At 47.8% G+C, this 70,885-nt stretch overlaps 1 protein-coding gene across 1 annotated transcript; it reads left to right on the top strand.

Moving 5' to 3' along the window:
* The first annotated feature begins 11,775 nt into the window (after positions 1-11,775).
* SFRP1 (secreted frizzled related protein 1) lies at positions 11,776-59,403 on the top strand. Its single transcript, XM_023214494.2, has 3 exons — positions 11,776-12,638; positions 17,655-17,732; positions 55,858-59,403. Exons 1-3 carry the CDS (start codon positions 12,095-12,097, stop codon positions 56,178-56,180), a joined length of 945 nt encoding a protein of 314 aa, XP_023070262.1. The 5' UTR covers positions 11,776-12,094; the 3' UTR covers positions 56,181-59,403.
* Positions 59,404-70,885: the final 11,482 nt, after the last annotated feature.

Here is a 70,885-nt window from a genome sequence, read left to right as displayed (position 1 = left end):
AAGCGGGAGAGGGGCTTGCAGACAGAGAGGCTGCGTGCAGGCATTCATCATCAGTGCCCTTTTAAGTAGGGAGCAGGGGTTTGTGTGAGTCTCTGGGTCCCTACTTCTGGTTCCTGTGTTTTTCAAAGCAAGATCTCCATCCAGGACTGCCCTTCACCTTACAGAGGCTGAAGGGGAGGACGGAGGGAAGGCAGGGTGCAGCAGTCCTGGATCAGGTGTCTTTTCTAACAAGACAGAGATTTGCAAGTATGACTGTCCTGGTCCCAGGACTGCGTGAGCTCATTCTTCAGAGTGCCCTCTCCTTTCTTGGGTGTCAGGGCTGCCTGGCTCCACCGCTCACTGATTACAAGTGTGTTTCCTCTCATTAACAACCCCCACCCAGACTTGGGGAGAAATATCAGAAGGCTTAAAGCCTGCTTGTTCAGAATAGTTTGTGGGGCATAAACAAAATGATAGAGGTGGGGTAGGGGAGAGAAAAGGAGACAGGAAGACAGGGAGGGAGAGAGAGGAAGAGAGAGGAGGTAAGAAGCAGTGGGGCGAGGAGGAGATGAGCGGAGCGAGGGAGACAGAGAGGCAGACAGGGAGGTGGCAGACAGAGGAAGACAGGGAGGCAGGGGAGAGAAGGAGGGAAAGAGCGAGGGAGAGAAGAAGACGGGGTAGAAAGGGAGAGAGAAGAACAAGGAGGGAGAGGAAGAGAAAGAGGGAGAGGTGGGGGACGAGAGAGGGAGGGAGACAAAGGGAGAGGGACAGAGAGTGAGTGCTGTCACCCAGTCTGTCCTATGGAGTACGGGCATCCTACTCCACAGAGGGATTGAGGTGGGGTCCTGGTGGGCTGGTTCTAGGGCCATGTCCCTAACATGTCTGTTGGTTTCTCTGGGTTGCCAGACAGAGGATGGGCAGATAGATCTGCTGAGAAGAAGCACGCTGTCCTGACTGGCTGTGACATTCCCTCAGTCCAAACTCTTCCTACCTCCACCCTCCCCAGCCATGGGCTCTGTTATCTTCCCTACTATCCCTTATGTTCTCTTTCCTTCCCACCTTTGTGCTTTGTGGGGTTGGGAATCTACCTCTGATGTCCTCTCTTCCTCACGTGACCCAGCACAGAACCTGCAGACAGCAAGTGATTGACAGACACCTGTTGATTCATTGGCTTCTGGAATTGGGTGAACACAGCTCAGACAGTGCCTGCCACTCGCCAAGGCTGTGTCAGCAGCAGAGAGAGGATGCAATTGAACTCCAATCGGAAATCCCCATTAATTGTGAGGAGTTGATTTCCTTGGGGTGGGGACAGAAATAAAACCAAAAAGAATCTGCATGAGTTAAAATGTGCAGGATGCAGAGCATTTCATCTTCCAGAAAGAATATTTTATTCTCCTGTCAAGAGGCCAGTGATAATGGCAATAAAAGAAAACATAAGTGATGGTGGTAAGGATTATGCAGCAATTTAGGAAGCAGCCGGTTATATATATTTATGGACCTAAATGGCTGGAAAACCCTTCACACCCGAGGACTTAATGCAGAACTTGGAAAGCACTCCGAGGCTGAGTGGATCGCCATGGGAAACTGTTATTTATGGACTGTCCTACCATGTATTAAGCAATTCGGTGGCCTAGACTGCTGTTAGAAAATAAAGAACAAATGGGTTCGATGGGCAAATTGTGCTTTTCTGGGTGGGGGAGCCATGGCTGTCTTGTAGCTGTGTTAGAAGAATTTGATAAAAGGCGATGTTTTATAGGGACAGATATTAAATATGATCGAGTGAGAAACTGCTGGAAGATTACAGAAGCCTCCAGATATACAGCTGCTGGTGCCACCACATGTGGGGAAGAAAGCAGAGTCTGTTCTGCTGTCGTCAGCCTCTGAGGGGCCAGGGGGCAGCGCTTCCTCACTGCCTGCACTTTTACTTTGTGACCCGCCCCCACCCTCCTGGCGCTGTGTCCTTAAGAGAGTTGCTTTGTCCACTCTGCCTGAGAATTTGATTTCATTAGATTGTCTCAATGCTTTGTCCTTGGGGCATCTAAGGAACCTCTCTGTGACTCGGTCTCCTCTTCTGAAAAGTGAGGGCTCATAGGACCCTTCCAGTGGGAGGCTAAACAGAGGGCTACAGAGCAGTGCAGGTGCATGGGAGAGACAGAGCACAAATCAGGACAACTGAAAAAAGGGTGCTCTGCAGCCATAGGAATTGGAACAGGAGGAAGATATGCAAACTTCCAGGCTCATGGAGGAGTTTCTGAAGATGGGGTTTCTCAGTCTTAAACAGGCATCGGGTTCACCTAGGAGTCTCGTAAAATGAAAACACTGATTGTTATGCCTGGGGTGGGCGGGGGGAGGGCTGAGTGTCTGCATTTCTGTCAAGGTCCTAGAAGATGCTGATGCTCCTGGTCTGGGGACCACACTTTGAGGAGCAAGTCTTAGGAGACAGTAAAAATTAGAACCTGCAGTCTTTGAGCTTCCTGTGAGAATTACATACCTGTGCCAGTGAGGTTTGGTTTTAGTTGCATGAAAGAGAAAATCTAAATGACTTTGGATTTAAGCGAGTGAGGGAGACAGATTGTAGGTCTTCCCAGTGAGAATCCCAGGGTGGGCGGTGCAGGGCTGGTGCAGGGATTCCCTGAGACCCAGGCTCTTTCCTTCTGCTCCACCATCCTGGTCTGCTGGCATTCATCCTCATGGTTGCCAGAGAGCTGCTGTACCTCAGGCATCACAGCTAAATTCCAGGCGGGAAGCAGAGGGAAGAGGCGAATAAGGTCTTATGATGCGCTCTAGGGTGCCCCACTTACCAACTTCTACCTCCTTCTCACTGGCCAGAGCTGGCTTGAGATTTGCATTTCTAACAAGTTCCCAGAAGATACTGGTGCTGCTGGTCTGTGGACCACACTTGGAGTAGCAAAGTTGTAGGAGACAGTAAAAATTAGAATCATCTGTCATGGAGGTTCTAATTTTTAGTAGCCCCCATCGGACCTACTCAATCATAATTTGCATTTTAACAAGATTCCTAGGTGAATCCGATGCCTATTTAAGACTCAGGAAACCCATCTTGAGCAACTCTTCCACATACCAGGAAGTTTGACACCTTCCTCCTGTTCCAGTTCCTATGACTGCGGACACCCTTTCTCCAGGAGGCCCCAATTTGTCTCACCCATGCACCTACATTGCTCTGCATCCCTCTGTTTAGCTTCCCACTGGAAGGGTCCTATGAACCCCACTTTTTCTATTTATTTTTATTTATTTAATTTTTGTTTTAGAGGGAATCTTGCTCTGTTGCCCAGGCTGGAGTGCAATGGTGTGATCTCGGCTCATTGCAACCTATGCGTCCCAGGTTCAAGTGATTCTCCTGCTTCAGCCTTCTGAGTTGGGATTACAGGCACACCTGGATAATTTTTTTATATTTTTAGTAGAGACGGGGTTTTGCCATGTTTCCCAGGCTGGTCTTGAACTCCTGACCTTGGGTGATCCACCTGCCTCAGTCTCCCAAAGTGTTGGGATTACAGGCGTGAGCCACTATGCCTGGCAGAACTCCTACTTTTTAGAAGAGGAGACAGAGTCACAGAGTGGTTCCTCAGATGCCCTAAGTACAGAGTATTGAGACAATCAAATGAAAAAGATGAATCTTGAGACAGTGGTTTGCTCAGCAATCACAGGTCTACTGCACACCTACCAGTGCAGAAGGAAGGCACTGGAGATACAAATACAAAAAGATACAGATTCTGTGTTCAAGAAGCTTCTAGAACTCCTGACATGCAAACAAGCAAAAGAGTTTTTGAAGAGTGGTGCTCTGACAGCCATGATGTACAGGGAGACTGGCGAGAGACCAGGCAGATGAAGCCCTTTAGCTGAACCTGGGATGTGTGCTGGGAAGATGGCCCAGCTTGTAGGGGCAGCATGAGCTCTGCACAGAGGCTGGAGGCTAAGAATTCCCTCACGCTGGGGCCCCACTGGCATGCACCTGTGAGGCTGCAAAGGACGTTGTTTTGTCTGCATGCAATCTGATTGGTAGGTACCATGCCATATTGGGTTTTCTATATACACATATATATTTTATATTAAATATATATAATATAAAATATATAGAATATATAATATATATTATAAAACATATAATATAAAATACATATATATTTTATATTAAACAATCTTTATTTGGAAAATAGTACCTTACAGTCCTAATGCTAGCTATCAAACATCAATGACAGCAATTTCAGCAGGAACTAATGAACAGTAGCTAACCTAACAGGGGATCCATCAAAAGTGCTTTAAAGGGAGGAGCACCAGCTGATGTTGTGCCGAATCTCTGGGCATTCAGGACCTGGCTACAGGAAAACAGAATCAAACTGGCAGGTGCTCTGGACCCAAACTCTGGCATTGTGACCTGCCTCTCTCCTGGGATCCCTGAATGCCCACAATCCCCCTGGCACTTCCAGGCCCCTGTGGGCTGTGGGTGGAGCCCTAGGGGCCAAAGGGCCACTCAGGAAAGGCTGAAATGGCCTTGGAGTCAGTTGGCTTCTACCTGTTGAGATCATTTTCTTTCTGGAGTACCTGCAGCCCTCTCTCAGTAGGCTCAGTGGCCATCCAGTCTTCCTGGGCCATTTTCTCATAGAAAAGGATCTCTCTCTCTGAAAACTGAAAGTATCTTTCTTCAATTCCTGGGCCATGTCTCAGGCCACATTCTTGTAGTGGTCACGGGTCTGACATGCGTGGCTCATGTTTTTGTGCACGGTCTCTGGTGGAGGTCCAGGCAGAGAGCTTGGTAGATAAATGGACAATCAGATGTTGCTGACTGCAAAGCCTCTCCAGATTTCTCTCCCCAGGGACTGGCCTTCAGCAAAGCCAGATCTAGTGCAAAGCCAGCAGGATTTGGAGTCTAAAGATCTGTGCTTCCTGAACTGCGACTGGTCCCCACCACAGTGCTTTGGTGGCTGGACTGCTAGCCAGGGTCCCACTACTCTGAGTTTCTGTATCTGCTTCTGTCAAATGAAAGTAATGAACTTCTCAGCCAGCTCAGAGGCTTTTGGTGAGGCCCATATGGAATAATGCACATAGAGAGCAATTTGGAAAAGACTGCAGCAAGGCATCTTACTAGGCGACAGGGGATTCTGCCTTTGCCCAGGTGAGTAATGCCCCTTAAATGGCAGATGGCAGATGCGTTATTCAGGCTGAGAGAGACTGTGGGGATGAGGCTTCCCTGGATGGAGATTTGGAGGCGAGGCTTCCCCAGCTGAGGTCACCTGATCTTGGGAGCAGGGAAGGCTTTCCTGCGAGGAAGAAGTGAGATGATGGGTGCCCCCCACCCCGTTCCTCTCACCAGCACCTCATTTATATCCAGCTTGTTCCTGGCTCAACCCCCCGAGGAAGGCAATGCACCGTCTGGCTCCACTGCCGTGAAGGGTTAGGTAAATAAGCACATGGCTCCTTGGGGAATGTGTCCCGGCATGGGCCACTGCCCTCCCCACAGCCATCCTGGCAGATTTATGGGCTTCAGGTCACCGAAGCATGTGCCACTTCACTTTCACTTCCCTGGGATTTCCAGAGGGGTAGGGGTTTCCTAAAGACCTGTGTCTGGTGCTCTGTGATGTCCCAGCCAAGTCTTGAGCCCCTTCGTCAGGATCCGACCCCAGGTGTCACACTGTGGAGCCCCCTTCTACCTTCTCTTGCTCCCCAGTCCCCACCCCCACTTGGCATACAAGGCTTCCAGAAACACCAGTCTCCCAGAAGCCAGCCCCTGTTCTTATATAGCATAGGGTGGGGATTTGTGGGAATGGGCCACTGCATCAACCAACCCAGTCGCCTCCCACCCTCCATGGAGCGACCTGCTCGGTGCAGGCCCTGGGCAGAGAGGAGTGAGTCGGATGTGGCATTTGTCCTCAGGGTCAGCTCTGGGATGGGAAGAGATCCAATAGAGGAGTCCCACACTCTGTTTGCTGTCCTTGTATAAGGAACTGATGATCAATTCCCTTAGGATTCAAATCTAGAAAAGATTTTCCTTTTCCAAAGACAAAGAGAACTATGGGAGCTATTCATGCTGGGTATGGCCTTTGTTCTCAGAAAACATGGCACAAAATCAATGTGCAAGGGTAGCACCCCTAAGAACCTGGGTATTTCACACGTCTGTCTCCCCTTTGTTTGTTGGGTGGGGGTAATTACTGAGCATTCTGTATATGCATGGCATTGTACTAGATGCTGGAGATGTGGAATGGGTGAGACAAAATAAGACAAGGTCCTGGCCTCTAAGAGCTCACTGCACTGTACAAGGTACCCAGAAGGGACCAGTTATAAATGTAGACGGGAGTGTCTGCAGGCACAGAGTGGGGTGAATATGACTAGGAATGGAGGAGGTCAGGCCTGGCTTCCTGGAGGAGGCAACACTATTAGGATAAGCGGGTGGATTTGCCAGATAAAATATAGGATGCCCAGTAAACTGAATTTCAGTTCAACAATGAATAATTTATTGTATATGTATGCCTCATGTAATATTTGAGACAGACTTAATAAGTTTTTTCTTGTTGATCTTTAATTCAAATTTTACTGGATGTTCTATTTTTTAATATTTACATTTAATTTTTATTTTTAAAGACAGGGTACCATTCTGTCACCCAAACTGGAGTCCATTGGTGTGATCATAGCTCACTGCAGCCTCAAACTCCTGGGCTCAAGCGATCCTCCTGCCTCAGCCTCCTAAGTAGTTGGGACTACAGGCATGCACCACTGTGCCTGTAGCTAATTCTTAATCAGCTAATTCTTAAAATTCTTAAAATTGTGCCTAATCAGCTAATTCTTAAAAATTATTATTATTTGTATAAACAGGGTCTTGCTATGTTGCCCAGGCTGGTCTCAAACTCCTGGCCTCAAGCGATCCTCCTGCCTTACTTTCCCAAAGTTCTGGGATTACAGGTAGGAGCCACTGTGCCTGGCCATGGGTGTCCTGTACTTCTATTTGTAAATCTGGGAACCCTATGAGTAGTAGTTTGTACAAAAGTAGTGAAGGGCATTACAGATAGAGAAAACAGCATGTGCACACAGCATGAGCCCAGGATGAGAGGCAAGCGAGAAGCCGTTGGGTGGGAAATTACAAGTACTTCTGGAGACTGGAAACTAGGCTGGTGCGGGGTGCTGGGGAGGTGACGCTGGAGAGGTCATGGGGGTCAGGGCTGGGTCCTGATATTATCCTGGAGCTTCGGCTTTTTCCTGTGGACAAAGAGTATGTGAAAATTTTAATCAGAGAAATAGTCCATTTGATATTTTTATTTCTATTTAAAAAGTCATCTTAAAATATGCCTTTTATTTTTAGTTCTCTTCTTTCTAGGAGGTGGTATGCAAACCTTCATTTATTTATATACATAGGCACATGTATATAAATTATAGGCATAAATATATTTATAATATAAATTATAAATTAATGTAGTAATAAATGAACAAAAATTGTCAAGCCCAGTTTGACAGAGCCTCACCTGGAGAGTGGGCAGTTGTCACCATCTGAACACAGGGGCAGGGAAGGTGACCTTGGCCTCCCAGTTTGGGGCCGGCTGAGGGTGTCTTCCTGGCTGCTTATGATAGGAACTCATCCTACGATGGCCTAGTAAGAAATTATAGGGAGCAGAGTTTCTCTTCAAGGAAGGAAGAACATTCTAGTGGACTGTTTGAACTTGGTGACTATATCCCAAACAAGTGAAAGGGATGCTCCATTAGCTTCTGTCAAGAATGGTGCAGAGGACTAGGTGTGGTGGCTCACGCCTGTAATCTCAGCACTCTGGGAGGCCGAGGCAGGAGGATTGCTTGGGGCTGGGAGTTCAAAACCAGCCTGAAGAACAACAAAATCCCATCGCTCCAAAAAATAATAATAAATAAAAATAAAAATAAAAAAATAGCTGGATGTGGTGGCCTGCGTCTGTAGTCCCAACGCTTCTTGGGAGGCTGAGTTAGGAGGATTGCCTGAGCCCAGGAGGTCAAGGCTGCAGTGAGCCAAGGTCCTGCCACTGCACTCCAGCCTGGGGAACAGAGTGAGACCCTGTATCGGAAAAAAAAAAAGATGAAGAGGGAGGGGTGCTTACTCTAAGAAGAGATGGGGCTGGAATTTGCCTTCAACTCCGAATTTTTAAGATGCTTCCCAGACATTCCCAGAGTTCAGGTAGCAGGTCAGGCCAGTTCTTGAAAGAGTTAGAAAGGCTCAGGATTACACATCTACAGAGGCAGAATGCAGAAGAAGCTTGTCCAAGTCAGAGCATGACCAGGTTCCATGGCATCTGACATCGAATACCATTTTGGCCCTTTCAGACTTGCCTGAAAGTCTAAGGATGTGCCTCGAGTGACCCTACATGCTGAGAATTCACACTTGTGAGCTAGCAGGGCAGCTGGGCAGGCGTTAATAGCTCCATTTCACAGATGAGAACACTAAGGCCAGAAAGAGGAAGTGCGATTCCCATGAGTCAACCCAGCCAGTTAGGAGCAGAGCTGAGGCTGTAGCCTGTGTCCCCTGACTGTGGGCCAGCATGCTTTCCTTGGCATTGCCCCTGACCCACGGACACCCAACTTCAAGCAGAGCTCCCTCCCCAGTGCTGCTGGCTGAGGGACAGTGAGGTGAGTGTATCTTTGGAGAGGATGGCAGAAATCACTGATGATATGATAGTGGAACACAATGGGAGCTATGGCTGGGAAGGCTCCCCTCCCAGTTTTTCCAGGAGAAGCCAGGAAAAAGCTCTGTGTGTGGGAAGAGGCCACCTGGGAGGCACCTGGGGGGGCCCTCTGTGACCCTCTGTGGAGGCTGAAGAACTGAGAATGCCTCCTCAAGCTGGTATTTTGAAGCAACAGAGGACATACTTCCAGGTTTCATGCATGGGCATCTAGCAGTGTGGGAAAATCAGAACTTTTGGGAAACGAGAAACGTAAGTTAAAGCTACATTTTGCCTCTGTTTATTTAAGCCATTCAAGAAGAAGGGAGGATATGTCTCCTGGACCACAGTTCTCATACTCAGGAACCCTCATATCTGGGAGCTCTGTTATGTCAGTTGCATGTTTAAAGGACCTTTGTTCCAGAATCTTCTCCTGTACACACAGGAGTGCATGCACACACAAACACATACACACTTGCCATTAGGAAACTGGGGACTGGATTTTGAAGTGCAAACATTTGACAATAAGTAAAAGGGCAAAAGTACTGTATGTACCTCTGCAATACAAAGTCTTCAGGTTGTTCTGCCTGGCGCTGTTATGCAGCATGTGAATTGCCTGGAAGGGTGGGGGGCGGGCGGTCCCTTTCCCACATCCCAGGAATAGATTAAAGTCTCTCGGTGGGACTGAGGTCTAGGGTCTTTCCTTTCCAGCTGGGTCTGGGAGGAGTCAGGAGTGCACTGGATATAGGATTCTGGGGTCTTCTCCCATCACTCCCTTTTCCACAGAGAGACAATTGTGTTCCCAGCAGGGGTCAGTAAAGCAGTAGGACCACTAGGGGTGGGTGGGGGATGTGGCAACTGGAGGTGATCAAAGTCTACTCGGAGTGAACAGACACAGGCCAGGTCTTCCCCTGAATGGATTTGTGAGATTTACTCTTGACTTGGGACTTCCAGGGCAGTCACCTGGATGAATTTCCAGCATTTAACGGTGGACAGACACAAGCCCTCCTGCCATTCAGGAAAACTGAAATGTGAGTGAGCGGTCAGCTAAGCCTGGGTTCAGAGGTGAGAGGATGTTATCTGCAAACACCCATCTTTTCAGTGAGCAAACAGACACATTTGGCTTGAGGCAGAGGACCTGGCTCTAGGAGACAAAAAGACCCCCTACCAAACAGCATTTTTCTCTAAATGCCCCTTGAATTGAGACACAGTTGCCGGGTCTCCTACGGTCTATTCTCTGTGAGGAATGTCTTCCTCAGCTCCACGGGCTGGCCTCACCAATTGTCTTGGGATTAACCCTTGGCCATCCAAATCTTGCTTTCTCTTCTCTGTGTCTTCCTCCCAGCCCCCATGTCACCTCTTGGGTGTCAAGGCATCTTCCATTGGCCATGAAATGACAGAGAAGTCATCCTTCTGCAGAAGCCTCCTGTGTGCATGGTGGAATCACCATGTCTGTGTGGGCACAATTGCTTTAAGAAAACAGCCCTGCTTCTTCACAAACTCTAGTCATTTCACTTGGAATCTGTCCATCAAGAAATTAGGTCTGCAGAGTCCAAAGCAAGCTCCCTAGAGCTTCACAAACAAGCTGGCCGGCAAGGCAGCGCCTCCTACAGTGTCTTTGTGGAGCGCTAAGATCTGTGGCCCCTTTCCACATGGGGTGTGCGCTCAGATTCGGTTATGAACATATCGGCCTCTCTCCACCCCTACTTAGGGACAGAAGGTGTGGAGACTCCAGGAACTTCATGAACTGTTTGCTGTGGTCTTCTGTCCCAGGATAGTCCGGGTCTCACTCCCAGCTCTCCGGAGCTTAACCCTCCCTTTCAGGGGAATGTTTGAAATCTACGAAGAATTCTCAGGAATTCGAGGTAGAGGGTGGCAGAGAGACTTCCGTTCCTGGGGGCCGAGCTGTTTGTGCTGATGCTGTCCTCTTGGCGTCTGCCCTAGTGGGGACCCTTGGTTCTGACTTGACGTTCCTGGACTGGGTCTGACCTTAGCATATGTGTCTGAGTGATGGACTTGGTATTCACACCAGCCACTCTGATAAGTGCACATGTGTTTTTAATGTTTTGGCTTTCCACACCACAAACACACAGATGTGCTGTCGCCTGGGCTAGGACTTGAGTAGAGTTTTTCTATTTAAATCTATCTGTCTATCTATCTATCTATCTATCTATCTATCTATCTATCTATCTATCTATGTGTGTTTAAAAAAGTGTCCTCCCAAAGCTAATACCGTTGCCAGCAGGACTTCCCGCCACACCGGGCAAAGTCCACTCACTGCCCCAGTGTTGAAGGCCACCATGGGCGGCCCCACCTGGAGAGGTGGTGCTCACAGCAAACAACTCCAACTGCGCCCTCGCCTCGCCTTCCAGCGAGTCCAGCCAGGCCCGCTGGAGATTTACAAGCAGATCTCCCTCGCTTCAGCGTTCCTGACCCCCAGTTAGTTTGGAAACGACCTGTCTGCACCGCAGCTAGAGAATCGAGGAGAGGAGCCTCTAGTCTAAAGGGCTGTTGGTTGAAATTAGGAAACAGTGTTAAAAAAAAAAAGAAAAAAGAAAAAAGAAAAAAGTTTGGGAGACCGAGGGCAGGCGGATCACCTGAGGTCAGGAGTTTCCAGACCAGCCTGGCTAACATGGTGAAACCCCGTCTCTACTAAAAATACAAAAAATTAGCCGGCATGGTGGCGCGCGGCTGTAAGGAGCTGCTCAGGAGGCTGAGACAGGAGAATCGCTTGAACCCGGGAGGCGGAGGTTGCAATGAGCCGAGATCGTGCCACTGCACTCCAACTTAGGCAACAACAGCGAAACTCCGTCTCAAAGAAAAAAAAAGCCTTCGTAATGTCATGGGTTTGCAAGTATGATCCAGGCTCCTCGCTTCTCTGCAAGCCAGTGCGAGTTAATTACAGGGTCTGCCCTGGTCTCTCTCCACCCCACGCTGCGATCCATTCCCCCTCTTTTTTTCCCCTTGTCTCTTTCCTCCTCCCCCTTTTATTTATGTATTTTTGGTTTTGTTTTTTAAGGGATGTTGAGCTGTGTCTGGTTCTAGTAAACCGAACCCGCTCGCGAGGGAGGCGATTGGCTCCCGCGCCGGTGACGGACGTGGTAACCAGTGCGGCTCGCCCCGCCGGGAGCTGATTGGCTGCGCGGGGCGGCTCCGAGGGCTCGGCCGTAGGAGCCCCGCGCACTCCAGCCCTGCAGCCTCGCGAGTCGGTGCCGCGCGCCCGCCGCCCCGCGCCTTCCTGCTTGCTGTGCCTCCTGGAGCCTGGGCGCACCCAGCCGCAGGGCTGCCTCCCCCCACGCGCCGCCTCCGACCGCAGGCCGAGGGCCGCCACCAGCCGGGGGGACCGGGCAGCAGCTTGCGGCCGCACAGCCGGACAGCGCTGGGGACGGCGCCTTTTGTCCCAGGAGGTCCCTGGAAGTTTGCGGCGGGACGCGCGCGGGGAGGCGGCGGAGGCAGCCCCGACGTCGCGGGGGACAGGGAACAGAGCCGGCATGGGCAGTGGGCGCAGCGCGGGGAGCTGCCGGGGGGCAGCCCTGGGAGTGCTGCTGGCGCTGGGCGCCGCGCTCCTGGCCGTGGGCTTGGCCAGCGAGTACGACTACGTGAGCTTCCAGTCGGACATCGGCCCGTACCAGAGCGGGCGCTTCTACACCAAGCCGCCGCAGTGCGTGGACATCCCCGCGGATCTGCGGCTGTGCCACAACGTAGGCTACAAGAAGATGGTGCTGCCCAACCTGCTGGAGCACGAGACCATGGCGGAGGTGAAGCAGCAGGCCAGCAGCTGGGTGCCCCTGCTCAACAAGAACTGCCACGCCGGCACTCAGGTCTTCCTCTGCTCGCTGTTCGCGCCCGTCTGCCTGGATCGGCCCATCTACCCGTGCCGCTGGCTCTGCGAGGCCGTGCGCGACTCGTGCGAGCCGGTCATGCAGTTTTTCGGCTTCTACTGGCCCGAGATGCTCAAGTGTGACAAGTTCCCCGAGGGGGACGTCTGCATCGCCATGACGCCGCCCAATGCCACCGAAGCCTCCAAGCCCCAAGGTAAGGCTGCCCTCTCCCACGTGCGCGAGCCGCCCCCGCCTCCCTCCCCACTCCCCCGGGGCTGCAGGAGAACCCGCGCCACCCTACGCCTGCCCGCCGCTGGGTCCAGGCGCTGGGGACTGACGGCCCGAGGTTGCTCGCATGCTGTGCACGTGATTCCTAAGCGCGTCTGGTCTGTCCCAGGTATTGCTCAGCGCCCCTCGCGACCCAGGTGCACGGCGGGGCTGGCCCGGGAGCGGCGGATCTGCGTCTCGGCCTCGCAGGGACTAGCTGTGGTCTCCGGAGCCACTTTTCCTGGGATCCAGCTTCGCCTTTTCCATACCTGAAACAAAGCCTTGCGCTTTAAATAACAGGGAAGCTTCCCTCTCCTCTGGGAGAACTCCGAGACCCTATCGAAGTTTTTAACCTCCTAGACGGGAGGAAAAAACCAAAACCCAAAGTGTAGAAAGTTCAGAAAGGCCGAGAGAATGTTTGGCGCAGCTTTTGTTTATTTTCGTAGGTTCGACAAAGATTTAAAAAATAAAACCAAGCCCTTTCCTTCACTGGTCATTCAGTCAAGTAGCTTCGGGATTGCTGCAGAACTGGCTGAGAAAGTTTAGGAACCATGGAGACTTCTGTTTCTCCACCCCTTCCAGGTACCAGCTCTGCCCTCGCAGGGCTAGGGGAGGAAAGTCTTTTCTCCCTCCCTCTCGCGTACCCCCTGCTTCTCTCATTTACACAAATCCTCAGCTCATTAGAAAGATAAAAATGTAATTAGCTCATTGTTCATCTCCTCCCGGGGAGAGGAGCTCTGCAAATTGGAGACTTGCCTAACAGCCTGAAGGACCGGCCCGAGGTTCCTCTCAGAACCCACTTATTCTTGAGGGGGAAGAAAAAAATTCTGGGAAGTCAAAATGAAATAAATATAAATATAAAATATACACATCGCAGGCCTGACTTCGATAGCAGTAAATTCAACCCAGAATTCGTTGGAAGCGAAGTTTAGGCTCTGGGGTGTGGAAAGGGTCAGGGATGGGGGAGCTGTACCCCAGCTGCGCTTAGCAACACACAGGCTTCCCGAGGGCTTTTTGAGGAGGGCCTTTAGGGTGGGGGAGAACGGTTGCCTACACTTAGCTCACCTGAAGTGTCTTTAACCTCTGTTATTAATGCTAAAAGAGGGGCGTACAGTCACCTGGCTCCTCAGAGTGAGGATTTGGGCAGGTTAGGGAAAGGGACACCCCAAATTTTGGATGCTTTTGCTTATTCTAAGGAGGGAGGAGATGGGTCCACAGTGACTGACGTTGGATGGCTGGGTGGAAACGGCACTGATTGTCCGCAGTGGCCAGGTCTGGGCACCGCTGCTCTCAGGGTCAACTGGTGGGAGTGGAGTGAGGGTAGCGGATACATCTGCACTTTGCGAGCGAGAACTGAGCAGTTACCTGGAGCAAACAAAGCGCCTTGTGTTCTGTTGGCGTGCACCCATCCCCTGAAGCCTGCAGGAATTTCCTTCTCCCCTTCCTCAGCCAGTGGGGATTAGCCCAGCCCTGCCCCAGAGGCTGTGCCCAGCCCTGAGCTGGAGTCCATTCCCAATGGCCACCGATGGTCTCTTTCTGGGACTGGCTGCAGACGTGACTAGACACCTTAGGGGGATCGGCTGCGGAAAAGGTGCTGCAGTCCACAGGGAACATGGGGGGATTGGACGGGTTGCCTGCAGAAGAGAGGAAAAAATCCTCACCCCAGCCCCCAAAAGGCTGTGATGGGATGGGGAACCCCATAATCGCTGTCTTCCGGACACCTTTTGCCCCTTGGCTGCAGTTCCACCAGTCGGCGCCCTTCTCAGCCTGGCTGGGAACCGTCCTCACTCTCCTCCCAGCAGCCCTCAGGTAGTCACCCTCTCAAGACAGGTCTTTGAGGAACAAAGAGAAAAGCGGAGAGAGGGCCGGTCGGAAGTGGGGCTTGAGACTGGTTTTCCCCTCAGTGGTTTTGGTGGGGGGCTCTGCCCTGAGAGGGCACACCATCCTCCTCAGGACTGCAATCCCTGGTGTAAGGGAGCCCCACGTGATTTCCTCTGAGGTCCCTGTGGAGGGCAGGGTGGGGCGTGTGTGTGTAGGTGTGTAGAGGGCAGGTCAAGACAAACCTGACTACTGATCCTCATAACCTTATGGCTTGTGGCTGTGGGGTAATAACTGGTACTTTCCAATGAGAATAAGTACGCATGCACTACTCTTTTATTCATTTATTCTTTATGCTTTTATTCTTTAAAATTAAAATGCATTTTCAAAGCAGTGTTGTATCTTTGCATACTGGTTTCTTTTCACACACTTGAGCATATTCAGTTTTGGGGTATTGGCCAGCTCTCCGTGGTCATGTGTTACTAAGAAGAAACCTGATAATGAGAAATGACTTGACATTTTTCCCCCCACAAAGGCTGATACCCAAGCCATAGCAGCTTCTGTTATGGAAGAGGCAATTGTTCTTTTTCTAGGGAAGTTATTTCTAAATTTGGCACTTCCATTACAACTGTGAACTCCCAGGCTGATGCATTGTTGTTTCCCTCTCTGCCTGGTTTTGCTGGTTGAAGTTGTATGAGCCAGCGCACTGGGTTTGATTTTGTTGTTGTTTGGGCATGTTGTGCATTTAATCAGCCTGGCAGAGGCCACAGAGCCCTCAGTTCCCCAGAAAGCCTTCCTTAGGGCTCCTTTTTGGTCCGCCCAGGAACTGGCCAGGGAAGATTGTGGGGGTTGTATGTGAGAGAGAGAAAGAGAGAAGAAGAGAGAGCGAGCGAGCGCACTTGTGTGTGTGGATTGCTACATTACAAAAATCACTTAATCCTGATTCAGTTGTTGGGCTGTCTCCTCCACACCCCCTTAAATATTAATAAACACAAAATATTTTGGGTTTTTTTTTTTTTTGTTCATTTGCTTTAAACATTATTTGAAATACACCTGAAAACAACTGTTTAGTTCCATCTTTCAGAAAGATGACTGGGTGGATTTCTCCTGCAGATGCAGCCTGTACGGCCCTAAGACGTACCAATGAGGTGCAGATTAATACCACATCACACATTTCTCTTTCTCTCTCTGGATCAGGCTGCTCCAGAGTCAGCCGTTAGAAAAGCTGAGATAGGGGAAAGCCGTGATAAAAACACACAGAGCCCACCCCAGTGAGCTCCTGCCATTCTGAGAGGCACTGAAGTCAAAACATATTTGACTGGACTGAGGAAAATGTCCCTGAGAAGTGCAGAGCCATCCTTGGCCGGGTGGGTCAGGCAAACTTCAAGTGTCCAGAGGAGATGCAGTGAGTGAGTGGAGTGGGCAGAAATGTGCCCTTTATATTCGGATCACTGTGACTTCGCTATTTGGTCAAGACTGTATTCACAGAACCTTGCAATGTGTGTTTGTGTAAATCCCACTTTTCTTTTTTCAAAATAACCTAAACAAGGAAAACCCAAAAGCACAGTTCACTTTCCTTGTGCAAGTAACCTGGTCTCTTCCATGTTGTCACACTTCATCTTCCCCACGCGGAAGCAAAAACCATAATGCAAAATTCTTGTCTCCTTTGTGAGAATTACCACCTCTAGAACCCAATCTCAAGTTCTGGGTGCAAAGCAAATTTCCAGCATCTGGGCTAAGGACAGTCATGCCATCGTCTGCTTGGAGCGTGGTTCTTAACTGCACTGAGAATCTGGAAGGTGTTTGCTCCTGGGTGCAGAGTAAAGGTGGGAGAAGAATGTGTCAATAAAAACTAAGGATGGGGTCTCTGCTGGGCCCTGCGGGGACCCTGCTTGGAAGTGGGGAGTGGTCTATGGGCCACCTGTGTCCTGAGGGCAGCCTTGAGCTGGGGGTGCTTTGCAGGTCCACTCTTCTCTTCCACTTGTGGAGCCTTTGCCTATTTCAATGTCTGAGCCATAGCGGGAGCTGATGGGGAGGGAGATGCTGCCACGGAAGCCACGGTGGAGGAGGATGAAGAACAGCGGGCTCCAAACACACCAAGCCCCACCTGCTCTCCCTGAGTGCAGAGTCAGGTGTGACTTTCCTGTGCTCTTCAGCTCCAGCCTGGCTTGGCCTCCTGTGCTGTGCCTGGGGGTGGGGTGCCCCTAGAATGTGCTCATGATATTTCCTAGACAGTCAGTAAGCTCCAGGCTGCTTGATAGGTGAGGATGATGACAATGATGATAAGCCACTTCAGCTCTTGGAGGAAAGCACTGTCTCACTCTCCCTCTGTCCTGGGAAGCAGGGGTCCTTTACCTCTTGCGACTTCAGAAGTATATTGGCTTGGAGGAGGCCTCTGCCCTGGCCTCAGATATCTCCTCCCAGGCAGTGGAGCTGCCTCCCAGCATTATGCACGTCTGCCCCCACACACCTCCTCTTCAAAGCACTTCACAGTTGCCCAGGAAAGAGCCTCCGAAGGGCCCCTTCCTATCCAGCCCTGTCCTCCCATTTGGCAGTGCCTGCTAGTGCCCCACCCCGCCCGCCTGCCCTGGCCTCCTGCTGCGGTGGCCCTTTTGGAGAGGAGGTGTTCAGGGGCTGAGGGCTGGAGTTTGTGAGTCTGGCTGAGTTTCTTTCTCTCTTGGCTCCCGGAGATCTGGTCAGAGGGATCAGCAGTCTAGCTGGGAGTGTGGAAATGGGAAGGGGGCAGGAATCGGAGGGTGGTATTGAAAGGAGAAGGGAGAGGATGGGAAACAAACACCGGGAAGAGATCTCTGTGAGTTCGTAAGCCAGCTTTTCCCGGCACTCACAGCGTCCCACAAGTCATCATTCATGTGACCTGCCCCCACCCAGCCTCAGGTCATGCTGGCTTAAATAACTGTGTCACATTTAGCAGCTCTGGGCCAAAATGTTTCAAGAAACCTGTGCCTGCTCTGGTTGTAGACCCTGGGCTCAAGGCTTCTTCTTTTCAATTCTCAGGTCCCCTTCATAAGTTCCAGAAGACCTTGAGTCACTTTCAGCCTGGACCCAGGGCCGATCTCTTCCCCAGGGGCTGCTCCCTTCCTGCTCTGTAACTTACAGTTCCATTTCTCCCTACTTCCTTTCCCAGGCACGACAGTGTGTCCTCCCTGTGACAACGAGTTGAAATCCGAAGCCATCATTGAACATCTCTGCGCCAGCGAGTTTGGTAAGAAAGCGTTTCTAGCTGCCTCTGGAAGGTTTGGAACCTCCTGGTCTGTGTCCCTGCCGGCTGGAGGCCCTGCTGGCGTATCTCGTTGCAGCTTTCTACATTTTCTACCTCATTCCTCTCCAAATAGCTGCTTTTCTCAGGCAAATGAGAGACTAGACAGAGTCCAGAACCAGACAGTTTTTATGAAGGCCATACTTTGCCCTCCTTTGTGGGGGATCGCTGGACAGATTTTTGGGGATCTTCTCTGGGCATGCAGGGAGTCTGAATTGGGGACAGGTCGAGAGGAGCAGGGAAGGACAGCAGCTCCTTCTTGGAAGCTGCAGGAGGTACAAGTTGCCACCTGTTCCTGCATCTGGTTGAGCCCGCCTTTTTCCGGACTGGCTCTTTTTTTTTTTTTTTTTTTTTTTTTTTAACATCTACCCCTAGGTGTCAGCATGACTCTGTCCAGGATTTAAATGGCTGCCCTCCGGGTGCCTTCCCAGGGAGGGCAGATTTCAATGCTTAGGGGATTCAGAGGAGGGTCCTTGCCAGTTTCTGCAAGGCAAAGAAAATGGACATTCCCATGGTTTTTCTCTCTTCTTCCCGTCACTCTCCATCAAAAGAGAATTCTGAACCAGTACTCTCAGCTCCAGGAGGAGGAGGAGCTGGTGGGGATCGGGGGAGGTGGGAGAGATGCCAGGGGCCTTGGGGCCTTTCAGGGATGGTCTGTTATAGTCTGACCTGCAGAAGACCTGAATTCACCACACCCCAAGAGTCTCTCCTCTGAGCCAAGTAAATGTAAACGGCATTCCTTTGGAGGGCCAGCTCCCTCTCTTGCGCGTCTGTCTCACATGGAGGCAGAAAAGTGGCTCTGGCCAAGCCACACTTTCGGAAGGATCAGTGTGATGCTGAACAATGTGTTTCTCATAATTCCTGCCTCATGTCCCTGAGATCGGCTTTCTTGCAGAATTCTTATCTGGAAAAGTGTAAAGATAGGTGATGGGAGTCCATTCGGAGGCATCCCAGGCCATGTTTTCATTAATCAAACATGATAAAGTACATGGAAGGGTCTTGTTCCTGCAAAGAGCCCTGTCAAAGTAAGCTGCACACACGTGGGAGGACACATGCAAGTCGGAGGGAATCATGCCTCATGACAGTCATTCTCAGGGTATTGCAATTGTGGATGAAGATGGAAGCTGGATGTAGATGGCCACCAGAGCTGAACTGGAGACCGTGTATCTTATTTCCATGCATGGGGAAGATTGATGTGTTCTCTATGATGCAGCAGTGTGAGTTACTTGTCTGTTTCTGCATTAACTCAAATTTGTCAGTGAGGATTCCCTGTATACCTAGTGCTTTTTGAGTTCTATAGATACAGATCGAGGGCGAAACTCTTCCTCTAAGCAAATGTAATACATGAGTATTATTTTTTAAAAAGACAGAAATTGGAGGATTCAGACCCTTTGCCACATAGGCTGAAGGGGAAAGCCTTGGGAAAGAATTTGAATCTGGCAAGGTTGACCTTAAGGTGTAGGGCAGGGGTCTGGAGGGCATTCAGGTAACTCACCTGGAATGGACATCTTCTTCCCATGGAAGCAGGCACCTGCCAAATCAGCCAGCATCCTGCACACAGAAGAGGACAGAGGATCTCATGTCGATAACTAATCAGGGTTTGTGGAATTTGAGTGATTAGCTGTTTGGGATTGAGTTCCTTTAGCCCTGACAATATTTTCTTCTTGGGTTCACAGAACTTTTGGGTTCCTCCTAGACCTAGATCTTATCCAGTCCTCTTATTTGATAAAGAAGGAATTTGACTTTCCCAACCGGAGTCCTTTTACACTCTGCCACCTGGCCTCCTCACTTAAGAGTCGATGCACAGCCTCTGAGCTTTGCCACGGAGGCGCTGACCTCCTTAGTGTGCGTATGGTGTATGGCAGGCTTCTTTGAGCTGGTTGCAGGAGAAACCTTTTTGGTTTTTTGTCTGTAGTGTTCTCATAAAACAATATATAAGAATTTTTTCTTTCTCTCTCTCTGCAGGGGCTGAGCTTAGCTCTGCCCTTCTTAGCACCTCAGAGAATGCACCCTTGTCGAGAAACGTGTTTCCTAGCTCAGCTCACTTCAAGTAAGTGAGGCAGTCAGCCACACTGATGGGATTCAGTTAGGAAACAAAGAAATTGAACAATGCAAGCTGACACACAGCAGAGAAGAAAGAGAATGCTTGACTCCCTCCTCCAGGGATCAAACTTTGTATTAAGTGGCCCTGACATCCCCAGTGGGAAGACATCAGGTTGCTGGAAGGCTCTCTGTGAGCTCCGGGAATAAGGGGGTGCATTTCCCTGGGTAAGCAGCACCCTTGTCCCCCTGCCACTGCATCTGTGGTCCCTGGCAGCCTCTGTGGAGCTGGGCATGTCTGATCCCTGACCTTCTCCCCATGCAGTGCGCTGTAACCCCTTGGCAGATCTGCTTAGTCACTCGTGTCTCCAGCCCTGCACTGTGCCCCCTCAGTTCAGGGCACATTTTTTCCCCAACAGGAAAAAACATGAGCAGAAAAGCCTGGGTGCTGATGCTCAGGAGTGCAGCTGATCAGCCTGGATCAAGCACCAGATGTGGGAGCCAAGACTTAGACTGGGCAAAGTCACCGCATTGAACATGGCGACCAGCCTGCCTGCTGGCTTCCGTCAGCTCGCAGGGCTCTGTTTTTTGTTCTCTCTCTGCTTTTCCTGCTCTGTGACAACAGGGTGCCACTCTTGCCTCTTAAATAGCCCAATATAGTATTTGCGAGCCGCCACACTAATCATCTTGCTGTTAACAGCTCAGCACCCACAGCCGTCTTCCCTTTGGGTTGGTTTATTACTGGGATATGAGGATCTGATTTATTTATAATTGCGGTGAGGTTAATTCCTGCCTCTGGCCACTTTCTCTGGCTTCTTCTGCAGTATCTGTAAACACCCGTAAGCTTTTGTGGGGGAAATTTGCATGGTGATAGACTTCCGCTAGGAGAGTTCAGAGCTTCCACTTGTGCTGCTTTCTTCAGTGTTTTGAGCTTGAGAGTTCAGGTGGCAATTTCTTCAGCCCAGTATTTTCTCCTTATGGAAAAGGATTTCTTTGCCCCTAGAAACTTTCCTTGCCGTCTGGAAGGATTCTTTTTTCCATTTATATATTTCCTCATAAAGAGAAAAGCTGTACTATGCAACATTAAGGTTAGTCAAATAGGAAGGAAAAGAACATCAGCTTTCACAGTTAGCATTAGCGAGTATTTCCTAGTAGAAATATTTTCAGAGTTTCCCGCACCTCCGTACCTCCACTAATCTGTTCTCACTCTGCCTCCAACTTCTTTCAAGGTGTCTTGTCTGTGCTGCTGTTTGGGGGACAGTGTTTTAGTCTGACGGGCAGTTTGCGCTCTTGCAGAAAGTAGGCTCAGCCTTTCCAAAGTAAATCTTGGGTTTCCTCCCAAAGATGAAGCAAACTGGCTGCTAGCACAGTCACTGCAGCACCTGCAGGCTGCCTGAGAGCAGGCTCTGTGTCTGATGCCATGTTTTACCTGGTGGGAGATGCCTGTTAATTGTGAGACACACTATTCAGTTTGCACTACTGACAGAAAAAACAGAAAAACAAAAAAACATACTTCTTGCAGAAATGCGCAGAAAACCTGTGTCTTGGAATGAACAAAGTAAGGCCTATTTGCAAGGCCTATTTGCACTCAAATAGTCCCCGGCACAGTGTCTTATACATGGTGGACATAAAATGAAAGTTTGTCAGCTGAGTGTATGAATGACAGGGGATACTGGATGTGGAATGGAATTTTTTTTTTTTTTTTTTTTTTTTTGAGACTTGAGTCTTGCTCTACCCTGGCTGAAGTGCAATGGCGTGATCTCAGCTCACTGTAATCTCTGCTCCCCCGGGCTCAAGCAATTCTCCTGCCTCAGTCTCCCAAGTAGCTGGGACTACAGGCGCCCACCACCACACCTGGCTAATTTTTGTGTTTTTAGTAGAGATGGGGTTTCACCATATTGGCCAGGCTGGTCTTGAACTCCTGACCCCAAGTGATCCCTCGACCTTGGCCTCCCAAAATGCTGGGATTGCAGGCATGATGGACTTTTTGTTTTTTTGTTTTTTTTGTTTTTTTTTAAAGGAGAAGGCTCTTTTCAAGGTAGGTATCGGCAACTTGTGTATTAAGTTCAGGGAAAACTACATGCCCTGTTTTGGGTGACTGAGCGTATAAGCATCCAGAATCTCATTCGGTCAAATAAAATTAGACATGGAAGGAATTGTTACCCCGGGAGTGGAATTCGTAAGTGGAAAACAACTGAGTTTTATTGTTACTGAAGATACATATCCTATCCACAGATCTGTACGAAATGGAGCAGTTAGGATGTTTTATGTGCGTAAAAACCTGAGATTGGTCAATTGCTCAGTGCACTAGAGGTGTGACTCCCAGCTGAGAGCCTGTGTCTCTTTTTGAGCAGCTTTCTTGTGCATGGGAGGTGGGGGGTGGGGGTGGGCGGGCAGTGAAGAGATGGAGGCCGAGCCAGTGTTCGTCTTTTTGCATCTGGCTTATTTTACTATGCATCATGTTCTCATCTTTGGATATGATTACAAACTCTCATAAGAAGGGGAGTGGAAAGAAGGATTTGCCCTCAAGTTCACCTTTATTTTCTGAAGCTTTTCTGGAGGTGAGTAGAGAAGAAGGGACAAGGGACGAGTGGGACAAGGGGGCTGTTCACAACTCATGTGAACTGCCCATTTCTTTGGGTGCTGTGTTGCTCACCTATACCACTTAAATTTTTTTAATGGATATAAAATAGTTGCACATATTTATGGAGTATGTTTGATATTTTGATAAAAGCATCCAATGTGTAATGATCAAACTTGGGTAATTGGGGCTGGGCATGCTGTCTCACATCTGTAATCTCAGTGCTTTGGGAGGGTGAGGCAGAAGGACTGCTTGAGGTCAGGAGTTCCAGACCAGCCTCAAAACCACAGGAAACATACTGAAACCCCATCCCCATTACAAATTAAATATTAACTGGTTATGTGGCACACACCTGTAGTCCCAGCTACTTGGGAGGCTGAGGTGGGAGGATTGCTTTAACCCAGGAATTTGAGGCTATAGTGAGCCATGATCACACCACTGTACTCCAGCCTGGGCAACAAAGCAGGACTCTGTCTCAAAAAAAAAAAAAAAAAAAAATTGAGTAATTGGGATATCTACTACCTGAAATCCTGATCTTTGTGTTGGAAATGTTCCAAATCTACTCTTCTAGGTAATTTGAAATATACAGTAAATGATCGTTAGCTATAGTTGCCTAGCTGTACTACTGAAGACTGTATCCTACATCTTATCCTTTGAAAATACAGAACGCCTCATGAACTCACGTTTTTCTTACATGGTGGCCATGTGAGTCTTCTCTGTATTGTTCCGGTTTTACCATGTGTGCTACTGAAGCGAGCCCCTGTACCACTTTGCCATTGTAAAGCAGTGTTGAGTTGGTTAGGACATCAGAGATCAGCCAGTCCATGCCCTCACCTTACTGACTGAAGGAAATAAGACAAAAAAAAAAAAAAAATAAATAAAGGAGTTAGGCGTTCAATGACCCAGGAGCACTGTACCTGGAACCCTGTTACTGCCCGCCAGCACTTCCCTGGCAACCAGGCCAGATTGCACACCCTTGCTCCTTCCCGGCCTCTCACACCCATCACGGTGGACAGTAGTTGAGGAGCTTCCTGGGCAGGGGCATCAGGTGCTCCTTTACCCTCAGGGTTTGTAGAATTTAAATGGACTGATGTCTGTGCCCAGCACACAGAAGGAGCTCAGCAATCAGTGGCTCCCTTATTGGTGGGAAAGCTGGCAGTGTAGCAGAATGGAAAGAACACAGGCTCTGGGCTAAACAGACTTGGATTAAATCCCAACCCATTAAGCTAAGCGACCACCAGAAAGTCTCTTAACCTCCCTCAGCCTGGCTCCTCATCAGCCAACTGTGGATGAGAATTCCTACATGACTGTGTTGGGAGAATTGGATTTAATCAAGTGTGGACAGTTCCTGGAATATGGTGGCTGTTCAATCTGTAATAATTATTAAGTCTTCTTATTGGAAAGAATTGTTTTAGGATGAAATTTAGCCCAGGAAGGAAAATTTTAGCACTAATGAAATCAGCTTGTTGGGGGAGAAGTTTTTTAGGAAGAAGAATGGAATATGCTAGTTAATTCTCTGGTTAACAGAGGACTCAACTGAAGAAGTGTTTTTAAAAACCCATTTGGAAGACCTTTAATAGCTTTAGGCTGCCGGGCGCAGTGGTTCATGCCTGTAATCCCAGCACTTTGGGAGGCCAAGGTGGGTGGATCACCTGAGGTCAGAAGTTCAAGACCAGGCTGGCCAAAATGGCAAAACCCCATCTCTACTAAAAATACAAAAATTAGCCGGGCATGGTGGCAGGCGCCTGTAATCCCAGCTACTCAGGAGGCTGAGGCAGAAGAATCACTTGAACCTAGAGACCAAGGTTGCAGTGAGTTGAGATTGCGCTGCTGCACTCCAGTCTGGACGACAGTTCGAGACTCTTTCTCAAAAGAAAAAAAAAAACCCCACAAAAACTGCTTTATGCAGCTTCAAGGCGCTGTAGTTAACAATAACAATAACAAACAACTCCCCCTCGGAAAGCCAAACCCTAACTAGAAGTTGGGAGAGCTGGGTTTTAGTGAGATGACATCCTTATGTCCAGGTAAACCTGGAAGCCTCCAGACAGCGATGAGGGCTGAATGTGGGAGCTGTGACTGCCTGGTGTTCCAGGATAGGGCCACTGAAGTTTCATTTGTGTGTTTTTTAGAAACCCTGTACCTAACGTGTTCTCCTTCGAATGTAGCAGGACTTATGTATGAGGGACTTCAGAGCCCCTTTGTGCTGTTTTACTTCTCTCTGGCCTCCTTTTTTTCCAGCAGTATCTCTGGGGCAGTTTTCCCTTCCCCAACCCCAACACCTGCCTTATGATATTCACTTCCTTTAACTAAAAAATAGACTATGCATTATAAGACGAATGAGCGTTTAAATATTGGTAAGTTTCATCCAGTTTTGCAGATATGTGCTGGAAGCCCCAATCTCTCTCTGTGTGTGTGTGTGTGTGTGTGTGTGTGTGTGTGTGTGTTTAAGAAGAACAAATGGCCAAGGAAATGTCAGACTGTTGCCCTGCCTCGACCTTAGGGCAGCCAATTAAACATGGGTTCGCTTTGGAAGGCTTCTCAAAGGCCTATAGATTGTGCTTGAAATCTTTGTTTAGTCTTTCAGGAACACTGTCACACGGATGATTTATCAAAGAAAGTTGTTTATCTGGCAGTAAAATAAACTCTGGGCCTGTTCAGACTAAGATTTCCCGTGAATTTTTACCAAGGTAAACACTACTAACTGGCAGGTTGCAAACTCCGTGTGAAAACCAGACACATACAATACATATTCGAACTACAGCTTTGCTGTGTATGGGGTCTGGCCTGCCGCTCGTGCTTGTCACTCCCACCGTGCTCAGAGGACCTGGCACCGCATTCTGTCTGTCTGGGCGACCAAGAAGAGGGACTTGCCCCATCGTCAGTGTGTGCAGGAGCTGCCCCTGTAGCGTGAGCCTCCCTGGGTTTGAGTGCCTCTTACTGCTGGCACCTGGGGACTTCCTAATTCAGAGGGGGCAGGCTCAGGACGGTTCCCCTTCGCATCCCGCAAATAGTTGGTGATGAGTTATGAGGACAGTGACCCAGAAGCAGCCAGCTTAGGTTTCTTTGAAAATAGACATCTGTTGAACCACCTTGGCAGGGGACTGGACGTGTTGACAGATTTGGGAGCCGGGACCAGGGCGTGGTGGTAGGGGGTGAAGTCATCTTCTGGATTCTGCTGAGTGTTAATGACAGCGGCAAAAAAAAAAAAAAAAAAAAAAAAAATTGCTGCAGATACTCCCCCAGTGTCTCTAGCTTTGCTAGTGGGTGGCTGTGGGAGACCCATTTGGGAATTAGGTAAGTCGAGTTCTGTGAGTGCCGCAGCACATATTTAAGTGAGGGGGTAGATGGACACATGAATGGTGATGATGGGGAAGAAATGAAATGAAGTCTTCCAGGTCTTTCCAGGGAAGGTACTGTAGTGATTTTTTTTTTTTTTTTTTTTGACAGCCTCTTGTTCTTGTTGCCCAGGCTGGTGTGCAGTGGTGTGATCTCAGCTCATTGCAACCTCTGCCTCCTGGGTTCAAGCGTTTCTTCTACCTCAGCCTTCCAAGTAGCTAGGATTACAGGCACCCACCACTATGCTCGGCTAATTTTTTTTCTTTTTCTTTTCCCTTTCTTTTTTTTTTTTTTTTTTTTTTGAGATGGAGTCTCTCTCTCTTGCCTAGGCTGGAATGTAGTGTCGTGATCTCAGCTCACTGAAACCTCTGACCCCTGGGTTCAAACAATTCTTCTGCCTCAGCCTCCTGAGTAGCTGGGATTACAGACGTGTGCCACCATGCCTGGCTAATTTTTGTATTTTTAGTAGAGACAGCGTTTCACCATGTTGGCCAGGCTGGTCTCGAACTCTTGACCTCATGATCCACCCACCTTGGCCTCCCAAAGTGCTGGGATTCCAGGCGTGAGCCACTGCACCAGCCTGTAGTGAATGATAGTGGTTTTTTTCAGGGAGACTGCTGGATTATAAACTGCTTATTCTTACAGTTCCAGCCAGCCCCAGATGCTGGAGTTTCCGTGTCCCACTAGCCTTGGGGTTCTTCCTGCAGGGCTGAGTTTAAAGATGGTTGTGGGTAGTTCCCATAACTCATGCTGCACCCTGGGTCCTTCTCATCCCAACTCCTCAAAGGGGCAGGAGCGGGAACTGGGGACTCCTGAGAGAAGGTGACATTTGTGTCTGTTTGGGCTTTTGGGGTTGGGATCTCGGTGCATGTGCAGAGCTTCCATATAGATGTTTGATTCTTGAATGTAAAAGGTGTTGGTCTGTTAGGTTTGGGGGGCTGTGAGCTTGAGAGTTGAGGTTCTTTGACAGCTCTTAGGGACTGATGTGCAGGTAGTAGATGCTTACTGACTTGCATTTATTTGAAGGCATAAAAGAGGTATTTTCTGTAGGGCAGGAATTAAGGGAAATCATTTGCAAATTCTGAAAGGATGTCTGTGAGTTGTAAAGAAATGCCAAGATAATACTTTGGCAGTGGGGAGAAAACGAGAAACCAACTTCCCTAAATGATGTTCTTTCTCATTCAGGCAGGATTATGAGGGGGATTTTCTCTCTCTTGTTTTCTCTAGCCCTTCCATCAGCTTTCTCCGCAGGACATTTCCTTTTGGGACTACCTCAGATGTGTTCTCTTCTCTTTGTGAGCTCTTTGAAAATTATTTCACACCGGTGTCTTCCGCAATGGATGCATTCAGCTTTGGGGAATGGCTTATGGCTGAAGGAAATCCCCAACTGTATGTCGGTGGCACCAGAGCTAGAAACAAGCCTGGATAAGCACTTTAAACCCTGAGAAGAGCTGGTGCCTGGAGAGCGCATTCCCTCCTGCGGTACTCCATAGGGTGGCCGTGCCAGCCCGCTGTGCTTGCCTCTCAGGCTCATAGACAGCCTGGGCACCCTCCACTTTTCCTTTGGTCTCAGCACCATATGGAGGACCCTGTTCTTGCCCTCGACATATTTAAGAATCTGGAGGCCAAGTGTGGTGGCTCACACCCGTAATCCCAGTGCTTTGGGAGGCTGAGGCAGGAAGATTGAGCCCAGGAGTTCAAGACCTTGTCTCTACAAAAAATAAAAAAAATAGCCAGATGTGGTGGCACATTGTGGTCCCAGCTACTTGGTGGGACATGCATTTGAGCCTGCAAGGTCGAGGTTGCAGTGAGCTGTGTTCAGGACACTGCACTCCAGCCTGGGTCTGAGACAGGGCGAGACCTTGTCTCAAAACAGAAAGAAAAACAAACCTCCCCACAAAACCCCCAAGAATCTGGTGGGTGAGACAGGCCTTTGCCACGCTTGTTTGTCTCTGTTCTTTGGTATCTTCAGATGCCTTTGTGTGTAGTTCTGGCTCTCAGACCTGAAGGAGGGAGGGGTCTTCGGTGGGGCCTGGAGAAATTCAGGGAAGTTTCTTGGAGGAGACGAGGATCTAACTGTCAGGCTGAAGATTAATGGAGAAAGTAGAGGAGGGCATTCCTGGTGTCAGGAGATGAGGACAAGGAAAAGGAGTTAAGACTCAAAGCAAGTAGTAATTCTTCAATTGATGAAACCTAAGCTGGTAAATAAATACAGAGGAGAATGTTGGTTTGTCATTTGTCAGTTATAACAACTCACTTCCCATTCTGTGTTCTGGTTAGCCCTGGCCCACAGCGTGGGGACTCAAAGGCTGGATCGAGGTATGGAAGGGGGAGTTGCTTCTTCCGATTTGCAGCTCTCTGTGTATCCAGCTCAAAGGGTGACGAGGTCCCAGCAAGACTGCACCTGCTCCTGTGATGCAGCAGTTGGAATGAATGGCCCATGTGTTTCAGGGGTCCCTTGTGGTTGTGGCCATGGACTCGAGTCAGAGATGACACCCAGGGAGTGCATAGCTGCGAGGGGAAGGAGTTCAGTCAGGTAAGTACTTGTTGTCAGCCCTGGGCAAGGTGCTGAGAAGTGCACAGGCAAGATTTGAGCCTTGAGAGTGGCCTCTCATCTCCACGTAACCCGCAGCCACTGCTTCCACTCAGAGGATGCAGCGCTGGCTGGAAAGAGTCCTGACCTTTGTTCTGAGATGTAGAGGCACTAAAAGCCAAGATGTCTGCACAGTGCCAAATGCCAGCCGGCACCCAAACTCTCCGGTTACAGGGTCTTTACTCTTAACACACATTCATTTAAAAACAGGCTCATGATGTGTGTTTGTGCATGTGTTTTCTTTTGAAAATCTAACCACCTGCAGAAGGTGTGCACTCTTGCAGAGATAATTCAACAATCGTTGGGCTTTTACTGAGTCCTGCTTAGTCTATACCACATCTGTTGACTAGAATCCACATCCAAAAAGATTTTAGCTGTGTAGACAGAAGTGTTGATATCATTTCTTCCCAGGGCTTGGGAAGAGGGAAGTCTCCATAATTGTATTAGTTTGTTCTCATATGGCTATAAAGATACTACACCATTCTGGATACTTTATAAAGAAAAGAGGCTTAATTGACTCACAGGTCCACATGGCTGGGGAGACCTCAGGAAACTTACAGCCATGGCATAAGGGGGAGCAGGCACGTCTTACATGGTGGCAGGTGAGAGTGTGTGAAGGAAGTGAAGGGGGAAGAGCCCCTTATAAAACCATCAGCTCTTGTGAGAACACACTCACTATCATGAGAATAGCATGCGGGAAACTGTCCCTGTGATCCAGTCACCTCCCACCAAGTCTCTCCCTCAACACCTGGGGATTATAGTTCAAGAAGAGATTTGGGTGGGGACACAAATCCTAACCATATCAATAATCAAAGCCAAAAAAGGCTGCTATGGGGTCCTTGCTGCAAAGAATTCTGCAGCCGTCTCCTCCCTCCAAGTGCTCTGAACCCGAGTTAAGCCCTGGGTAAGGAAGGTGAAAACTCTGTTGGCCATAGATAGCTTTTACCTGCACACCTGAGTCCAGGAGCGGAGGTTTTTAATGGTGTAATTCTGCCTGGGGTGTGTTGCCTTTGAAGTGTGTTATGAGTGTGAAGCCCTGCAGTGAGCCTCGGGCTGGCTAGACAGGGGCTGGTGAGTTTTGGAGGAGAGGTTGAGGGTGTCTGTATTGAGGGTCCCCTGGCCACACTGGGGTACCTCGCTGTCCGCACTCCTGGGGCCTGTTTGAGGCAGAAGCTTTGGGTTTGTCACAGGCTTCGCCAAGGTGCCTCTGTCCATGCTCCCGCCCTGGCTCACAGTACCTTTGTGCTGCTCCTCATGGTGTTTCCTGCCTCAGGGAGGAAACGCCTGGATTAACCTAATCTCATGTTAGTGTCAGAGACCCAGTCAAGGCTAATTGCATGGTGTGCGTGCTGGGCTCCACGCTGGTGAGTGTCCAGAAAATGGTCATGGGGTGTGACTGGGATGTAGTTCTGCTCTGCCAGGACTTACCATCTAGAGGAGGTCAGGAGATGCAGAGATGCCTGTGATAGAGAAGAGCTGGGAGCCACGGGAGCATAGAGCAGGGAGCTGGTCTTCAAGGAAATGATAAAGGGGAGCTGCAGAGATGAGAGACCCTGTGCTGTCCTCCATGGACCTGGTAGGCATTTGTCAGGCAGCAAAGATGGGCCTAGGAAGATAATCCCAGCGGAGATCAGACCAGGAGCTGCGACGCTGCACTGGGGAGTGGTGAATCTCTTCGTGGTTAGCTTATCAGGCTGTGGTGGTGAGTGTCTAGAAATGATGACAAAACAGGCAAAAGACAGCTTGTGCAGCTACCTGACTGCTTTCTTACAGAATGGAGATTTGGCCTTGTTGGCAACACAGAGACACTGGGAACCTATTTTAAAACATGACTATCTTATATCTAAAAAAAAGACCCCAATAAAAATAAAAAAAAAAAAAAAAAGAAAAGAAAAGAAAAGGAGGAGGAAGAGGAGGACAAGAAGAGGAAGACCCCGTTAATCAAATAATAATGTCCTAATGGCAGAACTGCAGACACCAGTGGTGAGACGTTTTGGACAGGGAGCCTCTGAGTGAGGGTGGGAGGGAGAGAGGAGCCCTGGAGCCATGTCCCTGAGGAGAGGGCTTAGGGTGGTGCCTGTTGGGTCTGGGCCTGCTCAGGGCCACCCACTTGAAGGAGCCCTTGGGAGGTGGCTGATGAGGTCAGCACAGCTGCCCTGGCTGTCAGGGAAGGGGCCATCTGCAGTGGTCAGTGCCCCGGGACACCTGCATTCTGCGTGTGCAGAGTGGGAGCCAGAACCTGTAATCAGCTCATACATGGGTCACTGCAGAACTGGCCATTACCAAGAGCAGTTGTCATTAGGACCCATAAATGGCCCGGACTTTTCTCTGCAGACCTTGTTATTGACCAGGGGCAGGAGGCACAGTGCCTCCGGAGCCAGCCCTAAAGCATTGCACTGGGAATGGCATTCATGAGGGCCTGTGGGGCTGGGTTAGCCCAGGTGTCTGGAGCTTCCCTGAAAGAGGGAGGCAGGAGAGGCTGCAGTGACAATAAGGGACAAGGGGAGGTGCGTGTGTGGTATGTATTTATGCCTCTGTGCCCATGGGGCTATGTCTGCGAGATGTGGGTGCCTGTTGATGCCTGTGTGTAGCCGGGGGACACAAGGGATCACCTACTGTGCACACATGTGTGTTTGTGTCTGTGTTTGCCTGTGTATGGGTCAGTCTGTGAAGTGTGGGTGTAGACAGATGTGGGTAGTGTGTGGTGTGATGGGCTGTGTACGTGTGCCCTCCTGCACGTCTGTCTGTGTGTGCATAGCACATCTGCCTGGTGAGCCTGGCTGTGCCGGGCAGCTGCCTTTTCCAGCTGACCTGACCTTCCCAGGGACTTGGTCTCCACTGGTGAGGCCCGAGGCTCACTTCGTCCCCCAGCACTTGAGAGAGACACTGTCTAGAACATGCTGCTAATCCACCATCCTCCAGAAGAGTTTCTGAGAAGCCCAGAAGGGATTTCTCTGCAGTGATGCCATTATACAAACTGAGTGCCATCTTTGTAAGTTTGGGGAACACTCCTATGGTCTTGGTAGTTTGTTTATTACTTTGAGTGCCAAATAGACCTCTTTTATTTAGGTTTCAATGTTTGCAGCAAGTCCATTTAGAACTGCTGGTTCTCTCTGGGCAGGAGTCACTTCCTTAGCTGATTCCAGCGGTTAGAAGGGATTGGCATAAAGACTGTGCTGTAATCCCTAGGATTTAAAGAGTGTATTGGAAAGAACACGTATAGCCTTAGGAGTTGTACAGGTGTGAGCCCAGTGCCTGGTTCTACCACCTACTGTGTCAGCGCCCGCAAGTCACCAAAGCACTCAGTGGCTCAGTTTACCCACTCGTTAAAAAACAAAAACAAAGACTTCTGCAGATAAAATATGGAGTAAGAAAAAAAAAATAACACAAGTTCTGGAGTCCTGGCACCTAGTTTCTGCACTGCTACTGAACTGTTTATGACTTTGGCCAGTCAGCTCAAATCTCCGAGCCTGTTTCCTTAAGCGCGTTGAAGGGGTCACCATAGGTGATCTGTGAGTCTCCTCCAGCTCTGCAGTTGGGTGGTTTTGTTCTGTGGCAAAAACTCTGTGACTTGCTCTCTAGGTGTAAAATCTTGGTTGGCACCTCCTGCTCCCCAGGCAAGGCCCCTGGGAACACCGGCCTTCACCTTGAGTGCATGGGGAAGAGAAGCCTCTATGTGCCCGAGAGGGTGGAGCAGATGAAAACTGAGTTGGACGCGTTCATTGAAGGGTAGAGCTGGGGTTGCAGTGGAGGGCGTAGGATCACTGCAAAGGGCAGTGCATTGTATAAACTGTGAATCAGTGGTCTCTGACCAGAGCTGGGAGCTACTGGACATCGTGGTCCTAGCGCCGTCTTCTTGAGCTGGTCCCCCCATTTGCAGCCTCTCTCCTGACTGTGTCTCTGTGCTGCTGCTTCTTCCCGTGTTCTCAGAAACCCAGCGACAGACATCATAGGAGCCCCTTCCCCTGCATAGGGTAGGAGAGAGCCTCCTTTGGGGAAGCAGTTTGGAAGCGCTTACTGAGTTTTCATTCCTGCCCACAATTTACTAGTCACATGGCTTTGGCCAAAGGCAGTGCTTGGAACCACAGTTTTCTCATTTGCCGAATGATGGCCATCATGCATCCCCCACAGAGCTGGTGTGTAAGACCCCATGAGTGTATGGAAGAGTCTTGGAAACTACAAAGTGCAATGTAGTTTTTATTTATTGGACAGGGTCTCTGTTGCCCAGGCTGGGCTGCAGTGGCACAATCATGGCTCAGTGCGGCCTCGAACTCCTGGGCTCAAATGATCTTTCTGCCTCTGCCTCCCAAGTACAGGGACTACAGGTGCATACCACAACGCGTGGCTAATTTTTATTTTTATTTTATTTTTTTGGAGACCGAGTCTCATTCTGTCACCAGGCTGGAGTGCGATGGTACAATCTTGGCTCACTGCAACCTCTGCCTCCCGGGTTCAAGTGATTCTCCTGCCTCAGCCCCCTGAGTAGCTGGGATTACAGGCACCCACCACCACATCTGGCTAGTTTTTGTATTTTTAGTAGAGACAGGGTTTCACCATGTTGGCCAGGCTGGTCTTGAACTCCTGACCTCAGGTGATCCACCTGCCTCAGCCTCCCAAAGTGCTGAGATTACAGGCATGAGCCTCTGTGCCCTGCCAAATTTTTAATTTTTTAAAAATAGAAACGGGGTCTCGCTATGTTGCCCAGGCTGGTCTTGAACTCCTGGCCTCAGGTTATCCTCCTGCCTATAGGCATGAGCTACCATGTCCAGTGTACAAAGTGCAGTTCTCCTCTAACTCGTCATTCACCCCGTGGCGGCCAGTCCCAGCTGCCCTCTCACAGCTCCGTGTGGCATCCCTGGAAGGGCTTCCTGTTTATGTGAAGGCTGTCAGGATGCCCTGTGGTCCCTTCCCTTAAAGCATTTGTGACACATGCTGCACTTTCCTTAAACCATAACAGGTGAATGCATTTTATAGATATACCAGATTGAAGCCAGGATAGAAAAGGTAATGTATTTCTCAGAGAAGTTTAAAAAGAACTTCAGAGGTTATTATAATACACACCGATCTGTCCCCTCACCTTCTCTGTGGACTCACAGGGAGAGCAAATATTAGCTGAAGACCCCAAGATTGAAAGCATTAAATCAGAGAGGATGCTTGAAAAATCCAGGCTTCAGATGTAGAGCCAGGCTCCTGAGTAGCTGGGATTACAGGCACCCACCACCACATCCGGCTAGTTTTTGTATTTTTACAAAAGAGGGAACGGAGCCCAGAGCAGGCCCTGGTACAGGTGGGATGGATGCATCGGGGCCACCAGCCTGCCGTGGTACGTGACCTGGTGCTCTTACCTACCCTCCATGCTGTTCCTCTGAGCCGATGCCAGCATTTAGAATGAGCACTCAGCATCGCTTCGGCCATGGCGGCCGATGGCAGAGATTTTGTGTACGAGGAACTGTGAGCGGAGAGAAAACGAGCTGGCACGCCTGTCATTCCTACACATTTCCCACTTTCTCAGGGCCTGGCCATTGTCTTCCCCATATTCTCCCTTCAAATGGACAAGCCCGTGGGTTTCAGGATGTCCACCTCTTAGGACTGCAGGTGTAAGGAGGAAAACAGATGTGAGGGCCAAGGCTGTGCAGTCCCGCAGAGGGAACACTCCTGTGTGGCACCGGCGGAACTGGGCTTGAGGAAATGAAACTTTGTTCACTAGAGGGGCGGACTGCCTTGTTCTGTGGTAGGGTCCCACTGTGGAAGTTATTCAGAGACCTGGCGGCCTTTTAGCTGCGATACCTGGAGGCCTGCACTGGACAGGAAGCCAGAGGCATGACCCACAGGACTCTTTTTCAGCCCTTCAGATGCCACACTTAGGGCACTTACTATGTGCTTTCTGGCTAGTGACTTCTCCCCAGAAGTTGGCTATGTTGGTGGGTGAACCTTTCTTCTGGTGGAGTGTAAGATGGTCTTCCTGAGGAGGGTGGAGGAGCCAACTAGGGACCCCATCTTTTTAGGTCACCAGCAGTGTACGAATCCCACCCTTGAAATTAGTTCCTAGCTGCCCCCGACCTCGTGTGTGGACCCACTCTTCAGTGAAGAACGGGATGACGCCAGGGTATGTAAAGACAGAATCCTGGAGTCATTCCATGTTGCGTGTCTTGGAGAGGAAGGCCAGATGGCCTGGAGCATTCTAGTGGCAGTGACTCTTTGGGAATGGACCTCCAGTTGCCAACAAGGAGGCCCTGTGGACGTGGAATGAAGTCCAGGCCCGGGGCTGAACCCCCTCCCCCTGCCGCTGTTTCTTTCATCCAAGGAGGAGCCACCGGCCCCACACTCCCTCTGCCTCCTTTGGTGTCGATTTTCCTGGTGACTTTGGAAAACAAATCCTTTTTTGCCTTCACAGTTGTGTCCGCGTGTGTGTGCAGGGGGGGAGGTGGTGGGAAGGTTGAGCGGGAACCGCCCCTGCCTCGGAACAGGAGTAGAATCCATGTATTGTGTTGGGTTTTCCTTGTGACTGACAGCTCTTTGCCCGGAGCCTTCTTTGCTTACAGACTTAATGTATCTCCTGGCAGGTTTCCTTGTTTTGGATGATTACTCGAAGTCGGGAACAGGCAAGCCCAGGGAGGAACACAGAGTGTTTCTCTCTCTCGGGTTCATCGTCCCCATCCCTGTCCCCCCATTCCCGATGCTCTTTGGGAGTGGGGTGGTGCCAGGAATCAGGTCTGGGCCAGCTGGAAACTCTGCGCTTCTGCCTTACCCACCCACGCCCTCCCCCTGCCTGGTTCCATAGAATGAGGACCCTGAGTTGGACTGGAAACGTTACCTGTGCCTCCTCTGGAGCCCTCAGCCTGAGAGTTCCTGGGGACTCACACCCCAAAACTCCACACAGAACACCAAAAGGTGGCCACTTCTGAGGCGGCTGGGAGGGATCATTGGCACCCCCGACGCCAGCCTGGACCTGGCCATCCCATCCGGTGGAGCCTCCATCCTGCTTGAGCTAACTGAGCACGCCTGTCTGTCCTAGGTCCCTGCCTCACCCCAGAATGCTCTTCAGAGGAGGCAGGGCAGGGGCACTCCCTGGCACTCGCAGGGGTTCAGTGCTTCCTGATTTGGAAGGGCTGGAGGGCTGGGCCACAGCTCGGCTGCTGTATCTGACTGTGGTCCTGGGATGAGTGCGGCCAGGCGGGCTGACCTCAGGGTCCCTGGCTCCCGGCTCTCCTGCCTCACTGCAGCTGCATTTCTGTCAGGAAATGACTTATCTGATAGTAAGCTGGGGCTGCACTTCTTCAGCCTGGAGTGGGGCTTAGTTCTCTGGTTTTTGGCATTTTGTTCTGGCAGGGAAGTGGGGAGCGGCTTGCTTGCATTTGTGGAAGAAAGGAGGGAGGCTGATTGAGCCTGTGGGGCTGGAACCCGAGGGGCTGGGGCGTCACCCTTCCGGAAATGTGTGCCTGAAGGGAATAGTGTGTGGGGAACGAGGGGCAGGGGACAGCAGTGGCTCCAGGGAGTCGGGTGTCCTGGTTCTGGTGCAAGCTCAGATGGTGACGGCTGAGGGGCTGGGGGCCTCATTTTCTCTCTGGGCCTTAGTTTTCTGATCGGTAAAATGAGACTTTGGTTAGATGGCCTCTTAAATCCCATTGTGCTTTAATATTCTGTGCATCTATATGTGAGGTTCATGTTCCTTAAACACTCATGTGCCACAAAGCACAATTTTTCTTCAGAGGAAATCTCACCTGGAACTCCACTGTGGAAAACCAGGCAGCATAGGCCACCAGGTTGGAAGCAGAGGGGACTAAGTGTCAGGCTGGCTTGGCCTCCACTTACTCTTGGGGTGCATCTGTGGGACATAGGGAAGAGTGAGTGCCTGACCTCGGGGAAGAAAGGCAGAGTGGACTCAATGAGACACTGAATCTGTACTTTCTCCCTGGACTGGGGCATCGGCCCTGGCCTCACAGTCTGGGGGTACGCATGATGGCAGGCCATGTCAGCCTGCCAGCCTGCACTTGCCTGCACTTTCTAGCTGCTCCCAGAGGCTTTGCCTCTGCCTCACCCCAGAATGCTCTTCAGAGGAGGAAGGGGAGACCCCTCCCCCTATGCCACCCTCCCTGGGCTCTGTAGAGTGAGCAGGTGTGGTCCTGCAGGCTGGGCTCTGTGGAGTGAGCAGGTGCAGTCCCTGCAGGTCACTTCATTTGCTGCTGCCCTGAGCGGCTGTCCTGGCTGCTGTCAGCCATGCTGGAGGTCCCTGGGTATTTGCAGCCCAGCATCTCCTGAGCGGTAGCTCCATTGCCAGCGTGAGGGTCCCTGTAGCACTCTCAGCCATCACAGTGCCGCCAGAGCACTGTGCCCAGTGCACGAGTGGGGTTCACTGTGGGTGGGGCCCTCCGGCAATGTTCTCCGGGCCCTGGTGTGTCCCAGCCTCTAGTGAAAGAGCTCTTCAGTGTGATTACCCAGCACTTTCTTCCTGCAGTTGTGGCTGGTTTCCATAATAGCCACTGTGCTGCACCTGGAGCTGCCGTTCTCCTCCTCTTCTTCCATTTGAGTCTGGGCTAATGAACCAGACTCTTTCTTACTATTCTTGGATTATCTAGCTTCCCATCCTCATTCAGTGATGAGGCTCCGGTCAGCCACTCTAGATGTGCCTGCCTAGGTTTGGATCCTACTTGCTGACAGTCTTTAATTTTGCCATGGCAAACAGGTAATGCTGGTGGGGCTGTAGGCAATCCCCCAGAGGGTCCCCTGGCCCAGCTAGGATACCTTGTGTACAGCAGTAGGTTGGATGGAACAGTCAGGCCGAGCAAAGTAACAAGCTCTAATCAACTCTTTGTGTTATCCCAACTCACCAGTAGATACAAGAAAATTGGAGGAGTTTGGCCGGGCGTGGTGGCTCACACCTGTAATCCCAGCACTTTGGGAGGCCGAGGCGGGTGGATCACCTGAGGTCAGGAGTTAGAGACCAGCCTGACCAACATGGCGAAACTCTGTCTCTACTAAAAATACAAAAATTAGGCAGATGTGGTGGCGGGTGCCTGTAATCCCAGCTACTCTCGGGAGGCTGAGGCAGGAGAATCACTTGAACCTGGGAGGCAGAGGTTACAGTGAGCCGATATTGTGCCACTGCACTCCAGCCTGGGTGACAGAGTGAAAATCTGTCTCAGAAAAAAAAAAAAAAAAAAAAAAAAAAAAAGTGGGGGGGGTTTAATTTTTTTTTTTTTTTTTTTTTTTTTTTTTTAGTTTCTGTAAAAATAGCGTTGATCTGAATGATTTTTACAAGTTCAGCTGCTGACTTTGGCCTGATCTTCTGATCACTTCATTGGATTGTCTTTAAGTAAATCTTGAGCATGGCTGAAACAGCAATCGGGGGCCTGCACGTTTTCTGTCTAGATGGTCTCATGGGGTTTCTTATCCGGCCACCAGGTCTAATGCAGATAACGTGACCTATTCGCAGGACAAGGCCTAAAGATCACCCTACTCCCATTCTGTGGGAGGCACACACACTCTGAAGGAGACTCGGGGGAGGAGATAGATGTGACACCTACCTGGTGGTCTAATTCTGACACTTGTCAGGGAAAAGTACTTTTTACTGTAGCAAAGGGAAGGAAAAACAAAGACATGACTGACTTGAAACTTAATAAAGAAAGATATTGAAATCTACATCTAGAAAGAAAGGAAGAAACAGGATGGAGACTCATGTCGTCCAAGGTCATGTAATAAAAGCAAGAATCTAAATTCAGCAGTGCTCTTATCTGTGAGATACGTTGGAATCTTCATTCTTTTGGAGTGGAATGAAGAAGAATGAGATCATAGATCGCCACAGAGAGCTTCTTGAAAGAACGTAGGGAAATGAATCAAAATTTCTAAAGCTGGAGTTATTTTGGCCCGATCAGTGTGAAAAAACTTTATTTGCATGTCTCTGGCTTTTCCTGAAAGCAGGACAGTACTTTAAAATTGGACAGAAAGCCAGGAAAATAAAATAAATGAATGGATGAATAAAGTATAGATAAACATGTATATAACTCTGTACATATATTTGTGTATATAATTTAGTTTTGAATATGTAGTTTCAAAAAGGCAATGTATTCACATTGTATAAAATAAAAAATGTCCAAATAATGCAGAATTAAAAGTAAGAGGAACATGTTGCCATGTTCAAAATGCTTTCCCATGCTTGAGCTTATTTTTATTTTATTTTAAAATTTATTTATTTATTTCTATTTCAGATTTCCAAACAAGCATTTTTTTTTCCTTTTGTGTTTTTGGAGGCAGGGTCTTGCTCTGCCTCCCAGGTTGGAGTGCAGTGGCACAATCATAGCCTGACCTCCTGGGCTCAAGCAGTCCTCCCACCTCAGCCTTCTGAGTAGCTGGGACTACAGAGCCATACGACCAAACCTGACTAGTTAAAAAAAAAAATGTAGAGACTGAGTCTTGCTATGTTGCCCAGGCTGGTCTCAAACTCCTGGGCTCAAGCCATCCCCCTACCTTGGCCTCCCAGAGTGTCGGGATTATAGGCCTGAGTCACCCTGCATGGCCAAAACCTAATTTTTAACATTACAAAACACAGAGTTACAAGGTGCACACATCTGAACACCTTGGGTGAGAGTCCCTTTGCCATGCAGGCAAACCAGGGACAGTGAGAGGCAGATGTGGGAGGCAACCAACCAGCTACCCAAAAGACCCTTAGCAACCCAGTCCTATAGGGTGATGAGAGGAATGGAGGGGCCACCTCTTGTGTCCCTGGCCCTGAGTGCTCTGAAGGTCTCCAGCAGTCTTGTGAATTGTCCTAGCAGCTAATTTCAAGCTCTACATACAAATGAGGACCCTTTGAAAGCTGTTTATTTGTTGACCATGAGGCACGACATATGCATTTGCCAGAGGGGCTCTGGACAAATCATGGTCAGGGTAGGTGAGAACACCAGAGAGCGGTCAGCAAGGTTGGAAGGGGATCCTAGAGTTTGAGACTGTGCCTTTCCCAGTTGGCCATGTATATGAAATTTATCACCCCGTAGGCTGTGGGGGTTTCCCCCGCACACAGCACGCAGCTCCTCAGGTTACTGATCGTGCTCAGCCAGGGTGTGTGTGGTATACGAGGGATGGCTTCACAGTGAGCCCTCAGTCAATGACTGATTGACCCTGTGACTGTTGTTTATATTATGCCCCTTTTAGACACATCCATCCACAAGAGATAGGAGCCACAACGGTGCTTGGATAGCTCCTGAGGACTGACTAGCTGCCTCCACATCCTCAACGTGTCTGAACTCTTTGGATGGCAGCCGTGGGCTAAACCCTTCTGTGCTCTGAAGGGACTTTGCCTCTAGCTATGGGTGTGTGCGAGCTGACATTTGTCTTTTATTTTCCCCTGTCTGTGGCTGCAACATCAATCCCCCAACGCTGAGGGAGTGAGGGGCACTGCACTCCCACTCCATTGGCAAATCCTTGAAGGGCCTGCCTGGCCCCCTGGATGTGTCCAGCTGCGTAACAGGGCAAAGCTTGCTGGTGAAGGCTAGTGAGGTGGGCTATGATAGCAGCCCTGATGCATACTGGAGGCTTTGGGGAGGAGGTGCAGTAGAGAGGACTCCCACTCCCTCCCTGCACAGGGTGGAAGGCCACGAGCGAGGTAGGAGCACTTGGCAGGCGGCAAGAGAGGCAGGAAAAGGAAATAGAGGAGAGGGAGCTGTATACATTAGAGGTGGTCATGCCTGCTGGGAGCTCATGGGCCTGTCCCACGGGACTCAGCCTTGGCCCCCAAACCTGGATGTTGACTGTCTTCAGTAGGAAGAGAAGCGTGGTCTCTGGAGAGTACTTGGAACATTAAAAGAATCTGTCCGTTGTGGAGCCACTTGGTAGAGATACTTAGAAAGCACTTGCCTTCTGCATGCTAGGGGCGCATCTGGGAGTTGGGGAAGGTGTTCCGGATTGCGGGCTGAGCACTCCTTCCTGCAAAGCTCTGTCTCTGTGTGCCCTGAGTCTTGGCCCATCCAGTAGCCTTCTGTGGTCTCCTCTAGGGCTGGGGCTGTTTGTCCCTCTGTGGGTGCTAATTTGACCCCGTGGGTCAGCAGCCCCTGCCGCCACGGGAAAGGTTTTCATTTGTTTCTTCTCAAGAAATGGCTTCCTGAAGAAGCAGAAAGGGTGTGAGAGTTGGGGTCTTACGGGATTTTGTTGCCGCTTGCTCCCTTCAGCTCTCAGAACCTCTGCCCTGTGACTTGTGTGTAGGGTCCAGGTGGGTTGAGAGAAAGGAAAGACCCAGGGAGGGTCCGAGGACCTGGAAGCAGGAGTCAGGGCATTCAGCTTGAGGTTGATGCCACCTGGCTGCCCTGAATGCATGCCAGCAGAGTAGGGCAGGGAGTGCAAATTCTAGAAAATAGAGGTAAGGCCGGCTTTGAGATAGGACTGGGTGCCGATTCCTCTTAACTTTTTAGATTCTTGGCTTCAGCCAGACCTGTCTCAGGCCAAGACACTTTTCAGTTGTGAGAGGCCAGCGTTCCTCTGCATCCTGTTTGGTGTACGTTGCCATCTCACTGGATGATTGTGTGCCTCTGGCAGGGCTTTACTGCACCGTCCCCCGACCCTCCACCCCACAAAGAAAAACTGTATGAGCTCTGTCAGCCCTCCCCCTGCACCCCCCCGACTTGGGAGGGAAGCCTGGTGCTGCCCATCGTATGCTGGGGAAGGTGTGCGACTTGGGCCCAGGCTCAGACTGGACCTCGTGCCCACCAAGGGCTGGAGTCGGAGCAGGCCGCCAGGGTGCCTCTGTCTTCAAGCCTTCCTGCTGTTGACATAAAGCCTAGAAAGCTGAAAAAAAGAAAGAGACTATTCAGGTATAGAAAGTTGGATAAATAGGTGGGGTCAGAAATGGGAATAAGCAAGAACCTTGAACTATGATTGTGACACTATCAGGTCCAGAGAGACGAGGCCTCTCTTTTTGCTTTGGAGAGAATCGTGTGATGGCGAGGATGAAGGATTTTGGATATAGGTATTTTTTGTGCTTTCTTAGCTTTGTATTTTGGAGCCATCTATGATGGATCAGAGGGATGTTTCCCTCTCTAAATCCCTTTGTACCTAGAAAGCTCTTGGAGGGAAAAGGGGCCAGTGAGACCCTTCTCTGCCCCTAGGCCTGAAAAGCAGCTATCCCCAGTAGAAAGGGGACCCCCAAGACAGAGGCCTCCTGTTCTGCTTATGTGGTTCATTTTGCTTCTGATAGTATTTATATGTTGTGAGTCAGGCTTCTGGGATCAAAGTCCAGCTCTGCCATGGACTAGTTGTGGGACTTGAACCTTTCTGTCCCAGTTTCTTCATCTAGAAACTGGATGTCATTATTGGAGTATCTGCCTTCTAGGCTGTTAGAGGTGTCCCGGAGTGCGTCTACTGATAGGTGCATAGACCAGACCCCGGCCTGGGCGAGCACTCAGTGACCACTGGCTCTTGCTGTTGTTGTTAGTGCTGAAGTGGAGGTCTGTGCAGAGAGTTCCGGTCTCATGAGTGAGTCTATGAACATCCAGGCAGTGGCTGAGCTCTTTCCATCTCTCTGTTCATTTGTGTGCCCCATGAGTGTTTAGCTGAGCTGCCTGATGCATCGGGCATTGCACTAGTCATTGAACAGAGAGTGGATGAGTTGTGGGCCATGTCCTACATGAGCTCGCAGAGGGGAGGAGGAGAGGTGGGAACACTCCTGGGTCATTCTCCTGCAGAGCTCTGCTGCATCAATGTGGAGGCAAGGAGAGCCAGGAAGACCAAGGCTAGACTGGGCTGGGGAGGCATCAGGGAGAAGATGGTCTGTAGCTTAGCCTGAAGCACAGGTGACCTGCACCCCTTTCCTTCAGAGGGAACAAACCGAGAACATGATAAAGGGAGAAGAGTGAGGTGCACCTGCTGCCATTTTGCAGAGGCATTGGACTAACTTTGTCAGGGGTCTCTCAGTGAAGGGGTCAGCAGCCCCCTAGGCCTCTGCTCCCCATCTGTCACATGGGATGGCAAGAAGACCTGCTGATTATTATGTGTGGAGTGTGTCAGGTGTTTTTCGGGAGCTGTCTTTGAGTTTAGACAACTTTGTGACCAAGATGGTGCTCTTGTGCTGCTGTGTGCCCTGGAGGGCTGGCCTCAGGCATATACAAGCAAGGCCTCTGGGGGTGGAGCAGCTTGGGCATTGTTGCCATCTGAGATGTGGGATGTTCCCATTGTGTGGTCTGGGATTCTCTACTGGATTTCAAAGACAGGGAAAGGAAATAGGAAGATGCAGCTGTAAATCGCCATTTCAGGCAGGGAGACTGAGATGAATGGGTCCATTTCAATGAATGAATATATTCATTTTGCAAATGGCTACACTGGGAGCCAGAGAAGTAAAATGATTTTACCCAAGTTTATGCTAATGGTTAATGGTGGAGTCTAATCCACTAAAACGTGGGTGGTGGGGTTGGTCAGCTGGGGTCTGCTGACTCTCCACTTGGGGTCCTTTCCTCTGAAATGTCCTGCTTCTTGCTATCCAAGCTCTTGTTTTCTTGACTTTGCAAGCACCCACAGCTCTGGAATAGACCTCAGCAATTCTGTAAGTAGTGCTGACCACCTTGCCCTAGCTCCGCTGTGTCTTGGACAGGCCTGTGCCAATTTTGCTGGCTTCCACCTGAGCTCCAGTGGGTTTGGGGGGCTGTCCTGGGTCTCTAGGATATTTAGACATCATCCAAGAAAGAGTCCTTAAAATGTACCACTGTGAATAACCAAAGTGACAAATCAAACAATGCACCCTGTCCCAACCCTCAGACTCTTTAAACCAGTGGTTCTCAAGTGTGATCCCCAGACTAGCAGCATTAACATCACTTGGGGACTTGTTAGAAATGCACATTCCTGGCCTGGCACAGTGGCTCATGCCTGTAATTCCAGCACTTTGAGAGGCCAAGGTGAGGATCTCTTGAGGCCAGAGGTTTGAGACCAGCCTTGGAAACATAGTGAGACACCATCTGTACAAAACTAAAGTTTTTTTTTTTTTTAATTAGGTGGTGTGGTGGCTCATGCCTATAGTCCCAGTTACTCAGGAGGATCCCTTGAGCCCTGGAGCTCAAGGCTGCAGTGAGCTGTGATCGCACCACTGTACTCTGACCTGGGTGATAGAGTGAGACTCGGTCTCTAAAAATAAAAAGCAATGCAGATTCCTGGGCTCCATCTCATGGCTGCTGACTCAGAAGCTCCAGGGGTGGAGCCCAGCGGTCTGCATTTTTAACAATCCTCCAGGTGATTCTGATGATGCTCACTCCAGCATCTCTCAGAGCGAGGGATAGTTTGTGGCTTTTCTGAAGCCCACTCCCTATCTTTTCCCTCCCAGGAGACCATTCCACATTTCAACTTGCAGTTTGGGCAAACACCAGGGGGTAGATTGGAGAGGAATGAAAAACCAGTGACCCCATGGTAGGAAAAGCTGTTTGCCTTGGCAGGTTTGCCTGGACTCAGAGCCAAGATTCTATCAATCCTAGTGATGGACTTTATTTACGTGATTCTTCTATTCTTCTCTCTCTCCCTTCAGCGCAGGGTGGTGGTGGGGTTGGGGGGGTGGGGGCGGCTGGGGGTGGAAGAAGCTAAGGTGCACACTGGGAAGGGGAGGGGCCCCAGTTCTTCTCTGATCCACTCTGAGGCCCAAGCCCTTGCTCCCCAAGATGCGTGGCTTCCCAGATGAAACCACATCAGGCAACATTTTGCTCTCAGAATGGGGTTTTCATTTTGCACCATTAGCTGAACTCAGTGGGGATTTAACACAATCTAGGAAATCAAGCAGTTAGCAACAGGATTCTGGATGACTGACACTGATTCTGCTGGTGTGTATGCATTGATGATGCCGGCGTGTGTGTGCGCATCTGTACACGAGCTTGCGTGTGTGTGTTCATATGTGAGTATTGGGGAAAGGGCTCTGCAAAGTTGCAATCTCTACTCTCCTGCCTGGTCACCTTCCCAAGGTGTCTGGGGTCCGGAAAACAGGACAACTTCATTTAAATAATTTGTCCCAAATGAGCCACTCAGGAGCGTTTTCCACATCTGCTATTTTTTGTTTGTTTGTTTGTTGGAGATGAGAGAAAAAAAAATCTGCTTTGGATCTTGTTCTTTTAGTTTAGTTTTTTTCTTTTCTTGTGTGTAACGTATGTCTTGTAGTCAGCAAATGCATCTAAGTATGCAGCATGTGGCTTGTGGTCAGGGGAAAGACGCTGAGTTACTGTGACAAAGCACAAGCCCCTTTCTCTGCTAAACGAATTAATGATGCCAGACATCGGCTCCTGCTGGGAACAGAGGAATCTGTTAAGCTGCCATTGCAAGGCCATTGTCAGTAGGACTTATCTGGGCCCTAGTGCCGCAAAGCCAGCTCGCCATGGTGCCCAGACCTCTGCTGAGTGTTGGAAGGAGGTTGTGGTTGCTTTCAGCCAAATGCTGTTACTGAATCTCATTTGCACAATTGGACTTGGGGAGGGTGCTTTCTGCCTCAGGCCTCAGGGTTACTTACCCAAGACATGTGTGATCTGGGGCTGGGAGGCAGAAACCGGTGCTCTGTCTTCACGGTTTAGTGAGGCTTTGGTATATGAACAGACTTTTCCACCTGGAGGCTCTGTGGGGTAGGAGGGGTGGAGCAGTCCCACAGGACTGGTGCATTGGGGTGCCTGTCTATGGGCCCTTCCCAATCAACCAAGCTGGGCTAAGCCGCTCTGTAGAGTTTACAGAATGGTATGGTGGCTCACATCTTTGAGAGCACTTTGAGAGGCTGAGGTGGGAGGATCACTTGAGCTCAGGAGTTCGAGATCACCCTGGGAAAGGTGGCAAGAACCTGTTTCTACACAAAAATTAAAAAATTAGCCGGATGTGGTGCTGGATGTTTGTAGTCACAGCTACTCAGGAGGCTAATGTTGAAAGATCACTTGAGCCCAGAAGATCAAGGCTGCAGTGAGCTGTGATGGCGCCACTGCACTCCAGCCTGGGCGACAGAGCGAGATCCTGTCTCTTAAAGTGTTTGCGTCTCGGATCACGAGGTCAGGAGATCAAGAGCATCGTAGCTAACATGGTGAAACCCCATCTCTACTAAAAATACAAAAAATTAGCCGGGCATGGCAGTGTGCACCTGTCGTCCCAGTTACTCGGGAGGCCGAGGCAGGAGAATTGCTTGAACCCAGGAGACAGAGGTTGCAGTGAGCCGAAATTCTGCCACCACACTCCAGCCTGGGCGAAAGAGCAAAACTTTGTCTAAAAAGAAAAAAAAAAAAAAAGAGTTTGCCAGTCTCACTGTGACTAACTTGCCCTCTACTTCTCAGGTCATCTGTCTCTTTGGGAACTTTAGGCCCCTCTGAAAGAGAAGGCAATTTAGGGAAAAAGCAAGTCTCTTAGGAATCAGAGTGTGTGGTCTGGTATCTGCCTCTGGGTGATTTTTTATTATCAGCACCTTTTGGAAAAAATCGATCCAACTACTTGCCCTGTCATCCCCTCTTGCTAGGCCCCGATTCATCCCCTCTTGCTCTCCTACTGGAGGAACTGCCGTATAAAACACAAAGCTCTGGGCAGAGAGGCAGGGAGCAGGTTCCAGGCAAAGCTAACAAATGACTTCACTTTTGAGCATCGGTTGATTTAATGTATCTTCCAGTTCTAAGTAAATAATTCGCATTCTAACCCAGTTGATTTTGTTATCTGAAAAATGATGGGGATTGACTAAATCAGTGGACTGCCTCCCTCCTCCTTCTCAAAAAAGAAAAAAAAAGGAAACAAAAAGCTGGTTGAGAAAGCAGAATTCTTACTCAAAACCCTTTTTTTTTTTTTTTTTTTTTTTTTTTGAGACGGAGTCTCGCTCTGTCGCCCAGGCTGGAGTGCAGTGGCCGGATCTCAGCTCACTGCAAGCTCCGCCTCCCGGGTTTACGCCATTCTCCTGCCTCAGCCTCCCGAGTAGCTGGGACTACAGGAGCCCGCCACCTCGCCCGGCTAGTTTTTTGTATTTTTAGTAGAGATGGGGTTTCACCGTGTTAGCCAGGATGGTCTCGAACTCCTGACCTCGTGATCCACCCGTCTCGGCCTCCCAAAGTGCTGGGATTACAGGCTTGAGCCACCGCGCCCGGCCTCAAAACCCTTAAGAAGTCCTAACTATAGCCAAGTTGCTCCAGCTGAATGGAGGGTGAAGGGTCTGGAGATGTAAAGTCTCTGTATTTCCTTCATGATCTGACATTTTGTGGTTCATTTATGTTTTATATATACTGACATTCTTTATTAGAGAGTAAGTTTTTTAAATTTTAAATTTTTGATTCAAAATAAATATAGTTTAAAAGGTTAAATTGGAACCAAAGGTTTTTAACAAAAGCTGCAGTTCCCTTCCCACCTCTAGTTCCTATGACCTAGAAGTAATAATTTTCAAGGATTTTAGTGATTTCTTCATATTCAGCAAACTGGAGCAAATAAATAACATGTTTATAATTTGATTTCTTATTTTTAATATTTAGACATTCTTTATTGATTTTCTGTTATTGAAGTTAAAGATTTATCTCTCTTACACTGTCTTTCCAGTATAGTTATATCACATTTTTGGTTAATATTCAGTGTTTAATTTATCATAATTATGTAAATATTATTTGCAGCTGAGCCATGTAGTGTACTGCATATTTATTTCCTTTCTTTTACATCATTTTGTTTTTCCTGGAGATAGTAACTGCCCCATTTTATTCGCCCAGTTACTTATGTTCATCTTATGAATTCAGCCCCAACCTTTCTGGCAGATATGCATCAGGAAATCGGCCTGATTTCTCTTTCCTGCCATTGGTTTGGGCTGATGGAGCTTTATGCCTGTTTGTTAGACAGGATTCTTCAGAGAAACAGAACCAACAGAAGATGGGAGAGGGAGTTAATTAGGGGCATTGGTTCACAGGATCGGAAGAGTCTCACGATAGGCTGTCTGCAAGCAGGAGAACCAGAGAAGCCTCAGAACAATGCAGCCCCCAGTCTGAGGTTGAAAGCCTGAGAGCCCCCAGGAGGCCACTGGTGCAAGCTCCAAAGTCCTAGAGCCAAAAAACATGGAGTCTGATGTGCAAGGGCAGAAGGAGAGAAACAGCCATTATTAGGAAGGGAGGGACAGCGGAAACTCCACAAGCTGAATACCCATCTTCTTCTCCCTTCTTTATTCTGACTGCCCTCACAGCTGATTGGGTGGTGCCAGCCCACATTGAGGTCTGAATCTTACTCTCCCAGCCCACTGACTCACGTGTCAGTCTCCTCTGAAACACCCTCTCAGACACACACATGTCTCCAGCCTTCTCAGCATCCCTCAATCCAAGCACATCACAGCCTGCCACACAGCTGTTCTGGAAAAACCATCCTAAGCCTTCCTTTTCCTTTCTTAGGTTAGACCTTTGGTTTCCTGAATCCTGTGTCTTGTTTAATTCTGCATTTTAAAAAATAGGTAAGTGAGATGATGGACATGCTAATTAGCTTGATTTAATCATTCCTTCTTATATACAGAACATCACATTGTAACCCATAAGTGTATACAATTATTGCTTTTCAATCAAAAGTAACATTAATAATGCTTTTTTTTTTTTTTTTTTGAGACAGAGTCTTACTCTGTTGCCTAGGCTGGAGTGGCATGATCTCAGCTCACTGCAGCCTCTGCCTCCCGAGTTTAAGCAATTCTCCTGCCTCAGCCTCCCGAGTAGATGGGCCTACAGGTGCACACCACCATGCCTGGCTAAGTTTTTGTATTTTTAGTAGAGACAGAGTTTTGCCATGTTGCCCAGGCTGGTCTTGAACTCCTGAACTCAGGCAATCTGCCTGCCTTGGCCTCCCAAAGTGCTAGGGTTACAGGTGTGAGCCACTGTGCCTGGTTAATAATACATCTTATAAATTAAAAAATTCTGCATTTTTGTAGAGCACATCATTGAGTAGTTTCCTAAGAAAAGACACATGGAAGATGATGTTTTAAAACCTTTTAATGCCTGAAGATGTTTTTATTCTACTCTTGCATGCTGATTGATAGCTTGCCCCAGTATAAACTTTGGCAATTTTAAAGACATTGATTCATTATCCTCCAGCTTCTAGTGTCTGTATTGATGAATCCAGTGCAACTGGGATACTGATCCTTTGTATTAGATGTCTATTCTTTTCTCTTGAAGATTTTAAGAGTTCTTTTTGTCCTTCATATTTCTAAATGTCATGATTCTTTGAGCTGGGTGTTGTTTAACCTGAGGACTCATGTTCTTCATTTCTGGAAAGTTTTCCTGTATTATTTCTTTGGTATTTTCTCCCATTTGTTTTCTTGGTTCTCTCTTACTATATAATACCCTTTTCTCAGGTGTTGAAACTCTTGGATTGATTCTCTGTCTTTTTCTTTCCCCTATTTCCCATCTCTTTGTCATTTCGTTCATCTTTTCAGGAAATTTCTTCAACCTTATCTTTTAAAAAAAGTTTTAAAAATATTCTTGAAACATTTTTTTTTTAGACAGTTGGGCTCTGTGACCTAGCCTGGAGTGCAGTGGTGTGATCTCAGCTCACTGCAACGTCTGCCTCCTGAGTTCAAGCGATTCTCCTACCTCAGCCTCCCAATTAGCAGGAATTATAGGCACATGCCACCACACAGGCTAATTTTTGTATTTTCAGTAGAGATGGGGTTTTGCCATGTTGGCCGGGCTGGTCTAGTCTTGAACTCTTGGCTCCAAGTGATCGACCTGTCTTGGCCTCCCAAAGTGCTGGGATTATAGGCCTGAGCCACTATGCCTGGCCTCTTCAACCTTATCTTACAACCATTATTTATTGATTTTCTGTTATTGAAGTTAAAGATTTATCTCTTTTATACTATCTTTCCAATATAGTTATATCACACTTTTGGTTAATATTGAATGTTTAATTTATTAGAATTGTGTAAATATTATTTGCAGCTGAGCCATGTAGTGTACTGCATATTTATTTCCTTTCTTTTATATCTTTTTACTTGTCTTGAATTATACATTTCTTCTTATATTTTAAATTTCCAAGTAATCTTTCCTAGTCTCTGAACATTCCTTTTAATAGCTTTCTGTTCTTGTTTTAGGAATACAAAAGTCTTATCTAATTTATTATCATTTAAAACAATTTTTTTGAGGGAGGGTCTCACTCTCTCACCCAGGCTGGAGTGCAGGGGTGCAATTATAGCTCACTGCAGCCTCAATCTCCCCAGACTCAGGTGATCTTCTCACCTCGGCTTCCTAAGTAGCTGGGACTACAGGCATGCAACACCATGCCTGGCTAATGTTTTTTTTTTTTTTTTTTTTTTTTGGAAGAGATGGGGTCTCACTATGTTGCCCAGGCTGGTCTCTAACTCTTGGGTTCAAGTGATCTGCTTGCCTCAGCCTCCCTAAGTGCTGAGATTACAGGTGTGGGCCACCATGCCTGGCCATATTACCAATTTTTTAAGTTTTTTTTTTTTAATTTTTATTTTATGTACAGGGAGCTACTATGGTTTCTTTCATTTGGTGGATGTGCTGGATAATCCAGTCAAGGAAGCTCACTTAGTCTAACTTAATGAAGCCTACCTCCTCTGCATACTGATGGAAACACTGGCAGCACATGTTGAGGCCGTAATGATAAGAGCGAGAACCCTGGCCTGATTTTTTTGGGTGACTCCAGGAGAGCCACTTGTGACCCATCTTGCTTTTAGGAGTGCAACAAGGCAAAAAGCGAATTTTTTTTTTTTTTTAATACTCCCTGCGTTGTCTCTGTTATCTCTGAATTCCTTTTCTTCCTTTTCTGTTTTGAATGTTCGGTCTTTGCCATTCACATTTGGAGGCTTTCCTTAAATACCTGCCAGACCTTGACTGTCCATTTGAATTTAACAGCAAGACACGAAGTTGGAATCTCTTTGTGTACATGCAGGGCCTGTGATTTGTTGGGCCTCACTGGAGAATTTTGTGGAGGGCCCATAGGTCTTTTCTTTTGAACTACTCTTAGGTTGATGCAGAAGTAACTATGGTTTTTGCAATTGAAAGTAATGGCAAAGACCGCGACTACTTTTCAACAGCCTAATAATTTCTTTAGAGAAAATCCACCCAATCCTCTGACACAGGCATATAAATGTAGTGTTCTAAGACCCGAGTGTCTCATTCTTCACTTTGCAGACGTTCATGTAACTCTTCGGTGTTCACACAGCAGCACCCTGTCCTGTCCTCCTCTGTGTCTAGTATACCCCAGCCGCAGGCTGTCTGCAGGTTCAGGCCTTCTTTTTTTTTTCCTTTGAGATGGAGTTTTGCTTTGTCACCCAGGCTGGAGTGCAGTGGTGCAATCTCAGCTCACTGCAACCTCCACCTCCTGGGTTCAAGCGATTCTCCTACCTCAGCCTCCCGAGTAGCTGGGACTACAGGCCTTCTGTATGGAATGAAGCCCATGGCTATTGCTGGACTTGGTGAGGGCAGCCACCTGGACTCAAGGCCCAGGGGAGTGGGTCTGAGTGTCCCTATGTGAACTTGCTGCCAATTCCAACATTGACAGCCTCTGTGATGGAGTTCAGGAGTGTCCAGGGGCCCCAGTTCAGGAGCATTTGTGGGACCTGCTGTGCAGATGGGCTTGTTTCTTACTGGCGTCCCTGTCTGTCCCTCTTTTTCTTCTTTTCTCTGTACTTTACTGGCATCCCTGTCTGCATTTTAGCTTTTCTTCTCCCTTTTAAGCTAGATTCTACCATCCATTTACTTTCTATCATACAAAATGTTGTTGATACGATCTTGTTTCCTTTATCACTTTTCTTGCATGTGTTTGTAACTTGTTTTTTTGACTATAATTTTAAACTGAGTTCAAGAAGAGTGGGAATGATTGCATGTGCTCAGTCTAATCCATGTGGCTAGTGTGCCTGGGAATGCTCCTTCACACTCAGTCCGGAAGCTTGGTGAGATGGCTTCTGTCTTCTTTTCCCTTCCCATTGGATTTTTGCTCTCTGGAATTTGCCCTCACCACTCTGGATCCTGGCCTCCTATGGGTTGCCATAGCCCCCTAATCACTCAGTTAAGTGGTCTAGTTTCAGACTCATTCTTAAGCTCTTTGGCCCTTAGGGTTGACGGGTGTTTCCTCCATTTAAATGGACCCTGTGGTTTTCATGACACTGGGCTGCCTGGTTTCCCAGCGGGGCCTCTCATGGCATTTACATTAACTCTTCTTCCTTTCACCTGACGAAGGTGCTCCCTGGTGTCCCTCTTTCTCTCTGTACTTTACCCTTCATTACTACTATCATCTGCACTCAGATGAGTTATAGATTGATTCCTAATGCAACCCCATGCCACCTTTCCCCACAGACCCTTCCTGGATTCCTACAGCCATTCCACAGGACTGGTTATGAAATGACTGGCTCTGGGCCAATGGTTGCCTTACGTTCAAAGTCATCGATAGGATGTCTCAGGCTTGGGAGGGTTGGAGGCACCATTTGTAGAAGCAGGGAGTCAGGAGGAAGAGACGGCTTTGAAGAATGTGAGGGTTTGGGATGGTGTGTGATGACTTCCTCATTCTCGTTTCAGCTTCCCAAATAGGGCCAGGCTTCTTAGGGGAGCCTACCAAGGAAGTATAAGTTGTGAGCAAAAATGGTTTGTGTGACTGCAGGTGGAATGAAAGCATAATGACCTACTCAAATGTAATGGATTATTTTAAGATTTCCCGAGAAAGACCCAGACAGCCCTTGTTGCAGCCTCAAATTTTGAGTTTTCAAAGTTTCTGGGTCTCTGAATTCTTGCTGGCAGCGATGCTTAGGTGGGAGTCATGTCTTACCCTTGGAGGATGTTGAAATTGTTGCTTAAGAAAAAAAACACATAATTTTTAAATTTTGTTGTTTGGTTTTAGATCAGGGTCTAGCTGTTACAGGGAACTGAGATCCAGGGCCCAAGGTGGTAGTTTAGCCCAATGAGGGAAGCATGGAGGGAGCACAGGGTGGGGATAGTGCTGTAGATATGCCTTGCTGTCTCTCGGAAGTACCCAGCAGGGGCTCCTCAGATGGTTGATCCACCAGGCCTGCAGTCGTATGGTGCCCTGCACTTTACAGACAGAGAACTGAGACTCAAAGAAGAACCCAGGACCTGGGACTGTATCCAGTGGTTGCCCCAGCTGCTACCTTCTGGGCTTCTGTTTGTCCACTACCACCATTTACATTGCAAATTCAGCCCATGGGCAACATCACTGGGGCCCTGTGAGCACGATGGGATGGGGTGGTGGTGATCAGTTCCGGGCTGCTCCTGAGCCAGCACCTGCCCTCGCCCCAGCAGCCGTGGGATGCAGCATGGTGGGAGTCTGCACACACACCCACGAGGAAAAATCCACCTGGGACAGCTCATGATCTTTTCAACAGATTCAACCTTCTAACCAGGTTGTTGGTAATCTGCACCCCTAAAACAAACCCTTGAAAGACAGAAAGATGTTAGTAATTTCTGGCCATATGTGCCTTCTTCCCTGCTCTCCCCACCTCAAAAAAGAAAGGGGCCAAGTGGCAAGACAAGAAGTAAAATCTAATGTGAAATACATTCTGATACTCTGATTTCTCCTCCCTCACTGCTCCCCCACCTATGTAAACTACATTCCTTTACATGGTCATGGCAAAGGAACATTAATTTTTTATTTGAATTGTGATCGAAAGCAACACAATCAGAAGAGTGAAATAGTTTCCACTGAAGCAATATCATTTCTAACCAGGTTGTGGTATGTATGGCAGGAGAGAGTGGTTTTGGGGTTAGGTGTGGCTTCTGATCCTGATTCTGTCTCTTACAGACTGTGGCCTCATGCTGTTGTTACTTAACCTGAGTCCTTGTTCTTGATTGTAATAAAGTACTATTGATGCCTTCTTAACGTGGTTGCTGGGAGTATTAAACAAGGAATCATAGATAGACATATCCCATTCTCATCTTCAGAGCCCAGCACGTGGTGGGTATTGTATTATGATGGCTCACTTCTCTGCAGAAAAGAGGGTGCCTGCCTTGTCAACTGGAGTGTGTATTGATTTCTCCCATCTCTAATAAATAAAATAAATTAAAATATTAAATAATAAAGCTTTCAGAAGTGCAGTTTCTCCTTTGCCAGAGAAGTCTTTTTCAACCAGGAAGCACTCTTTTGCCATTTCATAAGTGAAGTCATTTTGAAATGTAGGTGAAACTGGGAAGAGGGTCTGAACTCCTCTCCATGATCTTCTTGGTCTATTTAATCAGTACTCCAAGTTTGCCATTCATTCTAAAGAATTTTGGAACCATAGAGTCAGCATGGACAACATCCAGATTAAAAGTGCACATTTAGACATGGGTTTCAACTTAGGATTAGTGACTTTAGGCAAGCCAACTTAACCCCCTATGCCTCAGTTTTCCCATCTATTAGACGGGAAAATAATTATGCCTTCCTCCTGGAATTGTTAGAATTAACTTGAGAAAATGCACGGAAAATACTTAGCATGTGTTCTGGCAGGTCACATGCTTTCATAATTCTTAGCCACTGTAATTTAGTTCAGGTTCAAGACTTTCCACAGGATGTGTGGGTGGAAGCCTTGCGTCATTAAAAAGAGGGGGCTTGGTAATTTTCTATTAAAAAGAATTCAGAGGATATGCAAATTACCTGGTGACTGGCACCTAGAAAGTGATTTCCAACTCTTTTGGGAATATCTGGGGTTGGCCAGTCTTAAAGGGGAGTTGATTGTACCAGCGACACTGTGTGTTCAGTCTGCTTTGTTTATAGAGCGCGTCCACGCTCATTTATCTTCATCAGTAGCCCCTGTGGAGCCACTGCTACAGGATGTGGCTCACAGGTTAACACTGTTAATTCAGTGTCCACTTGGACAGAGAAAAGAGAAAGCAGAGCTGGTGAATGGACCGGTTTCCCATTCTCCTGGGAGTTGAGAACAGAAGCAGCCCTGGTACCATATTGGATTTGAAGAGAGCTCATCACCTGGATTTATCAATTAGGACTTCACCAGGACTTGCTCTAATCAGCCAGGGTGTCAAAGTAGATTTGGATTTTGTGTAGGTCTTCTCAGTTGGCAGAAGATTAGTACTGCCTGTCAGTGGGGATTAGTGGTTGATTAGTGATTGACTGATACTAGCAGTACCTGCTATCCTACCATCATAGAGACCCAGTAGTAGAAACTGATTTCTCCCGTGCTGTGGTTGGACGTTGATGTTTAATGCAGGAAGCATGACCATTTGAAGCAATCTTTAACTTTCCCTTGCTGAGTGCACACACATAGTTCTGCCTGTCATTTTATAGGACTCAATTTTCAAGGAATTGTAGGTCTTTCAGTGTTAAAATACTAAACCAGTAACTTGCTCTTTAAAACAAAACCAAACAGAAAGAAACCCTCATGGTCAGGCATGGTGGCTCATACCTGTAATCCCAACACTTTGGGAGACTGAGGAGGGAGGATTTCTTGAGTCCAGAAGTTCTGGGCAACATAGTGAGACCCGTCTCAAAAAAAAAAAAAAAAAAAAAAAAAAAGCCAGACATGATGGTGCATGCCTGTAATCCCAGCTACTTGGGAGGCTGAGGTGGAAGAATTGCTTGAGCCCGGGAGTTTGGGGCTGCAGTGAGCTAAGATCGAGACACTGCACTCCAGCCTGGGCGATAGAGTGAGACCCTGCCTTCACAAAGACAACAATAAAAAGCAAAAACACTCAGGGTTTTTTGTTTTTGAATGTTGAGATCAATAGCATCAGATTGTGTGGATTAAATTGGGTTATAGGACCCTTTTTTCTCTTAAAGCAGTGCATGATATTCTGAGTCATTGTATTTTTAAAAAGAGCAATGTGATTTAGTTTTGAAATTTATTTGAGGATCTCCTGGTACCGATGGCCATTACAGAGAGATACCACTGGATATCACAGAATAGGGGGTGGAGGTAGTGGCAGAATGGGTAACTGAGACCTTTATTGTTATTTTTATTTTTGAGATGGAGTCTTGCTCTGTCCCTCAGGCTGGAGTGCAGTGGCGCAGTCTCCGCTCACTGCAGTCTCCGCCCCCCAGGTTCAAACAATTCAACTGCTTCGGCCTCCTTAGTAGCTGGGATTATGGACACCTGCCACCGTGCCTGGCTAATTTTTGTATGTTTAGTAGAGATGGGGTTTCACCATGCTGGCCAGGCCGGTCTTGAACTCCTGCCCTCAGGTGATACACCCGCTTTAGCCTCCCAAAGTGCTGGGATTACAGACCTTGGTTTTTATGGATAAAACTGCCGGTTTCTTGACTTGTTACTTGCCTTTCATTTTCTCCTCCACCTCAGCTGTACACTTGGGTCATTGTTCTAGATGAAAAGCTTTGTTCTACAGTAAACACTGGAGAGTCCAAAAGACGTGAGGGAGGATGACCGACACTGTAATTGCTGCTTGGGCGATGGGATTATTAGAAGCCCAAACCTCAGCATCATGCATATCCCCATAAAACCAACTCTGCACGTGTGCCCCTGAATCTAAAATTAAATATATATATATATATATTTGAAGGAAGAAAGTATAAGCAAAAAATAAAATAAAATGATAAAACACAATCACTTGGAGGCTCAAAAAAAGAAAATCTGTGTTCTAAATGCTTTCTCTTCCCCTCTTTTCTTCTGTCCTCTCTATCTCTAGCACTGAGGATGAAAATAAAAGAAGTGAAAAAAGAAAATGGTGACAAGAAGATTGTCCCCAAGAAGAAGAAGCCTCTGAAGTTGGGGCCCATCAAGAAGAAGGACCTGAAGAAGCTCGTGCTGTACCTGAAGAATGGGGCCGACTGTCCCTGCCACCAGCTGGACAACCTCAGCCACCACTTCCTCATCATGGGCCGCAAGGTGAAGAGCCAGTACTTGCTGACAGCCATCCACAAGTGGGACAAGAAAAACAAAGAGTTCAAAAACTTCATGAAGAAAATGAAAAACCATGAGTGCCCCACCTTCCAGTCCGTGTTTAAGTGATTCTCACGGGGGCGGGGTGGGGAGGGAGCCTCGGGTGGGGTGGGGGCAGGGGGACAGTGCCCCGGGAATCCTGTGGGCCACACACACGCACTGCGCCTGTCGGTAGTGGACATTGTAATCCGGTCAGCTTGTTCTTGCAGCATTCCCGCTCCCTTCCCTCCATAGCCACGCTCCAAACCCCAGGGTAGCCATGGCCAGGTAAGGCAAGGGTCATTTAGATTAGGAAGGTTTTTAAGATCCACAGTATGGAGCAGCAGCCACTGCACAGGAGGAGGTGACAAACCACTTCCACCAGCGATGCAGTCACTAAAATACAAAAAGGGGGATTGGGCAGAAAGTGAGAGCCAGCAGCAAAAACTGCATTTTGCAACTTGTTGGTGTGGATCTACTGGCTGATCTATGCCTTTCAACTAGAAAATTCTAATAATTGGCAAGTCACGTTGCTTTCAGGTCCAGAGTAGTTTCTTTCTGTCTGCTTTAAATGGAAACAGACCCATACCACACTTACAATTAAGGTCAAGCCCAGAAAGCGGTAAGTGCAGGGAGGAGAAGTGCAAGTCCATTATGTAATAGGGGGACAGCAAAGGGACCACCGGGGGAGAGACATCTCCGGCTTTGCCCACAGTCTTTCCGTGTGATTGCCTTTGGATCTGAATCAGCCAGTCTCAGATGCCCCAAAGTTTTGGTTCCTATGAGCCCAGGGTATGATCTTATCCCCAGGACATGTGGAGGGGCAGCCTGTACCTGCCTTCGTGTCAGAAAAAGGAAACCACAGTGAGCCTGAGAGAGACGACGATTTTCGGGCTGAGAAGGCTGTAGTTTTCAAAACACATAGTTAAAAAAGAAACAAATGAAAAAGATTTTTAGAACAGTCCAGCAAATTGCTAGTCAGGGTGAATTGTGAAATTGGGTGAAGAGCTTAGGATTCTAATCTCATGTTTTTTCCTTTTCGCATTTTTAAAAGAACAATGAAAAACATCCACTTATTTTTCAAGGGTTTAAAACAGTCTCCATTGAGCATTTAGAAGGTGTGCTAGAGCAAGGTCTCCTGATCCGTCCGAGGCTGCTTCCCAGAGGAGCAGCTCTCCGTAGGCATTTGCCAAGGGAGGTGGATTTCCCTGGTAGTGTAGCTGTGTGGCTCTCCTTCCTAAAGAGTCCTTGGTTGCCGTAGAACCTAACACCCCGTAGCAAAACTCACAGAGCTTTCCGTTCTTTTCTTTCCTGTAAAGAAACAGTTCCTTTGAACTTGATTACCTATAGATCAAAGAAATTCAGAACAGTCTGCCTGTCTGTCCCCCTGCACTTTTTACATATATATTTTTTCATTTCTGCAGACAGAAAGTTGACATGGGTGGGGTGTCCCCATCCAGTGAGAGAATTTCAAAAGCAAAACATCTCTGCAGTTTTTCGCAAGTGCCCTGAGATATTTCTTAAAGCCCTTATGTTTAATCAGTGATGTATATAAGCCAGTTCACTTAGACAACTTACCTCTTTTGTCCAATGTACAGGAAGTAGTTCTAAAAAATGCATATTAATTTCTTCCCCCAAAGCCGGATTCTCAATTCTCTGCAATACTTTGAGGACTTTTATGATTGTCCCTCTGGGCCAATGCTTATACCCAGTGAGGATGCTGCAGTGAGGCTGTAAAGTGGCCCCCTGCGGCCCTAGCCTGACCCAGAGGAAAGGATGGTAGATTCTGTTAACTCTTGAAGATTCCAGTATGAAAAGCAGCATGCCCGCCTAGTTACCTACCTGAGAGTTATCCTGATATAATTAACCTGTCACACTTAGTGATCCTATTCTTTTAACAGCTTTTTTTTTGTGGGGTTCTCTCTGACCTTTCGTTGTAAAGTGTTGGGGACCTTAAGTGATTTGCCTGTAATTTTGGATGATTCAACAATGTGTATATATATTAGCTAATTAGAAATATTCTGCTTTTCTGTTGTCAAACTGAAATTCAGAGCAAGTTCCTGAGTGCATGGATATGGGTCTTAGTTCTGTTTGATTCACTCAAGAGTTCAGTGCTCATATGTATCTGCTCTTTTTGACAAAGTGCCTCATGCAACCAGGCCCTCTCTCTGCAGCAGAGTCCTTAGTGGAGGGGTTTACCTGGAACATTAGCAGTTACCACAGAATACAGACGAGCAGGTGACTGTGCTGCGCAGCTCTCTAAATGGGAATTCTCAGGTAGGAAGCAACAGCTTCAGAAATAGCTCAAAATGAATTGGAAATGTGAATTGCAGCTGCAGGTTTTACCACCTCCTCAGAGTCCCAGGACCTTGAGTGTCGTTAGTTACTTTGTTACTTTATTGAAGGTTTTAGACCCATAGCAGCTTTGTCTCTATCACATCAGCAATTTCAGAACCAAAAGGGAGGCTATCTGTAGGCCCAGAGCTGCACTCTCACGAACCTTTGTTTTTCTCCACAAAGTATCTAACAAAACCAATGTGCTGACTGATTGGCCTGGTCATTGGTTTCCGAGAGAGGAGGTCTGCATGTGATTTGCTAATTATCACTAGGGCCAAGGTGGGATTTGTAAAGCTTTACAATAATCATTCTGGATAGAGTCCTGGGAGGTCCTTGGCAGAACTCAGTTAAATCTTTGAAGAATATTTGTAGTTATCTTAGAAGATAGCATGGAGGGTGAGGATTCCAAAAACATTTTATTTTTAAAATATCCTGTGTAACACTTGGCTCTTGGTGCCTGTGGGTTAGCACCAAGTTCTCCCCAGGGCAGAATTCAATCAGAGCTCCAGTTTGCATTTGGATGTGTGAATTACAGCAATCCCATTTCCCAAACCTAAAATCTGTTTTTCTCATCAGACTCCGAGTAGCCGGTTGCTGTGTCATAACTTCATAGCTGCAGGAGGCTCAGGCGATCTGTTTCAGGAGAGCACCCTAGGCAGCCTGCAGGGAAATAACATACTGGCCGTTCTGACCTGTCACCAGCAGATACACAGGACATGGATGAAATTCCTGTTTCCTCTAGTTTCTTCCTGTAGTACTCCTCTTTTAGAGCCTAAGTCTCTACAAAAGCTTTGAATACTGTGAAAATGTTTTACATTCCATTTCATTTGTGTTGTTTTTTTAACTGCATTTTACCAGATGCTTTGATGTTATCGCTTATGTTAATAGTAATTCCCGTACGTGTTCATTTTATTTTCATGCTTTTTCAGCCATGTATCAATATTCACTTGACTAAAATCACTCAATTAATCAATGATACTGTGAGCTGTGACTTTTTTTTTCCCACTCAGCCATACACTTCTCACCTTCTCCAGTGAAGCACATGTATCCTTCTCCTCTTCAGTTTCTTCAGTGATGCTTTCTGGTCCCAGTTCAACAGCTTGCAAATGGTAACTGGGTGTGGGTGGGCTGAAGGAGAACTTGGGAGGCACCACAGGCTACCCACGCCCCCCCCCCATTTACCATCTGCTCCTAGAAATAACTTCCAGAAGTGTTTCTCCTGGCTGTGTGTGTTTCAGATCAGAGAGAAGGTTAAATGCTTGCTCTACAAGAATGTAGCTTTCGGCCCTGCCTGAATTTCTTTTCCATGTTTCTCATGGAAACGTGCTGTTTCCCCTCCGGCTCAACTCAATGTTAGAATTACCAACTAGAATTGGAAAACTTGTTCGTATCTGGGGTCTTAGACACATAGGAGGCCTTGGAGAGGAACATATGCACCCTTTTAACATAAGACGGGGTTATAGCTGGGATTTCCCAACTAGTTTGGGACTCCCAGGTCACTCGCCTGGTTGGAATTATAACCCAGGGCTCCTGCATCCCACTTGCGTAGGCGTGATGTCTGCGCTCCCTGCCGAGCTTCCCTTTGGACTCAGAGTGCTGCACCACACCCAGCCCAAGCTGTTTCATGTTAGGTTATGTGCTTCTTGACTAAGGAATTCTTCCATGTGACTTCTAATTCTGCAAGCAATTACAGTGACAACTTCAATGGACGTAGTTCTCTGATCAATAAGTCACCTCCAAACCGCAGACAATGGGCAGTTTTACCCAGAAGTGATAAAATATTCCCAAGTTACCCAAATCCATGCCCAAGCACAGAGACACAACTTTTTTAAAGATGTGGTATGAGGACTTGTAAACATTCTATCAAAGTCATGCTCTAGTCCAGAAAGATTCTCACATACTAATGTGTCTGACTGGTGAAATAGTGAGATACTAGCCCAGCTACGAAAAATGTCCATATTTGCTTTTAGTTCCCCTGTGGTTAATAAGAAAGAAAATTTATTCAGGCTGGGTGACGATGTCATTGCCAGCCCCCGCCCCCACACCCTGAAGCTCACCACCATGACCCACCATTTCCATTTTTTTTAAATCTGCAAAAGGATGATGAAGTGTGTGCAAAGGTATCTCAGCTCCAGCTGCTGGAGTCACTGTGGTGGAGTTTGGGGTACCCAAGGGTCAGGACTGCTTGAGGCTTGTGCCTCAGAGACGCTGGCAGCGCTTGGAACTACAGGCTTGTCCTCAAGCTGCATGGCACCTGCACCTCTTTAATGAACAATTTCGGCACTCTCCTAGGCAGGAGGTATAAAAGACCAAGGGACACAGAGGTAGGCTGGTCTTAACTTCAAAAGCTGTCTCCCCACCTTGGGTCCAGAAATGCTAGCAATTCACTTTTGCTCCTGACGGAGGGACATTGTACTAGTCATCCAATAGCAATTGAAGGGCAGAGGGAGAATTGTTCTTAAATTTCAGCCTATGTGATTATCACCAAGGAGAGCTTGCTAATATGTGGGTCTTGGCTCCTACCCCCAGACATTCTGATTGGGAAAGTTTGGGAAGGTTGGCAAAGGGGCTCTAGAACCAAGGTGCTAGGTTTCTCTGATGGCAGCAGTCCACGGGATCTTTGCAAAACATTCTCATAGGACCTGCATGGCCTGGGGATGAGAGGCAGGAGATTATTTTGTAATCTCCCTCTCCCCACATCCACACTTCATATTGCTGCAGTCCCTTCTGAAGCTCTGTGAGTTCATCTTACCTGGCATCAGCTAATAGAGGCAAGTTAAATGCAAGGGGAAATGAGCCCTCTTTCCTTAAAGCTGGGTATATTTGGCTGTCCAAGGAGTGTTTCTCATATTTTAATATGTATGTGAGTCACTTGAGCACCAGTGTTAAAATGCCAATTCTGAAGGGTACGTCTGAGGCAGGCTTGAATTCTGCATTTCTTTTCTTTTTTTCCTCATTTTTTTCCCAGTTTTATTTGTATAAAGACATACATGGCCTATCCAATGGAGCTTTGTCAAATAATCCATAAGTACCTAAAGCACACATGACTCGTAATGCTTTTAATATCAAAAGAGGTTATTTGTCTCAATCCAAAGATTACTTTATATAATCATTCTTTTTTTTTTTTGCAAACTACTAGTTGGCCATATTAACATTTGAATAATCTTTAAAAAATTTAAATATAAATTTTGGATTTGGAGGCACATGTGCAGCTTTGTTATGAGGGTATATTGCCTGATGCTGAGGTTTGGGCTTCTATTGACTCTATTACTCAGATAATGGACATAGTACCCAACAGGAAATTTCTCAATTCTTACCCCTGCCCTTCCTCCTTTTGGAGTCCCCAGAGTTGATTCTCTCTATCCTAATGTCCATGTGGACCCATTGTTTAGCTCCCTCTTATAAGTAAGAACGTGTGGCGTTTGGATGTGACTGCAAAGGACATGATTTTGTTATTTTCTATGGCTGTGTAGTATTCCATAGTGTATATGTACCACGTTTCCTTGAGTACCCGGGTGAGGCTGAAGCTGTGAAGCTGTCAATGTGCAGAGTGTACTTTGTGTAGGGAAGCTCTAACAGGCTGATGGTTTCAGGCGTGTCCTCACCCCGTTACAGTATCACCATCTCTATAATCAGCACAGCCCATCTCCTAGGGACTCAAAATATTAACCACGCTTTGGAATGGGAAGAAAATCAAACCAGAGAGTCACGCTTTGAGAATCACCCAAAGCTGGGGCTGATCTTTTCAACCCACTCACTAGATTTCATTCTTCTCCCAGACCTTAAGAGTTAATTCTTTTCCTTCAGACTCGGCTCATTATGGAAACTCACAGGTCCCTTCCTATTTTCCCCCCCATTAGCACTCTGGACTGTGTCCTTTACCAAACTTCCCAGTCCCCAACCTCCATCCCCAGACCCACCGGGGATTGGTGGAGTTAACCAGCTGGTGGTATTTACCTGGAAAGCTAAAGTTATATAGGAATTTGACAACAGAATTGGGACTTTTCCTGTTCCATTTGATCATGTCCGGGCAGTTTCAACCTCAGGTTATGGGAGGAGCCAATAAAGAGGGGGGATATTAAAGTCTTTGGAGGGAAAATCCCACCCCTGATACATTGAGGACAGCCTGCCTCCTGGGCTGACTTATTAGGGGAGCTGGCGGTAGGAATTGCTGTCAGCAAGGTCTAAGGGAGACCTCTTGTAGGTTTGGAGAAGACCGGCACCAAAACAAGCTCCAAATAGGAACAGAAAGCACCTGTGTCTTCATATATCTGCAGACTATTTAGATAAGAAGGAGCTGTCCCTAATCATGGAGAGTTGTTTGCTTAAATAAAGGAAGGGAAAGCTGCATGTGTGTGTGCTTAAGGCGAGAAGGAGCAGGTGAGAAGAAGGAGAAAGGGGCCAGGAATTTTCCACAGCTGAAACCCACCACGTGGTTATCATTAGGATGACCTTCCTATCACTTGAGCAACAGGACTGGTGGATGGGGACTGGTGAGGAAGGATTCAGGATCTGATCCCTGGGATTTCAGCTAAGTTCTGATGTGGCAATTGTAAGCACTAAGGAGAAGTTCTTGTCTCCCGCTTCCCTGGAGTGCCTGAGTCCACAGTCCTACAGCTGTGAACCCTCAGGAAGCCTGCCCATTGGCTGGCCAGGTGGGATCCAGGGATCCAGCTTCTCTGAGACCCCTGGGTGTCAGGCTTAAATATAAATAAAGCAATCAGAACCCAGAGCTTGTTGGCACGGATGCAGTGAAAAGGGAATGCTTATACACTGTTGATGGGAATGTTAGTATAACCTCTGTGGAAAACACTATGGAGATTTCTCAAAGAACTAAAAATAGAGATACCATTAGCTCTAGCAATCTTACTGCTGGGTATCTACCTAAAGGAAGAAAAGTCATTATATCAAAAAGCACCTACACTTGTATGTTTGTTACAGCACAATTCACAGTTGCAAAGATAGGGAATCAACCTAAGTGCCCATCAACCAATGGGTGAATATTGGAAATGTGGTATACATACACCATGGAATACTACTCAGCCATAGAAAATGAAATAATGTCTTTTGCAGCAACGTGCATGGAGCTAGTGGCCACTATCCTAAGTGAAGTAACTCAGGAATGGAAAACCAAATATTGGCATATTCTCACTTTTAAGTGGAAGCTATGCTGTGGGTATACAGGGGCACCAGAGTGGTATAATGGATATTGGAGACACAGAAGAGCAGAGGGTGGGAGTGGGGTGAGGAATGAGAAATTACCTATTGGGACAGGTACACTGTTTAGGTGATGGTTACACTAAAAGCCCAGACTTCACTATAAAATTCATCCATGTAATAAAAAGCAATCTGTACCCCGAAATTTATTGAAATAGAAAAAAAAAAAAAAAAAACCAGAACTGCACAGTAAATTTCCTTATAAGGAAGATAATTAGAAAGAAAACAGGAGATTCTGCTAAAATGCTTTGCACATGATCCCCATGTCTATTCCACTTTTTATTTTATTTTAGTTTCATTTTTTAATTTTGAGACAGGGTTTTGCTCTGTCACCTAGGCTGGAGTTCAGTGGTGTGATCTTGGCTTACTGCAGCCTTAACCTTCCAGGCTCAGACAATCCTTCCATTTCAGCCTTCTGATTAACTGGTACTACAGGCATAAGCCACCAAGCCACGCTAATTTTCAAAATGTTTTGTAGAGACAAGTCTTGCTATATTGCTCAGGCTGGTCTTGAAATCCTGGATGCAAGCAATCCTCCTGCCTCCACCTCCCAAAGTGTTGGGATTACAGGCATGAGCCACCATGCTCGGCCATCTATTGCACCTCTAAATGATTTACACTAGCATCTGCTGTTATTGTTTGTACCTGGGAATGGATTGAGGGTAGAAGGGTGGTTTAGGGGCCTCAGTTTCCATTTTTGCTGCCTAGTTCTCTGGGGGGGCTTATGCAGATCTGGGTAATCTTGTCCCATCACCTGGATGAATAGGCCTGTCATCTGAAGGAATAAAGAGATCACATGCCACAACCAAACCCACAACCCAAGTGCCTGTTTCACAGTGTGGCCCGAGGACAACCAGGGTGGGTTCCACAGATTTAGCTGGATTCCTCTGGGGTCAGTGCTCCCTTCCAAGGCCAGCAGTTAAGGCCATGGGAATCCAAACTTGGCTGCTAGTCTTGACAGGTTGCTCAATGATTCCTAGCTGCACAAATCAGGCCCTGAACTGGGCCAGGCTTGAGGGAGGCCCCAAGGGCCCTACAGAAGAAGAGGAGCAGGAGGCAGCCAGTAGTTGCCTAGAGAAAAAAATAAGCACCAGCCTGTAAATTGTAATGTATGTCAGTGTGAGGCCTTGCTAGCTCTGCTCACCCCTTGCCAACCACTGCCACGCAGAAACTCCCTGCATTCTCTCCAGACTTCCCCAGGCTGCCGCCTTATTTTCAAATGCCTCCTCCCTGCAGTGCCAGAACCAACAGCTGTGAATGAGAAACACAGGCTGGAGCTGGATAAGGAAGTCATCCCATAATGGAGACTGAGTAGATGTGCACGAGGACCCAGGGACTTGCACCGATTTTCACTCAACTGATGCAATAAAATAATTTACCTTTCGAACCTTAGGAACTAGCTTGACTGTTCTGTGGATCTTGATGAAGAAAGCAAGGAAAGCTAGTGTGTCCTGGTACATTTGGCTCCACGCAAAATATTTCTTTCCTAGGCCCTCTTCATTGAAAACCTGCCTCTGCCCTGAGTTGGAGAAGACGGGCCTTTTCACCTGCTGTGCATGTTTTCCCACAGTGAGAAAATCCTCTCACTGTTTTCTCACTGTTTCCTCCCTGCCTGGTGGATGGAAACCAGTTTGCTCAGGAGAAGTGGTTTCTAATGCAGGGATAAAAGATCCAGCCTCTAAGTCAAGTCAAATAAAATTCATGTGTTACACACACACACACACATACACACACACACACACACACACACAGTCACACAGTTGCCCAGGGACAGGGTCGTAGCTCTGCCCCAGGAGGACAATTTGTTTTAAGGTGCAAGCTGCCCCAGCTTTCAATCTGTTGCTCTCATTTTTATAATCACTGTTGTGTTCCAATTGTTGTAAGTGGCACTGGGAATGTTTGTTCTCATGTAATTGCTTGTTTCCTACTGAAATTTCCATGTCAGACCCCTTCATTGTTCTCAGTATCGCTTGCCTCCCATTCTGTGGGGTTGGCATGGATTATCCTAGTGGTGCGGCTGGCAGGGCATGTAAGCACCATTCTCCTCAGTCCTGACCCAGCTGAGGACGGCGGGGTGTACTGGTCCCGGCAGCTGGGCCAAACGCTGGGATGAGAGAATCTTGACAAGGGCCTGGCCTGCCTCTTGATTCTGGACTAGGCCAAATTCGGAGTGCATTTTGCACCCCCACCCCCAAGTATTTCAGAGGAAATGTGACCCTGTGTTTCTGATTCATGTGCACTTAACTCGTTAAAATGTTGATTTACAAAGGGTGGGTGGTGTCCAAATAAACCTCTGGAGCCTCAATTCCAAGCCAGCTTTTTTTTTTTTTTTTTTTCTTGGTGACTTTTTGTGGGGAGGGTAGGTGGGAAGAAGGAATCAAAGATTTTGTCTTTGATCGGGAAGTTACATTCCAACAGGAATGAAACTTGGACCCAGCAGGCAGGAACAGGGACCCAGACCTTTGCAATTGATTGGGTTCTCTATTGGACGAGTTATGTGCTTCCAGACCTAATCAGAACCACCTGGACTTCCTCAAGGCTCATCACTGTCCACGCTGCATGAAGCATTTGAACTTGACCTGCGCTGAAATTGAGCCAGGGTACATAAAACAAAAGCCCAGCATCCACTTACAAGAATAAATGAACATCTGCAGAGAGGACTTGGAATTCTGCAAAAAACACTCTGAGCTTGGTGCTTCTCTTCTTCACCTGGAATTCTAGCAGCTACCTCCCATGAACACTAATCTACTCCTTTAAAAACCCCACCCCTTCCAGGAACTTGCGGTGTACTTTTTATAAGGTGCATATGAAACCTGTCTAGAGTGGGGCAAAAGACAGTGATATGTTATAAATTCAGCCGTGCTGTCTTCTTGGGCCTCCAAACTGCTTTAGGAAGCTCAGGGCTTTTGTCCATGTATCATTTCTTATTTATTTATTTACTTATTTTAGATACAGGTCTTGCCCTGTTGCCCCAGGCTAGAGTGCAGTGGCATGATCATAGCTCACTACAGCCTCAAACTCCTGGGCTCAAGCAGTCCTCGCAGCTCAGCCTCCTGAATAGCTGAGGCTACAGGAGTGCATCACCATGCCTGGCTAATTTTTGTATTTTTTTGTAGAGATGGCATCTTGCTGTGTTGCCCAGGCTGGTCTCCAACTCAAGCAATCTTCCTGCCTTGGCCTCCCAAAGCACTGGAATTTCAGTTATGAGCCACCATGCCCAACCCATTTATCATTTCTTTTAGGAGACGAATGTTAAAAAAAAAATGTATCCCTGCACTGGTGTGGGAAGAGCACATCCCTGTTTTAGGGTGCGTGTTTATGCGTGTGGGTGCATATCAGTGTCAGCGTGTGTGGGTGCTGGCATTGCGATGTGTCCTTGTGTTTACGTTGGTGTCTGTGTGTACAATGTAGCTCCAATGCCAGACCACTGGGACTGCCCCTCCTCACTGGCCCCTCTGCTGGAAGCCCCTACCATACTTGGGGTCGAGTGGAATGTTAAACTGTGGTACCAAGTCTGCATTGTATTGATCACCTTTTTTTTGAGATGGAGTCTCACTCTGTTGCCCAGGCTGGAGTGCAGTGGTGTGATCTCGGCTCACTGCAACCTCTGCCTCCCAGGTTCAAGCGATTCTCCTGCCTCAGCTTCCTGAGAGTAGCTGGGATTACAGGCGCCTGCCACCACACCCATCTAATTTTTTGTATTTTTAGTAGAGATGGGTTTTCACCATGTTGCCCAGGCTGGTCTCGAACTCCTGCCCTCAGGTGAGGCCTGTCTCAGCCTCCCAAAGTGCTGGGATTACAGATGTAAACCACACCCTGCCCGGCTTGTATTGATCACTCTTTTTCTTGAACGTCCCTTCATTGCTTCCACTTGTCTGTCAGCACCATAAGGGCAGCTGCCATGTGTAATATGAGCTCTGTGTCTCCCTCCCCACTGCCATTGCCCTCAGTACAGTGCCTTGCACTTGCCTTAAATTCAAGAAACTTGTACGGGGTGGTTAAGAAAGAAGAGGAATGAATTGAACCAATTGGACTTCAGAGTGTGGCAGAGCATGGCCTGGTGGGGCTCCCTGGGGAAAGGCAAGTGACTTTAAAGTGGGGAGAGTTGGGCAGCACTCCAGGACTTTTCCTGTCCCTGCCTGGGAGCCTCTCCCCCACCCCCTGTTGGCACTATTGGGTTGACGTCGTCTTCCATTAAACTAGCTTTGCTTTTCCATTACGAAAGGAAAATGATGCACTCATTCCAGTATATTTGGATGTTTTAAAGGTTGGTCTGGCTTCACAGACGATGTCCATCAGCGCTGACATACCAATGAAACTGAAGAAAAGCTGGTTTTCCAGTATTTCCTTGGCAGAGAATCCAGCGGCTGACACTGGATCAGAATTAGGGCTCATAAAACTTAGAGCCAGGACCTTGAATGCTGAGCACTCACTTATAAGATGCTTTCAAGTCCTTATCTTGCAGAACAGTTAAATGTCTGCATCTGGCTCACTCCCCTTGGGATCACTTTTTAGAATGATCCCTGCCAGTGCAAAGTGTGGAGAGCTGAGCCAGCCAGCAAATCTGGGATGTTTTCTTCTGAATAAGTTGTTCATTTGAATCTTTTATATGAAGTTAATTCTGCAAGATTCCTTGCTGCAGGACTTGAAAAACCATAGTCAGAAGGCAGAGATACAAACCAAAACACCACCAACATCAAAACAAAACCCAACCAGACAACGAAACAACACAAAAGCCATAGATCTGCAAAGAAGGAATTTCTGGGAACCTCACATACAGACTCTGATAGGGAAGGTAACGGAGGAGGTGGATTTTGTCCTAACTTGGTCAATGAGCTCCAGTGAGGCTAGGCTGAAATACTGGTGGATGGGGGTGCACACGCTTTATAGTCATCAGGGCATGGTTTTATCTTGTTGTTTCTCAATTTTTTGTTTGTTTGTTTGAGACTGAGTCTCGCTCTGTTGCCAGGCTGGAGTGCAGTGGCACGATCTCAGCTCACTGCAACCTCCGCCTCCTGGGTTCAAGTGATTCTCCTGCCTCAGCCTCCCGAGTAGCTGGGACAATGGGCACACACCACCATGTCCAGCTAATTTTTGTATTTTTAGTAGAGATGGGGTTTCACCATGTTGGCCAGGATGATCTTGGTCTCTTGACCTTGTGATCCACCTGCCTTGGCCTCCCAAAATGCTGGGATTACAGGCATGAGCCACCATGCCCAGCCTCTTTCTCACATTTAGTGGCATCTTGAGAAGTGCTATAGTATTGCAGTTGACTTAAAATACTGCTTCTTTGCATCAAAGGACACAATCAACAGAGTGAAAAGGCAACCCACAGCATGGGAGAAAATATTTGAAAATCATACATTTCATAAGGGATTAATACCCAGACTACATAAAGAACTCCTACAACTCTACAACAACAAAAACCAAATGACCTGATTAAACAATTCACAAAGGACCTGAATAGACAGTTCTCTAAAGAAGGTATACAAATGGCAGATAAACAAGTAAAAGATATTCAACATTACTAATCAGTAGAGAAATGCAAACCAAAACCACAATGGGATATTACTTCTTTCCCATTCACATGGCTACTATCAAAAACAGAAATTAGCTGGGTGTGGTGGCATGTGCCTATAATCCCAGCTATTAAGGAAGCCAAGGGAGGAGGATCACTTGAGCCCTGAAATTCGAGGCCAGCCTGGGCAACACAGCAAGACCCAATCTCTTAAAATAAACAACGGAAAAAAACAAGTGTTGGCAAGGATGTGGAGAGATTGATTGGAACCCTTGTGCACTGTTGGTGGGAATGTAAAACACTGCAGTTACTGTGGAAAACAGTATAGCAGTTTCCACTTCTGAGTGTATACCTAAAATAACTGAAATCAGGGACTCAAAGAGATATTTGTACATCTATGTTCATAGCAGCATTAATCATAAGAGCCAAAAGGTAGATGAGTGGGAAAACAAAATGTGCTCTATACGTGCTACACAATAGTATTTGCTTTTTCCAAGAATGAAGGAAATTCTGACATGCTACGATGTGGATACACCTTGAGGACATGATGTTAAGTGAAATAAGCCAGGCTCAAAAAGACAAATACTATATAATTACACTTATGTGAGGTATCTGCATTAGTCAAAGTCAAAGAGACAGAAAATAGGTTGAAGGTTGCCAGGGGCCAGGGGAAGGAGAAATGAGGAGTTATTATTTAATGGGTAGAGTGTCAGTTTTGCAAGAGTTCTGTGGAGGGACATTGGTGATGGTTGCACAATAACGTGAATGTACTTAATGCCACAGAACCTTATACTTAAAGTGGTTAAGATGGTAAATTCTATGTTATATGTATTTTACCACAATTAAAAATTAAAAATGATTTTAAAATGTTGTTCCTTCTCTCATTTCTGGGACAAAAGATGTCCAAAGTCCAGGAATATGCAAGTTGAAAGCTATGTGCGCAGCAGAACCTTATTTCTGAGTTACGCAGTTTAGTGACCTCCTAATGGAAAAAAAACTTCACGGAGTGTGTTTTCAACCACCTTCTGCTCACTGCACTGAGGATTACAAGAGGAAAACACCTACACCAGAGTCAAAAGTGATCAGACCTCTGATTTTCCAACTCTGGCAGACAAGCTGCAAGCGCGTGTGTACACACGCACAAACACACACACACACTCTCTTACACGCTTTCCAGCCAGCTCAGCCGACTTCCTCTGAGAGATGACACCACTTTGCAGCCTCCCTGTGGGATAGAGTGGAACTTGGAATTCGCTTTCTTGGTTACTTTGGCTGCCTAGAAGGAAGAGTTTCTCTGAGAAACTCACAGTTTCCTCTGCAGCCCTGCTCCTGGCCAGCGTGAGAGGAGGGAGCTAGGACCAAGAGTCCTCTCCTGGAGGGGAAACCTATCTAAGAAATATTTTCTATCAGTCAGTGAGGCTCTCAAAAGCCGTTACTGCCAACATCGTTTCTTATTTCCTATCTATTCTCCCCCTTTTAAAAACGTCCTTACTTTTTCCTGTCTTGTCTTTCTTGTCTATACCTTTTTTGTTTTTTCTGACGGTTTTGTAAAGAGGGGGCACCCTGCGCACACTCTCTTTTTTTTTTTTTTAATTTTACTTTAAGTTCTGGGATACATGTGCAGAACGTGCAGGTTTGTTACATAGGTATACATGTGCCATGGTTGGTGGTTTGCTGTATCCATTCTTTTTAAAAAATTTTTAAAAATCTTCTTCCTTCATTT

This window comes from Piliocolobus tephrosceles, chromosome 7 (genome assembly GCF_002776525.5).
Source record: "Piliocolobus tephrosceles isolate RC106 chromosome 7, ASM277652v3, whole genome shotgun sequence".
Taxonomy (NCBI): domain Eukaryota; kingdom Metazoa; phylum Chordata; class Mammalia; order Primates; family Cercopithecidae; genus Piliocolobus; species Piliocolobus tephrosceles.
The sequence above is the reverse complement of the archived record's forward strand: the minus strand, read 5'-3'. Positions and strand labels throughout refer to the sequence as shown.

Bases quoted from the DNA above. Each gene is read 5' to 3' on its own strand.
- SFRP1 (XM_023214494.2), top strand. From the start codon at position 12,095: ATGGGCAGTGGGCGCAGCGCGGGGAGCTGCCGGGGGGCAGCCCTGGGA. The intron at 12,639-17,654 runs GTAAGGCTGCCC...TTCCTTTCCCAG, and splicing joins CGAAGCCTCCAAGCCCCAAG to GCACGACAGTGTGTCCTCCC. The intron at 17,733-55,857 runs GTAAGAAAGCGT...CTCTATCTCTAG, and splicing joins TCTCTGCGCCAGCGAGTTTG to CACTGAGGATGAAAATAAAA.